This window comes from Jatropha curcas, chromosome 6 (assembly GCF_041381405.1).
Source record: "Jatropha curcas cultivar XTBG-Jc1 chromosome 6, XTBG_Jcur_1.0, whole genome shotgun sequence".
Classification (NCBI taxonomy): Eukaryota; Viridiplantae; Streptophyta; class Magnoliopsida; order Malpighiales; family Euphorbiaceae; genus Jatropha; species Jatropha curcas.
Window position 1 is genome coordinate 23,501,007 of NC_143156.1, and position 71,326 is coordinate 23,572,332.

Sequence of the window (71,326 nt, forward strand, 5' to 3'; positions counted from 1 at the left end):
AACAATTCTTCAATTGCTGAGCCTAACAAGGTATAACGATCATGGATTCGCTGCCGTACGCCGAAGCTGACTTCAGCCTCCGAGCATTAGCAAGGGGAGCTGAGGGATTTGGCCGTTCCGCCATTGGTGGCTTACATGGTCCGATCTATTCTGTCACCACTTTGGCCGGTATTCTTGCTCTCTCTCTCTTTTAAGCTTCATTTTATTCGATCTTTTTTTTTTTTTTTTTTTTTGGCCTTTTGCTTTTTGGTAATTACCTTTTTGTTTTGTTCTCCATTTTATGTACGCTGTTCATATAATGTTTTTTTTCATGTTTATCTGATAATAAAATGGTTTTAATTAGACATTTATATTTAATTATCGTAGTTGTTTTTAGCTTTGTTTGGGATGTAGAATTGGTAAATTCAATGAAAATAGAGCTATTTTTGATTGGTAATGTTCATTGGTATTTGTTAGGGGTTTCTAGTGATGATTGTGGTTTGCTTAGTGGTTTAGAAAATTTTTCTTATTGTTTTTAATCGCTCCTTTACTGGGTTTCTTATTTAGTGCATCAAGTTCTTGTGGTAATTTGAAGTACTTGTGTTTTGGCATTTAGATGATGGTCCTGGATCCCTTCGTGAGGGTTGCAGGAGAAGTGAACCTCAATGGATTGTTTTTGAGGTTTCAGGCACCATAAATCTTTCTTCATACCTAAGTGTGTCGTCTTATAAGACAATAGATGGCCGAGGCCAAAGGGTAAAGCTAACTGGCAAGGGCTTAAGACTGAAAGAATGCGAACATATTATTGTATGTAACCTTGAGTTTGAAGGTGGTAGAGGACATGATGTTGATGGAATTCAAATAAAGCCAAATTCTAGGCATATTTGGATTGATCGATGCAGCCTTCGTGATTACGATGATGGACTTATTGACATCACTAGACAAAGCACTGATATTACTGTTTCTAGGTGGGTTTTCTTTTTTCCCTTGCTTATTAAAAGATTACTATCAATCTTATGTGTAAAATATTTGAGAAATGTGATTTTATTTTGTTTTTGCACCAGATGTTATTTTACACAGCACGACAAGACAATGCTTATTGGAGCAGACCCTTCTCATGTTGGTGATAGATGCATCCGAGTTACCATTCACCATTGTTTCTTTGATGGAACAAGACAGAGACAACCTCGTCTTAGATTTGGGAAAGTGCATATGTATAACAATTACATAAGGAATTGGGGAATATATGCTGTTTGTGCTAGTGTAGAAGCCCAGGTAGCAATTGATGCTTTATTTAATAAATTCGAGCATAGGAGGTGTTCTGCCTCTAGAATATCTGCAGCAAATGTAGCCAATGTCTCAAGCTCATAAATCTGAAATTATTAGTATTTCTAACTATTTTATTTTTCTATTTATTCTATTTATCAGATATATTCGCAATGCAATATATATGAAGCTGGACAGAAGAAAAAGACCTTTGAATATTACACAGAGAAGGTAAATGATGTTCTGATCCTCAATTAATAGAGCTGTAATTGTGAGTTATTTTAACTTTATAATTGTTTTATCACTATTGAAGAGTTTGTAAAATATATTAAAAAAAACTCTATTCTAAGCTAAAAACAAGTAGTGAAACATGAATTGATTTTGTACATCTTGATGAATATTACCTCGGACAGGGCAGAAAGAAGAAGCACTGATTTGGCTAATGTAAACTATTTTAGGAACAGGGCTTAGCTAAGTTGGATATTTTAAGTTGTATATCATATCATTTTTGTAGGCTGCAAAATATGATTTCTAAGGAACCCATTATAGAGTACCAGGCCTCTGTCCTCTGGTTTTGGCTAAACCTCGAATCATATCCAATGTAATGCTACAAAAATGGCTCCAGAAAGTAGTGAAGGAAGCCACTTCTGGACAGCTGTGATTTATTTGGAAAACTACCAATTGTAGGAGATCATACTTGAAACTCTCCTGATACTATTGGTTTTAACTGATTTCTAAATCGGGAAGTTATGTTCATGTAACTGTGCCTTATTTGAAGAGCTAAAACAAAGAAGAAAAAAGAAAAAGGAAAAATGAAAGACAGAGATGTGGTTGTTCTTCATAAAACTGAAATAACAACAATATGCGTAGCTAAGAACTTTTCATCAAAAGGTGTTTGTGTGCGCCTGTTGCATTTTCCTATTTCAAAATATTTCTAATCGATGTGGCTGTTAACATGATTTTTGTGATGGTTTTGTAGGCAGCAGACCAGGAAGAAGCCAGGTCCGGCTTAATAAGATCCCAAGGAGATGTATTCCTAAACGGAGCTCAAGCTTGCTTATTAACTGGGATCGGTGAAGAATATGTGTTCCATCCAAGTGAATGCTATCCAACATGGACACTGGAGGTTCCTTCAGGGTCACTGAAAGAGGTTCTCCAAATATGTGCAGGTTGGCAATCTGCTCCTCGACCAGAAGAGATTACAGCAGTTGCACAGTAACTTGCATGTTTTGAAAAGATCTTTTTTTATTCCGCCTAAAGACTTGTCAGGTGTCTGAAATTTGGCCTTGTTCCAATTCAGCCTAATATGATAATTGAAATTTTTTTGTAGTGATATTATCTGTAGATAGTCAAAACTATGGTAATATTGATGAAATATTAGCTTTGCCATTTAGTTAGTTCAAAGTTAAATTTTGCTGAAATTTTAACCTTTTTCTTCTAATTTTTTGCATTTCAATTTTTTTTTTAGCATTATCAGTTCTTGAACTACAAATAAAAAATACCAATCAAGAATCAAATGTCAGGAGTAGAAGGTCATGATAATTATTTTTCAGCAGCACTGTTTAAATGCCTGTTTCTTGCCTCATGCAACTAACAACATTGGTAGAGAGAACAAGAAGCTTTCAGTATTAGTGTTATTTGAACTTCAATTGCAATATAACACCGTTTATATTGTACTGCATGTATTGTTTAAGCTTTTTCTTTCAGCGCAGAGCAACTAGATGTATTATTAGGGACAAAATTTACCGATTTGAGATAAAACTCAACCTTAAATTATCATGAAAATAAAGAAAATATAAAGACATTGACACGGAAGAATGCCTGGAAAAATCTCACTTGAAACTACTACAGTACTCTTGTTGAACTATCTTTGCTGCCACACACAGGCATTCTTCTTCCTTCTTTCATTAGCACTCTTTGAATAATATCTCAATTAAAATACTGCCTAAATTTGCCAAGTTGTGGTGACCCAGTAGCTCAATAGGTTGCCATTCAACCATAGCTATTTCTGTGCATTGGAAATAAAGCTACCAATGGTTTAGTGGTAGAATTATTACTCCCTTTTCTGTTTGTGTCGTTGTCTCCTGCAGAAAGACCCAACTAAAATGAGCATGGCGAATCCAGGTTAAATGTCTGTAACAGCTATGTGTGCGCGCGCTACTCAATGAGGCCATGAAATATGGAAAATTACATGCACATACAGCTTAATTCAAATATTCAATTCATGCTGGTTTTGAGATGGATCTGAATAACCTCTCTAATTTAATAGGTAATATCCCTGTGTCAATACAGAATATGAATACGAGGACTAAAAAAACTAAATAAATGCATTCAAATAAAGATGCAAATGAGATGATGGAAGATAAGAGAGGGCCTGCAAATGCATCTCTATGAAAGGTTGAGCACATTAAAGTCCTGAGAAAGAAGATGACAACAGGGTAGATCTAGGATGATCTGGAGTGAAATAAAGGATTTAGTAGCAGTAGACTTTTCCCTAGGTGTAACTCTAAACCAAGTGTCATACAAGTAAAGGATTTCTGTAGCCAACCCCAAGTAAACTGCTATTAAGGTTTATTTAGTTCAGTTGAATTGCATCAAGATGAACAACAGAAGTTGAGTCTGTAGTGAGCAATTGAAGGATGTGACAGTAACTATGCATGTCATACTTGCAAACCGAATAAGAGAAATAAGCACTATAAGAAATTGACTCCAGTCTGAATGTTCTCATAGGCAAGTAACAGAATTGAATTGAGTTTGCAGTAACATAACTGTTCTAGCCACAAATACCAAATGAATTTTGATTAGAGTCCTGCAAGGGAAACTGACAATAAGAACAGACAATGGCTTGGATATTCCACATTCAAACAATACACAAATTGACAACTACCATTTTCAGAAAAAGAAAAAAAATTGACAACTACTGTTACAAAAGCAACCTTAATTCAACAAGTGGCATTGAGGCAGTAACCATGCTGCAAATCAGAAGTGTTTAAATAGAAATATTAAAATGTACAAAGGTGTTCAAGTGCAACTCTTTTACCTGAGCTAAGTGCATGGTTGTTAAACTCTCAAGTTAACTCGTAAAAATTTTATGACTCTACATCACTAAAATGTGTTCGATCGCTTCTAAACTCACAAATCGATAATATTAGTACAATAAATCATGTTAAAATTGGTAAACTTGATTAACTCATTAAAAACGCTGGCTAAGTGAGCTAATCTATGAGGGATACTTTGACATGGAAAAGCCAAGAGCACGGACCCCTATCCGGAGTGTCAAGAGTACAGAAGAAGAAATTCAAATAAATGAATTTAAATATTTAGAAAAGTATGTGTATCCTTTCATACTTGTGCATGTAAAAACTATTCTTGAAGGGGCAAAGTAACCAATAGCTACTATAAAAGGGTCAAACCCTATTCAGTATAATCAGGACTTCAACCCTATTCAGTATATGAGGGATACTTTGACATGGAAAAGCCAAGAGCACGGACCCCTATCCGGAGTGTCAAGAGTACAGAAGAAGAAATTCAAATAAATGAATTTAAATATTTAGAAAAGTATGTGTATCCTTTCATACTTGTGCATGTAAAAACTATTCTTGAAGGGGCAAAGTAACCAATAGCTACTATAAAAGGGTCAAACCCTATTCAGTATAATCAGGACTTCAACAAATACTTTCAGGTAAATCAAAATTTATTTGACACTCATACTGAGAAATTGGTTTATTTAAAAAATAAATAGATAATGACAATAAAAACAGGAAAAATTATTGGTCATGCTGCAAGGAACAAGAACCATCGGAACTGCTTCATGCCAATTGATTAGACAAGTACTTCAAAAGATAGAATCAATTTCACTGCAAACTACTCGACCGCCTAGCAAATCCGCACAATAACTAGGAGAGACAACACGAGACACTTTTTTCTTTTGTCACATGGGAAGCCATTCCATCTGGCATTTGAATAACTCAGCTTTTCTGCACTTGAAACCATTATAAAGTGAAGCCCTCTATTTTTCGGTTTTTAAAGTAAAAAGTTCATGGATAAGAACATTACATACAGACAATAAAACATTGTCATCTTGCCTAATAATATCAATTATTCATTGCATATGTGTATTTTAATAGTAGAACTTACCTGCACCAACATTATAGTTTCTTTTCTCAGAGTAGACCATCAAATTAGGATTGGCAGTTGATACAGATCAAATTAGGAGATCCAAATGGACAGAAAGAAATTGGATCAAGAGCCTGTCAATGAAATCAAAAAGAGTTAATAAGAAAATAAAGCAAATCTTACTCTAAATTATGATTCATCAAAACAGACTTTTGATATGCATCACCTCTCAGCATGTTGAATGAACACAAAATCAGATTTGTCTTGTTCTCTGGCTCAATTGATCTTGTGCAGATTAACTTTTACATGGGGGATGTTAGAAATCTTGTGCCAATCTTCTCCTGTCTCCCGTTGACACCTCCGTTCCAGCAGAGGACATAAATAGACAGACAAAGACGAAAGCGATGATGGCAGCTCTTCTGGGATGGACTGAAGCTTAGGACAGTTGCAAATCTCCAATTCCCTTAGAGAGTTGAGATGTTGAAGTCCATTGTAGTCTAGACATTTCAGGTTTTGGAAATCCCAAATTTTAAGAGATGTAAGCGAGGAAGGCAGGAGCATCTTTTCAGGGAAGGATTCCACATTTGAGCAACCCAGCAACAGAAGCCGCACCAAATTTGGGGCAGGTAATCTTCCTTTGAGAAAAGATACTAAATTAGGACATTCCCTTATCTCCAAGGAATTGAGAGATGCAAAATTCTCACGAGTTGCCTCAGTTGTACAAAGGGACTCAAGGAAAGAACATCTTGTGATGCGGAACCTCTTTAACTTTGGGAACAACTCTAGTGGGAAGCACTTGAGTGAATCATGGTTTCTAATATCAATTTCTTCTAGAGTTCTGGAAAAACTGCCCACTAGATCTATTATTGAATCTAGACAGTAGAATCTATCAATTGTAAGACTATGTAGCCCAGAAGGCAATTGCTTTAATAGCACATCACGAGATTCATCCTTCAACTTCATTTTAAGGATTGCTGGAGCTCTTGGAAGAGAAGCTACAAGCTGCAGGCATCCCTCAATCTCAAGTGTTGTTAAAGAAGGAAGGTGAGTAGGCAAGGATGTTGCTAGGTTGGGACATTCTCTAATGTGAAGCTCTTGGAGGAGAGGGAAAGCTCTATATTCATCTTTGTCAACAGAAGAAATCCATTTATGCCATTGTGGCATGCTTTCAAACTTCAAGATTTTGAGGGATCCAAATGGCTTCTTCATGGATGTGCAATTTCCATAGAACTCAGGACCAACATCCACAATTCCATCGAAGTCTGTGATTGAGAGGTCTTTTAGAGATGCTAATTGCCCAAGTGGTGGTAAAGAAAAACAGTATTTGCATCCACTAAGCTTCAGGAATACAATATTTGAGAAAGATGAATCTCCTAACCAATCAGGAAATCCTTCACCCCTATAACCAACTATTGAAAGACATTCAATATTTGCATGGGGTTGTAATTGCTCAAGCACACCTTTCTGATGTACTGAATTATCAGTACCACTGTTCCACATCAATTCCAACTCCTTAAGGTGCCTCTTACCATTCAAATTGGCTGTGCAAGCATCTTCAGCATCCACAATGTTTTCGAGATTCCAAATACAAAGTTTTCCTCGTAGATGCTGAAGCTCACCCAACTCTTTAATGTTAGATCCACCGTGTTTGCTAATAATTAAACATGTTAACAAATGGAGATTTTTTAACTCACCCATTCGCGGTGGCATCTCTTGCAATTTTGTTCCTCCAATATCAAGATGACGCAAGTTGATTAACCTTGCCATTTGGGTTGGCAACTCAATGAGATCTTTGCACTGACACAATATTAATGTTCTCAAATCGCACAAGCCACATATCGATTCAGGTAAACTTATGATCGATGTTCCAGAGAGATCCAAGTGACGCAAATGCTTCAAGTTTCCAATTGAGTCAGGTAAAACAGCAAGATTTGTGCACTCATGCAAGATTAGTGTTTGCAAATTATACAAAATACTCACAATTTCAGGTAAGCTTTTTATTGATGCCGTAGAAAGATTTAGATATCGTAAATGCTTCAAGTAGCCAATTGATTTGGGTAATGCAGCTACACTACGATACTGAGATAGGGATAGTACTCGTAGTTTCCTAAATTTCAGCAATAAATCATTTATTACCTCATTATCAATGCATGACCACTCTACAAGAAGGAAGGTACGCAAAAGCTGCGCTTCATATATGCCCTCAAATTTCTTACTGCTATCATCTTCTGCTCTCACATATGATAAATGGCGAGTCTTTTTAGTAATCTTGCATGAATCTTCACCCTCCAACCTAGAGCAAAATTCTCTAGATACATTTTTGGCCAAGTCATTTATTAGGTCGTGCATAATGAAGCATGAGCGGTAGTCACTTGATCTTTGAAAAAAAGACCTTGATACAAGTTCTTGAAAGTAATCATCGCCCACTTCTTCCATCTCCTTATGTACAAAGGAATGAACCAAGAAACCCTCTGCCATCCATAAAAGGATTAATTCTTCTTTTTCAAATTCATAATCCTTAGGAAATATTGCACAATAAGCAAAACATCGTTTTAGATGCGATGGTAGATAATGATAGCTCAATCTTAAAGCTGGAAGTATGTCATTTGATGTATTCCACAAGCTGCTTTTCAATATCTTCTCCCATTCCTCAACATTTCTGTTGGAGCGTAGAAGACCCCCTAGTATTTTTGCAGCTAATGGTAAGCCTTTGCACTTCTTAACTATTTTTCTACCAATTTCTTCCAAATCCGGGTGTATGCTAGAATTTCTAACATCAAATGCATGTTTAGCAAGTAAGGACCAACAGTCATTATCAGTTAATTCCTTTAGATAATGGGTTGGAACAGTACGCATGGTTGATGCTACATTGGCATCCCGTGTTGTAATAACAATTTTACTTCCTTGTGCCCCAAACTTAAAAGGTATCTGCAAAATTTCCCAATCAGTATACTTACATTTCCAAACATCATCTAAAACAAGCAAAAATCTTTTCCCCATTAATCTTTCCTTCAACTCGAGTTGGAGCTGATTTGGGGTCTGGGTATCACAAGTCAATGAAGTAACCTCCTTAAGGATATCTTTTGTTATCTTAAAAACATCAAATTCTTCTGAAACACAAACCCATACTCTGACTCCAAACCATTCTTGCACTCTGCTGTCATTGTATACAAACTGAGCAAGGGTTGTTTTACCAACCCCTCCCATGCCCACAATGGGTATCACACCAAGGTCATTCCCATTTGCGTCATCACGCAACAACATCTTTATTAGAGCTTCCTTATCATCATCCCTACCATAAACACCAGACTCATCAATTAGAGAAGTAGTAAGTATTCTCTGTAAAAATGGTTTCTCTTCAATACCCTTTCTTAAACCAAGAAACTCCTTTTGCTTCACTAAAATTTCAAGCATTTCAAGAATATCATCTAATTTATCTTTCATCCCCTTTTTAAAAGGATTAACATAAGAGAAAAAGCTCCTCACCTTATCTCCATGAGTTCGATATCCAGCTTCAATCTTTAACCGGAAAGCTTTGTACGAAATCTCATCCAACAAATCATCAGCTTCATAGATAGCATCTTTAAGAGCATCAAGCCACTCTCTTACACCTGGATCAGTAATCTGCTTCTCTTCTGCATCATCCAGCACTCCATTAACAGACAACATTATTGTCTTCAATTTCTTCAAGCGACTCTCACTAATCCTTCTTCCTTTGATGAAATCCACAAACTCCTGAGAAGCAATATTCTTTATCAAGACATCAAGAAAAGCAGAGAGAATTGGTCCTCCCACCACTGCCTCAGCCATGAATTCCTCACCAATGAAGAGCTAAAAAAAAAAACAATCAAACAAGAAATTTTGAGACTAAATCTGATAAACTTAAAAAATTTCTTGTCCTGGGATTCCTATAATTGATTTGACTCGCAAATAAATTTACAAGGCAAGTCAAGTCAATACATTATCCTTCTTCGGTAAAATACGTTGCAATAGACCGGAAACTGACGAAGAAAATTGAGGGGAATAAAATACTTTTAAGGGGTAAGTACTAAATAGCTTGATACTCTTTGTCTTTCTTGAATAATAGTTTACACCCTGTTCGGGAAAGCTTTAGGCTTGTTTGTTTTCCTTAAAAAATATTTCCTAAATAATTTAGTTTTCATTGTTGGTTGAATATTGAAAACTAGTTAAATTTTTTTAACTTATAAAATCATAAAAATATAAATAATAATAGAAATTTTATATTTTGAAAATTTTATTGTTAAATATGAATAAAATAAAAAATTGATAAATTATGAAAATTGTCGGTGATGACCGATAGTGTTGACATGTGATGAATGGTAATTGATAACAGTGACTACTGATAATTAATAAATTAAATAATATGAATTTATAAGTTTATAATAGGTTTATTAATGTTTAGAAAATATTTTCCTCCCTTAAAAAATGGAAAGTCATTTTCTTTAAAAATGACTTTATTTTTCTTTGATCATGAAAATATTTTCTATTGATTTATTTCTCTGCATGCCCAAAATAATATAAATTGTGAAAAATATTTTTCTGCAATTTATTTTATGAGAATAAACGTAAGCTTAGAAGAAAGAAAATGGATGCGAAAAACATAGAAAATGGAAAATAAAATTGAAGGGAAGTTTATTTTCTTTTTTTTTTTTTCAAATAAAACTCATTTTCCTGCTGTATTGCATCATGTACTCGTGATTTATTTATTTTTTTTATTTCTGATCTTTTGTTATTTTTTATTTATATTATGATAATTATAAATCAACTTTAGAGCATGATAAGATACAATGACTCTTTAAAAAAATTTTCATACGTACAATAGATCATTTTGTATCAACGAAACTGAAATAGCATCACTTCTCTCTCTCTCTCTCTCTCTCTCTCTCTCTCTCTTTCTCTCTCTCTCTCTTTTAAGCAAAGCAAAAAGAACATAAAAAGGTAAGAGCATTTGAGGTGATCTATATTAGCTTGTATCGTAATTTATCTAATAGCCACATTTAGGGGGTCTAACATGAATCGGAATATTTCAATATAAATCTAAATTCCAAATCAAATATTAATTTGGAATGAAATTTTAGAATACATAATTTAAAATGGAATGTAATTTTTAAATATATGGAATATGAAATGAAAATTAAAAAGTAAAATTTCATATTCCAATCTATATACCGAATTTTTATTTTATTATTCTTTAGTTTGTAAATATATGTTTTAAAATAAAATATTAGAATAAAATATCTTTAATTTTTTTATCTTTTTTAAGAAAAATTTTATTTAATTCTGAAACCACATAATTTAATAGAAATTTTAACTCTAACCCTAATTATTTATTAATATATACTATGTGCTTGAATACTCATATATATTTTTTTGGGCTGAAAATTATAATTTTAGTTATAATATCTTACCTTTTATTAAATTATATGGTTTGAAATATTTTAGTATGCTTAGACTCATAATATATATTTTTTTATAGATTTAATAGTTTTTAATGGATTTAATGACTACATATATTGATAATATCCTAATATGAATGATATTATCGTTTGCTGATTTTGTAATATTATTATTAATAATTATTAAGCTATTAATTATATGAATTGAATTATTAAATGTTAAGGGTGAAGTGTACCTATTATCTATAAACATGTAAGATTAAATATTATATTTAGTTATATGGGGTATTAATTTATTATTTTTAAAAATATTTTATTGAGTTATATGTGCTATTATTCCTTATTAGATTTAAAATTTTACATTTTAAAAAATGTTATAATATGTTAGATTTGTATTTATGGTTAAGAAATTTAAAACTACTGAATTCCAAACTGAATTTCAATGGAATAGTATGGAATAAAATTTTAATAAAACAATTTGATTTTATTCTTGATTCTCATATTTATAGGAAAGCCAACATATGTTCAAATTGGTTAGTTAGTTTTGCGGTTAATTTTCCATTGACTGTTCATAATCTAGATGGTTGTCCGTTAGATTTTACTGGTTTGAATTTCTCATGATGCTGCAGGACTAGCTTTGTTGCCTTCTATTTCTACAAAAAAAAAAAAAAAAAAAAAAAAAAAAAAAAAAAAAAAAAACTGAAAAATCCAAGTGAGAAGAATTTAAAACATAAAAAATAGTTTGACAATATGCACAAAAGGAAAGCAGTGAAGCCAAATGAGTGAAGTTCTAAGAGCTAACACTTCAATTAGAAGAGGATCTTTTATAGGTTAAAATGAGCTCAAATTATGTCTGAAATGCCTCTAAAACTAAAATGTTCTTACGAAGAAAATGCCTCAAAAACCTAAGATTTTAAAAATTGATAGTTGTTAGTTGATAGCAGATAAATGATGGTTGTTTGGTGAAACTTTAGTAATGAATTTTTTTTTTTTTTTTTTTGAGAAAAATCAAAATAGAAATTTCATTGATTAGAAACTGTATACAGATACGGGATACAGATCAATCTTTTTCTATATTTTTATATAGGAAGTCTAATAATAAACCACTCATATAAAGAATAAAAAAATATAATTTTAATTTGAAGTATATGATTGAGTTGAAGAGTATAATATTTATGCTATAAGTGATCGCTTGCTTCATTTGGTGGTTATTTATGGTCATTGTTGGACTCCATGATCTTTCTACAAGTTTAATATGATTGTCTTCAAATTTCTTCCTTCTATCGGAGATGAGATCTACACTTCTTTTTGCATAACTATCTAAATAATAAAAAACACTGGACAAAATCACTATAATGGTGATAACAACAATTTATAACTAAGTCTGAAAACAAAATTTTAAAATATGGGCAATAATAAATTTCTATATTTGAGCGACAATAACTTAGATACGTAAACAAATTTGAGAATTATTTGTAGAAAAATAAACAAAAAAAGGAAAGAGATGACCACAAATAAGAGCTCACTGGTTGCCGTCCGTAGAAGGAGAAAAGAGAGTTTAGGTTTTAGATTTTGAGAGAAATATAATTTAAATGAGAGCTAGTAATGGTTATTGTTAAAATATAAAAGAATCATTAAAGATATTTTATCTTCGAACATAATATAATTAAAATTTTATTTCTTTTATAAGTAAAATGTTATCTAATTTAAAATATTATAGTTCATGGATCACAGTATGATGAAAGCTTTTCAGTTTTATAATTTAATGCGTCTAATTTCATTTTTTATTGAGATGGGGCAAAATTCTCATTTTTATGTTTAATGGGTATTAAAATTTTATTTCATAAAAAAGTATTAAATATATACGAGCAAAATAAAGAACTCGAAATTGAGATCTCTTATTCAAGAGGTAGAAAGATTAATCAAACTACAAGACTATAATTACTTAACTTTCTTGAAATTCTTAACCAGTTTACCAAAGGCATTGGTTAGAAAAACCAGATATATATAAGAATATGGTGAAGCAGAATGCCCTTAGATAATAGGGAAGCTTTTCTTTCCGTTGCAAGATTTACTGGAAACATTTTCTTGCCTCATTTAGAAGTTGGATTTGTGACATTTACTCTCTTTGTCTTCCTCTTTTTCAACCAAGTCCTGAACTTGTTCCAGAACTTTTACGACATTTTTCATTTCTGGCCTATCCTCTGGTTCCTTTGACACACATTGGGATGCAATTTCAGCAACCTTAAACACACTGCTTGGTACATACTGGATTGAAGGAGCATTATTCACAAATTTGCAAAGTTTAGTAAGCTGATCACTTCCCCACTCAATTTGTTGTCCAAGTAAAGCTTCGTTGCGAAATAAAATTTCAAGTAGAACAATTCCAAAACTGTATATATCACTTTTTGCAGTTGCATGACCTTCATGAGAAGGGAATAAAGTAAGAAAATATCATAGAATCAAGGTTTAGGTTTCAGGAATTATTAATATACACTTTGGTCCATACTTATAGCATTTTTTATTTGAGGACCAAAATGTACATTAGATAAACTTCATGCGCTTTTTTGTAATCAACCCTTTTAGGAATGCTAAATTATATGAACTTTTTAACAAGATAGTGAAGGAAAATACCTGTGCTGATATATTCAGGTGCTACATACCCTGCAGTGCCCAAGAACTTTGCATGGTTTTCACTACCTGGTTTCTCATCCTTATCCAATCCGAAGCCCCAGAGTTTGGCATTACACTTCTGTTATTTTACAATGAAGAAAGAAATCAATGCACGTTTTGGAGAGTTGATTATATTGTTAATAAACTTATCTACAAATCAAGTTCGCGAATGGATTTTATTTTTTTCTTTACATACCGAATCAAGCAAGATGTTAGATGCCTTAAAATCTCGATATATAACATCTGCCTTGTCATGAAGAAATGCTAGACCCTTGGCAGCATCAAGGGCTATTTTCATATAATGACTCCAGGAAAGTTGTTTAAAGCAAGAACCAACTACAACCAGATGATCATGTAATAATATTACAGCTTTAGTTAGAAGCTCAGACCAAGTTTCAATAATCAATGATCTTACATTGAAATAGATGATTCCTCAAGTTGCCATTGGGCAGAAACTCATAAACCAGAAGTCGCTGGTCGTTCTCTGCACAGAAACCTATCAATTTCACAAGATTTGGATGACATTGCTTCCCCACACATTCAATATCTGCCTATTGTATAAGAAGAACTGAAACACATATCAATCTTTTATATATTGTCATCTACCTGAACTAAAATTACTAAAATCAGGGTACCGAAACATGTATTTATATGATAATATCCTGTGCTAAAAGGTAAACATTTGACCAACAGACTAGCTAAATGGTAAATAACAATGTACATTATGTTGCTGCTTGTGCGATTTGATTATACAAGTTCGATGTATGAGAAGCGCACTTGTTGGTAAGGTAAAAAACCTTTATGTTTTACGGCCTAAAGGGGATTAGTACATACTAAAGGTGGAGGTCGTCCTGGTTTGACCAGAAAAAACAAGCAAGTCATTAAGCCAAAGGATAGCAGAAGCAATACTCACCAACCACTCTTGTTGAGTCTTGCAACCCTTTCGATAGAACTTCTTTACCGCGACAACCGTACCTTTCTTATATGTTGCAGCCTTTAATGAATGCTCATTGATCCACCCCTTGAAGACACAGCCAGATTCACCATTACCCAACTTATAATGCAGGCTGAAGTTACTTGTGGCTTTTCTTAGTTCACGAAAGCAAAACATCTTCAAATTAGATGATGGTAGGATATCACTGCTTGTCTCAGCAGTTGAACGCATAATAGCAGATGAGACCTTGCTGCTTGACTTGCTCATAATTCCTACCTCAGCTACATATTTAGGTTCAGTCAGTTCTCTTGTGTATGATACCACCAAATAAAGGGTGCCCAAATATACCTCAACAATACCCTAAACACTATTTATTAGTTGTATATCCTCCTAAGAGTAGTTATTAACCTATATGATTCAATCGTTTGTTTACACTATCTGATGTCTGGAATTGTTACAGGTGTTTAGAAGATTAGAAAACGAGAGAAAACTATGAAAGGGAGAGAGAAAACGAGAGAAAACACATAATAGCAAATGTTTATAAGGGAGAGAGAAATTCTTCCACTAAAGGGAGAATTTCAAGAGTTTATAAGATGTTTCACATATTTTCTGCATCTTATCTCAGCCGCGCTTTTCATACAATTGAGAATCAGGAGGCTTAGCTTAACAGACTCTAATAAATATAACAACCTAGGAGAATCAACTAACTGAAGCTTAACTGACCCTAACTATATTTACTAATTTACCACACAACAAGATGGACATGGGTAAAATTCTTCAATAGTGAAAGGAATATTTTAGCAAAATAAAAATGAATCATGATGGTATAAAACTCTGCAGTAAACGTAAATCCACCATGTAGAGTTCAAAACCATCTTAGGACATTTTTGATTCGCATTCAAATTAGAAATGGAAATAGAAATTGTTTTTCAGATATAAAAACATCATATAAAATTCAAATTCCCAGTCAACCAAAAAGAAAGTTCTCGCTTCCTTTCTTATCCTAACTCTTCTCAGCAACCAAACAGAGAAACTATATTCAATCCCCAGCAAGCAACACAAAAATTACAAAAAAAAAAAAAAAGGCCTACCTATGGAAGTGAAGGCCACTTCAAATTTGATTCTTCCACTAAAGCTTAAATCTTGGCCTTAATACCAAACAAACCCAGCTGCTAAGCATCCCGATAATACCCAGCAGAAGAGAACTTAAAAAGAAACTTAACCCTGTAATGTGAACTTACAGAGAAGTTTGGTTTTAAAAATCAACGTCTTTCCATGACCGACCAATTTTAACTTTTGACAAATCAAACTAAACAAATACAAAGTGAACGCAATAATGATGGGTCCAGTTAACCCAGTTGATTCTCCACAAGAAGAAAGTTTTGGCCTCAGTCTGGCCAAGACTGCTGGACTTAGTCAATATTAAGGACTAAAAAGAAAAATGCCATCAATTCTCTTCCACACTTCAATTTCTCTATTTATTGTTTCTTTTCTTTTATTTATACATCAATATATTTATAAATACTTAATATAATCTCTTGATTTGAGCACTCATTAATTATAACTGGCTTCATAAAAATACATTTTCTTAGTATTCTGTTGATTTGATTCCAATTTAGAACATCGATTCAGAACGGAAGAACTATAACCATAACGATGGGAGAGGGTACAGAAAACTTTTTGTGGGGCTCTCCGTATCTTCCTTGGCAACTAGTTGCACTCTTTCCTATAATCTCTTCGTTCATTCATTTATTATTATTATTATTATTTCTTTGTAGCCAAATTTCCAAGTAGATTTACTTTTTCCTTGTGAGAATTGAGAAATGTTGCATTCATTTCAAAAAAGAAAAAGTAAGAAGAAAAAGACAGCTACTGTGGTAAAAAATGCATGTTAATCTAATAAGGAATTTGATTTATCTATCCTGCAGATAGGGAAAAAACCAATATTATATAACTGTACAATTAACTGATCATTCTTGTATGGAGTGACATTATATTGACTGGCTGCTACTGCTACTGTTAGGCTTGTGTTTATCAAGCAATGAAATATTTATCTTCATGCCTGTATAATGATCAGACAATAGCAATACCTGCTTTTCCTGATATCGTCAATACAACTAACGAAGAATGTCTCAAGAACAGGAGAAGAAGATGGCCTCAAGACAGCAAACAACTTTTCCATTGCAAACTTCATTTGAGTTTTTCCCTGCTATGATCAGAACCATTGCTTGATTTGTAATGCTTAGAGCTTTTGCATACTTTATTCTCATTGCAATCCTGAAGGTTTTCCAAGATAAGGACCACCTCTTTCATGTCTGGGCGAGACTTTAGTGCCTTTGATACACAATCGCATGCAAGTTGAGCTACTTTTAATGCACTCCTTCCTGAATGCTCACCTAAAATGGCAGGGTTCAGAATTCGGGAAATATTGCGGGTGTTGCTAATGCTTCTTGCCCACTCAGCTAAATTTTCTTCTTCACGTGGCTTGTTTCTGTCTATCACTTGCCTTCCAGATAACATTTCAAGGAGAACAACCCCAAAACTGTATACATCGCTTTTCATGTAAGTATGACCTTCATAAGAAGGAAGAAAGTGAGATAAACAAGAGAATGTTCTTTTTTTTGGGGCTACAAGACAATTAAAAATGGCCAAAACGAACTAATGCAAAACAGAAACCAAGTGATACCTGATCTCATGTATTCAGGTGCTGCATACCCTTCGGTACCCAAGAATCTTGTAGAAACATGGCTTTTACAACCTATTGGCCCATCTTTAGCCAATCATAAATCAGATAGTTTGGCATTATAGTTCTGTCATTTTTACAATAAACAAAGAACGTATCAGATAGTTATTAACACTGCAATTCTGCAACTCCCACAGAAACCAAATTCAGAAATAGAGCATTTTTGCATACCAAATCAAGCAAGATTTTAGAAGTTTTAAAATCTCGATATATTATATCTGCCTCATCATGAAGAAATGCTAGACACTTAGCAGCACCAAGTGCGATTTTCATACGGAGATTCCAAGAGAGTGGTTGAAATTGGGAATCCCCTGCTCCCACAGAATCATGAGGCACTGAGAAATCTTGCACTTTCAGTTAGAAGATAGAGCAGCCAATCAATTACTCACCTCCGAATAGTTGATTCTCCAAGCTGCCATTGGGCATAAACTCATAGACCAGAAGCCGGTGGTCACCCTCCAAGCAGTAACCAATCAATTTCACAAGATTTGGATGGTATAGATGTCCCATGTATTTGATTTCTGCCTATTGTCCAAGAAGCATACAAAAATTTACCAATCATACTATTTTCAAATATTGACATCTATGCACTATACAACTGGCAGGACATATAAAGATATGTACCCAAATAAGACAATTTAATAAAGGTTTTGCTATCATTGTAACCTTCAAGGGCAATTTGAAGCAAGAATTACCAAAGCACGATACATTATGGTATGTTTGATTGTATCTTAACTCTCATATGAGGAAGTTTAAGGGTTCTACATAAAATCCACGTAAAAGCAACAGAAATAGGAACACAAACTCAAGGATCGAAAAAAGGATACTCACCAAAAGCTCTTGCCTATCTGGGCAACCCTTTTGATTAAACATCTTTATAGCTACAGCCATGCCAGTGTCAGGCCTTGAAGGCTCTAAGGAACACTCATCAATCCACCCTTTGTAGGCAAGACCAAAACCAGCTTCTTCGAACACAGCATCCGGTCCGAAGTCATTTGTTGCTTCTTCCAGTTCACTGAAGCCAAAGCTCTTCAAATTGGGTGACTGTAGGATCTGACCAAATTTTGGGGTAGTTGAAGGCACTGACAGATGAGACCATTCTACTGACTTTGATAGTAACTTATTTCCATCATTATCTTAATTAAGACAGCACCAGATAACTCATTTCAGTTTTTCTATTTACTTTCTATGTATTTAATCATCCGACATTATTCCTGAAAATTAATTGTATGTATGTGCACCAGAGAGAAAATTTTCCTAAAACATAGCCAAAATTGTCAAATTTGTCTGGTGAAAACTGAGTGGAATTTAGAAAGCTATAACTTATCTTGACAGTTTCGGAAATCAAAGCTCCATTCCAGGTAAAATTAACGATGCCTTAATCACAAACAAAGACTCAAACTAACTGGAACCAGCTCAATTTTCTATGTTGTAAAATATAACTGGGTCCTTAAGTTCCAAATTAAAACTTAAATCTCTCTAAGTTTGAGAAAAAACTATGATGTTTCTAACTTTTGCTTTATTTCATCGGATTCTTCCGTCTAAAATATAAGCTCTTTCCTCCGAAAAGTGAGCATATTCCATCCAAAAAGTGTGTCTAACTAAAGGTAAAAACCTTACCTTTTGGATGGAAGGACATGATAGTTAGATGGAAGTATAAGTTAGGACGTCATAGTTATTTCTTGAACGTAGAGGGACTTAAATGTTAATTGAAACATAATTTAGGGATTCAATTATATTTTACACTTCTATATATCCTCTAATTCAACAAATTCAGGTATTCATTTTCAGAAAGACCTATGGCCACCCAACCATGCGAACCATTGTCAAATTTGAATAGACACTCTTATTACCCCAAAAGAGCACAACTAGATAGCAAAATTCTCAGATGGTGATTAGTGAACCAAATATTTTCCTTTTGGTAAAAAGGTAATCATGAAATGTTATAAATGTTAGCCAATGCTCAATTTAATATCAAAACAAGCTAAATTTCAGGTCCTAAAAATTGAAGAAAGTTCTCGCTTCTGTTTTTCTAACCTAATTTTTTTTCAGCATCCAAATAGAGCATAAACTGTCTAATGATCTAATCCAAAGAAAGAAAGAAAGCACAAGGAGATGATTGTGTTTTTGGCAATCTGAAAAGCAGGAATTTTGACAAGAAATGATTAACGAAAAACATACCATGGTGAGAATCACCCTTTATAGCATTTTCTGCACTAAAACACAACCCCATGAAGATTCAGAACAAAGCTCGAACCTTTACTCTTCTGGATCACAACACTCAGCTACTAAAGGACGAAGCTTTAAACGAAAATGGAAAATTACATCATGTAAAAGAAGAAAAGCTATGAAAATTCCAAATCCCAATTGGACATGATTGTCATTTGCAAGTTTTTGACTAATCAAAGTTAAACAATTCAATGAGAAAGAGGAGAGAGATAGAGAGCAGACTCATGTTTCTTTTTGAATTGTAGGTAATGCATATATAGAAACATTAAAGATTATATTAGTTTTCTAGCGTATGATACACCCACATAAAGGATGCTCACATAATCTTATTATGTCTTATAACCACTAAGAATCATGAAGCTCAGCTGAACAAACCCTCATATATATAAGAACGAGGCAGAATCAACTAATTGAAGCTTAACTATATTTCCTTCCAAAGACTTCTTTTACTCCAATATACTATTAAACTAAAAGAGCATAACAAGATGAAATAGCCCAAAATTCTTCAAAAGTCAGAATAATATTTTAGCAAACAAAAAAGAATCATGATGGTATTAAATTCTGCAGTAAAAGCTAATCCACCAGGAGGTAGAGTTTCAAACCATCATAGGACATGTTTGGTTCGCATCCAAATCAGAATGGAAATGGAAACAGTTTTCCAAATATATAAACATCATATAAAATTTGAATTCCTTGTCAATTAAACAAAAGAATAAAAATGAATTCCTATTTCAAAAATTGCATTCGCTTCATTATTTGCATAACCAAATGAACATGGCCTTAGAATAGACTTAAATCCCTAGTCTTAAGAAAGAAAATTCTGGCTTCCTTTCTTTTCCTGCCTCTTCTAGCAACCAAACAGAGCAACTATGCCGAATCCCACCAAGTAAATACAAACAATTCAAACATAACCATACCAAAAACAAGCCAAAGTAGCCAAAGAAACAAACTGTAAAGCATAAGGAATTTGTAAATTTTGAAACATATATACAATAGTGAATACCACTCTGAGATTTGATCCTTCCACTAAAGCTCAAATCTTGGCCTTCTTACCAAACAAACCCAGCTGCGAAAGCATCCCAAGAGTACTCTGCAGAAGAGAACTTACAAAGAAGCTGACCCTGTAATGTGAACTTACAGAGACGTTTGGTTTTAGAAAATCAAAGTCCTCCTTTATAAACTAATTAGTGGACTAAGGACATAACTGACCAATCTAGTTCTGACATATCAAACAAAACAAATACAAACTGGGTCCACTTAACCCGGTTGGTTCTCTACAAGAAGAAAGTTTTGGCCTCAATCTGGCCAACACTACTAAAATTCAATCAACTTTAAGAACTAAAAAGAAAAATGCCATCTATTCCATTCAGTTCTCTTCCACACTTCAGTTTCTCTATCTATTGCATCTCTTCTTTTATTTATGCATCAAAAATCTATATAATCTCTTGATTTGATTACTCATTAATTATGACTGACTTCATAAAAATTAGTATCGTGTTGATTAGATTTCCAATTTATAACATCAATTCAGAAAGGAAACTATAATCCAAGGGAGAATACTGAAAATTTTTGCCGAAGCTCTTTGTATCTTGGCAAAAAGTTGCATTCCTCGTATTCCTTTTTTTTTTTTTTAGTAGCATGATTTGACATATGATGTTCATTCTTTTTAAATTTATTTTCGAAGGAGATTTTAGTTTCTTCTTATGAAAAATGTGGCATTCATTTCAAAAAAGAAAAGGATAGATGTTGTGGTAAAGATGCATGTTTATATAATCTAACATTGAATTTGATTAATCTATCCAGCAGATAAGAGTAAAAACCAATACAATGTAACTGTACACTAAATTCATCTTTCTTGTATGGAGTGACATTACATTGAATGGCTCTACTGCTACTGCTAGGCTTCTGTTTATCAACCAATGAAATACTTATATTCATGCCTGTATAACGCTCAGCCAATAGCACTACCTGCTTTTCATGATGTCAATACAAATAATGAAGAATGTCTCAAGAACAGGAGAAGAAGATGGCCTCAAGTTCAGCAAACAACTTTTCTGTTGCAAACTTCATTTGAATTTTTTCCTGCTCTGTTTAGAACCATTACTTGATTTGCAATGCATGGACCTTTTGCATACCTCACTGTCATTGCTGTCCTTGAAGGTTTTCCAAAGTTTGGACCACATCTTTCATGTTTGGCCGATACTTTGGCTCCATTGATATACATTTGTATGCGAGTTGTGCTACTTTTAATGCACTGTTTCCCGAATGCTCACCTAAAAAGGCAGGATTCAAAACTTGGGAAGTTCTGCGTATGCTGATAATGCATCTTGCCCACTTAGCCAAATTTTGTTCTTCAGATGGCTTGCTTCTATCCATTGCTCGCCTTCCAGATAACATTTCAAGGAGTACAACCCCGAAACTGTATACATCGTTTTTTGCAGTAAGGTGACCTTCATATGAAGTAACAAAGTGAGAATTTTTTTTTTTTTTTTTTTTTTTTTTTTTTGTATTTTTTTTTTTTTGGGTGGGGTGGGGGGAAGGTGTGGTGGTGTTACAAGACATTGAAAAAATGCCAAACATGAACTAGAGTGAAATAGAAACCAAGTGATACCTGTCCGGATGTATTCAGGTGCTGCATACCCTTCACTCCCCAAGACCCTTGTAGAGATATGGCTCTTACAACCTACTGGCCCATCCTTAGCCAATCCTAAATCATAGAGTTTGGCATTATAGTTCTGTCATTTTTACAATGAAAAAAGAACGTGTCAGATAGTTATTAACATTGCAATTCTACAACTCCCTCAGAAACCAAATTCAGTAATAGAGCATTTTCACATACCAAATCAAGCAGGATATTAGAAGTTTTAAAATCTCGATATATTACATCAGCCTTATGATGAAGAAATGCCAGACACTTGGCAGCATCAAGAGCAACTTTCATACGGAGATTCCAAGAGAGTGGTTGAAAGTGAGAATTTCCTGCTCCCACAAATACATATTTGAGGTCAGGATAAAACTTGCATTTTAAATTGGAAGATTGAACAGCCAATCAATGACTCACTTCCAAATAGATGATTCTCCAAGCTGCCATTGGGCACAAACTCGTAGACCAGAAGCCGTCGGTCATCCTCCAAGCAGTAACCAATCAATTTCACAAGATTCGGATGGCATAGCAACCCCATGTATTTGATTTCTGCCTATCATTCAAGAAACATTACAAAAATTTACTGATCATGCTATTTTCAAATGTTGACGTCTATGCACTAAAAGTAAAACTTCAACCAAAAGGACATATAAAGATATGTAGCCAAATAAGATGATTTAGTAAGCCATTCAAAGGCATTCTGAAGCATTACATATCAAAGCACTGTACATTATGGCATGTGTCTGGTTAATCTTAACTCTCATATGATGAAATTTAAGGCTTCTATAGAAAGTCCAATAAAAGAAACAGAAATGGGCTGATAAGCTCAAGGATAGAGAAACGATACTCACCAACAATTCTTCTCGACCTTGGCAGCCATTTTGGTTAAGCATCTTTACAGAAATAGCCATGCCTGTATCAGGCCTAGAAGGCTTTAATGAATGCTCATCAATCCACCCTTTGAAGACAGAACCAAAATTACCTTCTTCTAACACAGAACCCGGTCTGAAGTTACTTGTTGCTTCTTTTAGTTCACTAAAGCCAAAGCTCTTCAAATTGGGTGACTCTAGGATCTGACCATTTGTTTGCGTAGTTGAAGGCACTGTGTCAGATGAGACCTTGCTGCTTGACTTACTCATATCATTCCCACCTTTGCCAAGACATTTAAGGTTCATCTCAATAGACATTAATGAGTGGTGCACAGACACACACATGCATATATGATTACATGATTGAGGAGTAATAGTTATGATAGGACCAGTATATACTAAATTTATGCTAAGAGATTAAAGCTGGAAAAGATTATTGGTGCTTGATGATATAATTTGAAATGCTGTTAACCATCCGTCATACAGTATATCCAAAAAGAGTACTTATACCCTAATAATATGCTATACATTGTTTGTTCTTAATATTTTTATGAAAATAACTTAGAGATCATTTTAAAAGATATTAACCCATACTTTTGGGGATGATTTATCTGCACTTGGACCGTATTCTGAACAAAGACCTGCACATCTGATAGGTGCATGGGGTTTTGTCCATTTTAATAAAGAGGGAGCTGGATTAGAATTATTTGAATTCATTGAGAAGTGCAGATTGATCCTCAGATGGTATTTGGTAATTAAGAAATCTAGAATTTCTGCTAAACCAGTACTAATGCCATTTTTGAGTGGATATTATCATGAGAATGAGTGAAATTTCAGTCTTCACATGCCCCTGAACTAGAGTTTAATATCAGCTTTAATGGTCTGAGGTCAATGGTAACTTATGTCCATCATTCTCTTAATTAAGACAACATCAGCTAACTTTTATTCCAGTTTTTCTATTTACTTTCTATGTATTTACTCATCTGACAATATTCCTGAAAAATTAATTATGTTTGTGTCAGAGAGAGAATTTTCCTAAAGCATTGCCAAATTTGTCAACTTATTTGGTGAAAGCCAAGTAGAATTTAGAATGGCTATAAGTTATCTTGATAGCTTCTTAAATCAAAAGCCACATGCCAACTCAAATCAACAATGTCTTAATGACAAAGACTCAAACTAACTGGAACCAACATTATTTCTATATTTCATCTCATCCACCAATTTCAGGTATTCACGTTGCCAAATTTGATTAGACACTGATATTAACCCAAAAGGGCACAAGTAGACAGCAAAATTCTCTGATGGTGAATAGTGAACCAAAGTTTTTCATTTTTAGCAAGAAAGTAATCAACCAATCGCATAACTATCAGCCAGAGCATAATTTGATATCAAAACAACCTAAATTTCAGGTCCTAAAAATTGAAAAAGAAAATCACTTATGTTTTTATACCCTAGCTTTTCTCAGCAACCAAACAGAGCATTAGTTGTCTAATACCAAGAAAGAAATAAATCACAAAGAATTGATTGTGTCTGGCAGTCTAAAAGGCAGGAAGTTTGATAAGAAAAGAGCAATTGAAAACTTACCATGGTGAGAATCACCCTCTGCAGTGTTTGCTGCACTAAAACACAACCCCATGAAGATTGAGGACAAAGATCGAATCTTTACTCTTCTGGAGCACAAGGCTCAGCAACTAAAGGATGGCCCTTTAGACAAAAAGTGCCAATCACTTCATGTTGTAAGAGAAGAAAAGCTAATTTCGTGAATCCCAATCGGCAATAATCGTCGATTGCATTTGCAAAGTTTTGACTCAGAAAAGTCAAGCAAGTCAACCACCAGAGGAGGAGGAGGCGAGGAGCGAAGTAGAATTCTGAATTGAATTTTTCAAAAGTTTAAATGATCTAAGTTTTTTTAAAGGACAAATACCCCTATTTATTTTTTTCTCCATTTTTCTTTTATAAACACGTTGACTTTTTATTAGGCTTTAATAAATTATTTAGATCATGTTGGTCAATAATTTTTTAAAATAGCTTTTTAGAATGTTAAAAAAAAATTTTTTTATTGTTCGGTATTATATTATTTAGGCTAACTTAGATATTAAAGTAATATTTTATAAAAGATTAACGTCTATAATATTTAACTTTTAGCGTCTTATAAAAAAATTGAATTACTAAAATGGCTAATACCATTGGATAGACCTTTAATCATTCGGTTTAAAAATATCATTTTTGCCATTAAATACTACTAAATTAGTAAATGTAAGAAATGAAAAATCAAAACTACGATAAGGTGAATAACAAAATAATTAAATATTATGAAACACCCTTAAATGACACATTTTAAACACAATAATTAAATAATTTAATTGTAGATTAAAAAGTAGGGATGAAATAATAATTTTGGTCAAATCTTAAGTGATTTTGTAGTATTTATCTTTTGTATTAACTATGACTTCAAATTGAATAATGCTGAATTGCCTCCCTCGAAGACAATATATAACTAGTCAAGTATGTAGGCGATGCGGACTATATAATTTATGTTTTTTTAAATTAAATTGAGTATAATTTTTAAGAAAATTATTGTTATTTATAATTATATTGCTTTAATTTAAATAATTTACTTAGTTATTTTTAATTAAAAAAAATAAAGGAAACTTATAAGCTTTTATATAAAATTCTCAAGTAATAGACTGAAATATTAATTAGCACAATTAATTATTATAAGTAAATTATTGTAATTCAAGTGATATAGTTAATTAATTATTTTTTTCACTTTAAAATTCTCATATATTCAAATAAACTAGATGAGGTATAAGAATATTTAATTTTAATGAAATAAAATTTTAGCAAATTGAAATTAATTTTAATTCTATTTGTCAATGTAACTTTATTATTTAATTCATTTTTAGTAATTATGACTCTATTATAACTCCATTATGTTTTTTTTATAGATAAAAACTATTTAATAAAAAAACTCAATATTTATTAGTATTTATTATTAGTTTGTAACTCCATTATTTTATTAAATACAAAAAATATTAGTTATAATGAAAAAATAAAATGTCACGTCATCAGTTTCATATTTTAATATGTTGCCATAAAAATATATAAGCCTTAGAACTTATATATATATATATATATATTATCAAAGAAGTTTATCTTAATGATAGCCAAGCCTCAGTCTCTTAAATTGACAAATGTAAAGAGAGTAGTTATTTAGCTCATGTTTTATATTTTCAATAACGTATTTATTAAGATAATATCTATTATTTACATTTCGATCAAGATAATGTCATTAAATTAATTTAAAAATATATTAAAATACTGTTGGTTCATTTTTTGAGAAAAGAGCAACGAATCCGTTGGTTGACAGCTTGGGTTGGAGAATTGCGGGCGTGTCAAGTGTGTGAAGTATATCAACTGAGAAATTAATATCACGCTTGATCTGACTTCTAGGTTGTTGGTTTGGATCCACGGCAAACACTTCACTGGTTGTGCAATTTAAAATAAATTTGACTAGAGGAAATTGTAAAGAGAGTTTGATTGCTTGAAAAGTAAATTTTGATTGCTTGTATTGAAATGAAAGTTGTAATTACAGGAAATGTAATTAAACTATGCTTAGGAAAAATAAAGACAATGTTTTGAACATTAAATTGCTTGACTCATTGGAGAATTTGATTTAATTTGTTGAATTCGTTGGAAAATTTGGTTAAGCTTCTCTTGCTGGTTTTATAGGTTCCACAGACAGTTATCAAAAGGAGCCACTGACACACATTCTCATTAGTTACTTTGATCTCCCACCTTCCTGTAGAGCAATTGCTAGAGGAGTGCTTTTTTTGTTCAACTGTAGCCCACGTTTCTATTGTCTCTTTCTTTTAATTAATTAATTAATAAAAATTAATTACCCAAAATAATATTAATTGAGCCCTAATTAAATAAAATTCAATCCCAATCCAAAATACTAAGCCTAATTCTAAAAAAATCACAAAATAGATTCAACAATTGCCTCCATATTAAGTTGGCTTGATAAATCATGCTTAATATGCTAATCCATTTTGAAAATCCAAACTCATTTATGATTTAAAATTTTCAAAATTAAAATAAAATCTCACAATCACACTCTCTTTGCAGACTCCCAAAATTTAACACTACCCAACAAACAAACAAAAAACCTAACACTTCATTCTCCTTCTCTTTCATATCTTTAGGTGCCGCTGTTCACCAAGGTAAGTGCTTCATAGACAAATCATAATCCACCATTATCAAGCACAAAAAAAAAAAAAAAAAATATCACTGTTAGCTTCGTTTGATCCCCAAAGAAATTCACAGATGGCCAATTGCGTTATTTTTTAAAATTCTTTTCTCTTCTTTCTTTTCTTGGCTCTGCTTTAGCCTAGCAATCATTCATTTTTTTCAAAATTTTGGCTTTTGGCTTCATTTTTAAACCCTTTTTTTTTCTTTTTTTAATAATATATTTATATAATAGTTAATATATATATATATTTAATAGATGGATAATTGTATCTTGTCTTAGGTGAATTTTTTAAAAATCATAGCTATGGAACAAATAAAAAACTATTCCAGAGGCACCAAATTTTTTATACCAATTTCACTGGCAACCATTTTTCCAGGTTATGGCACCAATGAAAATATATTTATACTCTAACCAAGGGAAAAACTAGTTCCTCTAATATGAATATAAATTGTGTTGTGAATTATGTACCTTTAATTTTCTGCTAATAGGTTCCACTTCATTTGCTAACTCCTTGGGCGGTGCCCTTACTAATGCACCAGCTCCTCAAGTAAGTTCCTCTACTAAACTTTGTATCATTTCTTTCTATCAGTTTCTCTCCATGGACATTTGCGACTGGTTCATCATCCTCTCTATTAGTTGTTTCTAGATATATTTTCCGAATTGAGACGACTCCCCTAGCTCATATGTCTTCTGCTCGACAGTCTCCTCTTCTCACTGTTTAAGATTCAGATGTTCCAGTTATCTCTTCTCCACAGGTATGCTCTCTATCGCACTGTCCTGTGTCGCACCTGCAGATGGCTCCTCTTCTAATTTTATTTGTTTTTTATTACTACAATTGAGGATCCATTACTTGAGATTTACTCCCCTTTTTTTTGAGTGATTTACTCCACAGGTATGCTCTCTAGCACTAGTTTCAAGATATGAACCTCGACTGACCCCTTTACACGTTTATGAAAGAAATGGCCAGTAGGCCCTTACTTTATTCGTCATTGTCGTTGGATAAGCTATGTCACCTGCCTATACTCGTTGCATTGCTTGCTATAGTTGACCTTTCTTAATGGGGTCGTGGGATCAACCCCACTGTCATCGCTGATGATCCTTTATTTTCCACCCGGTGGGATAGTACTCCTTAAGGTAACGGCTTCTGGCATTTGTCTCGTGAGGCTCTCCTGTACTATTTGATAACCAATAAGTGTTTCTTCTAAGCCCTTATGACCATAAAAATGTATGATCTTCTGTTTCAGCTCAGGTTTCAACAGGTTGCTAATATATGATATTTTTGAATTCCCAGGGGGTACTGAGGTTGACTTCCTCCAAAAGATCTTGGACTTCAATAAAATCATTGTCCAACTTAAGAAATGTTAATTCTTCTCCGAAAATCACTTTAGCGCCATCAACCTCTAGGTACTGCTTTGTAGCTAACCTATCAAATAGTTATTGTAAATAAATTAAGTAGTTGTAGCTGCTGCTATTTCCTTATTAGTTAGTATATGACTTAATAGTCATGGAGCTCTGAGATATTAGTCTCCCGCTTTCAGCCTTTTATAAAGCACGATGGCTAATGATGGCTTTGAACCAATTCTAAATTACAGCTGATGAGCTATCATAAGATATGCTAGGATCCTCTGAGTCTTCACTAATTACACACCTTAGTTGTTTTATGGGCTCAGCTCCCTCTGAAAATTTTTGCTACCATTACTGTTGTGACTCTTTAAGTGTCTTCAAGGACTTTGAATGAACTGCGGCTTCTTCAATTGATCAATGATACTCCTTAGATCTACTTCAACAGCATTGATAGATGCTGGGAAAGGATCCTCATTAATTAACATCTTTTCTTTGTCAGGGAACCTCAATACTCCTCTGTTAATACGATCCGATAGAGCATTCTTGAAACTCAAACAATTATTAGTATTATAGTTCCAAAAATCATGGTACATACAGTATTGCTTGCCCTTCATCTCTTCTTTTGTTGATAGCTTATGACCAGATGGAAGAGATATAAACTTTTCTTTCATTAAGAAATCAAATATCTCCTCTATCTTAGAAACATCAAATGTGAATTGAGTCTCTAAACTGAATTTCTTCTTTTGAGGACCTGTCTTTATTGGAGCTCCAAGGTTTGGATACATAAAGGAACATGAATTCACCAAGTCAGCCACAATTATTTCCTAATGAAGCTCATGATAGTAAGTTCCTGGTGACCTTCTTTTCGTCTGTGATTCTTTTTTCAGGAGCTCTTCATATTCTCTTACCTTAGCTACCAACTTATAGAAATCTCTAAACTCCATCCCTTAGAATTTCTTTCTCAGCTTGAAGTCCAAGCCTCTCTGAGCCATCTTGACAAACTTGTGTTCAGGTAAGAACGCCTTACACATGTCCCTCAGCTTCTTAAACCTTACAATAAATAAGTCAGCTGTATCTCCACTTCTCTGTGTCAGCTTTGATAACTCAACCACACAAACCTCTAGCTTAGCCCTAAAGAACTGGGAATGGAAGAGGTGCTTCATCTCATACCATGAATTGACTGAGTTCCTCGGAAGTGTCGAATACAGGTGAAAGTTGTACCTGTCAAAGATTTAGGAAACAATCACAACTTATATTTAGCAAAATTCTCCAAATTGGCGAGTTCACCACATTGGGTTGTGAAAACTAGCTATATGATCCACGGCTAATTGTCCATCTTCTCAAGAGAATAATATGAAGTCTGGAATTCTGTACGCCCTGGGGCAAGGGTCCTCTCTGTCGATTATTTTTGAATAAGGCTTCATAAACTCTTAGTGGCCAACCTGCCTAAGGCCAAGCCCATACAGCTCTTGCACAGCATCCCTCAGAACATCCATGGTGACTTGGGGAATTTGAGGAATAGGATTAGTTGTCGCTTGAGGAACCATAGTGATACTAGTGTATGTATTATGGGGAGCTACATTAAAGGCAAACCTTCTAGTTCCTTGGATTCCTTCCATGCCTGTCAACGACTGAGGAGTATGAGAAGCCTCAGCCTCATAGACAATTGGGTTAGTCATAGTACTAGTGGTCCCAAAAATAATGATAGGAGTCAATGTAGGCCTGTTAGTGGGGCAACCTGTCTGGAGTGGTGCCTTTGATGGATGGTGCACTAGCTCCTCTCTCCGATGTGGTGGTTGATACCTCTCTTCAGTAAGAGCACGACCACTGTCAGTGCCCCTTAAGGGACTTTGAGGTAGTTACCCCCCCAGTTTTTTGGCACACTTGAATGAAGATTCATTCTCCTCCTTAGCAAAAGACTTGCTAGTAGGAGATCGATTGACAAGTGAGTCCACAACATCAATCTTCCTTCCAGTGACCTTCTCCATGAAGATATTCATGGTTTGCAACAATTTAGCTATCATCTGACTATTATTCCTTTGTGCTTCCAGCATCGCATTCACATTAGAAGAACTAAAGTTAATGACAACATCATTAGAAGCAGAAGGTATTTTACCTTAGCGTTTATTGAGATCATTAGAGGTAAGTGCAACTTCTGGGGGATTTTGAGTAGGAGAGTTGATTTCTCCTTCCTCATGAGGAGATGCTCCTCTTTCAGGGCTTCCTAGGCCTACTCTCGTAGGTCCTCCATCGAATCCAGAGAGCTAGTAGCAATTTCTTTTTCAACAACAGAACAAGTTTTTCGAGTCATGATGTTCTCTCAAAACTCAGGTGAAAGATAGAATGTACAAAAGTGGTCCCAGCAAGCGTGCCACTAAAGATTGTTGGTTCTTTTTTGAGAAAAGAGCAACGAATCCACTGGCTGACGGCTTGAGTTGGAGAATTGCGAGTGTGCTAGTGTGTGAAGCACACCAACTGAAGAATTAATATCGTGCTTGATCTAAATTCTAGGCTGTGGGTTTGGATCCACAGTAAATGCTTCACCGGTTGTGCAGTTTAAAATAAATTTGAACAAAGAAAATTGTAAAGAGAGTTTGATTGCTTGAAAAGTAAATTTTGATTGCTTGTATTGAAATGAAAGCTTGTAATTATAGGACTCATAAATAAAGTGTGCTTAGAAAAAATAAAAGACAATACTTTGAAAATTAAATTGCTTGACTCATTGGAGAGTTTGATTTGGTTTGTTGAATTTGTTGGAGAATTTGGTTGGGCTTCTCTTGGTGCTTTTATAGTTTCCACAAACAGTTATCAAAAGGAGCCACTGACACACATTCCCATTAACTCCTTTGATCTCTCACCTTCTTGGATGTGGGCAACTGCTTGAGGAGTGTGCTTGACGAGTGCTCTTTTTGTTCAACTACAACCCACTTTTCTATTCTCTCTTTCTTTATTTAATTAATTAACTAATTATTAAAAACTAATCGCCCAAAACAATATTAATTGGATCCTAATTAAATAAAATCCAAGCCCAATCCAAAATATTAAGCCCAATTCTAAAAAATCACAAAATGGATTCAACAAATACATATAACCCAAGTCGTACAAATTGAATAAATAGTAATTCAAACTTTGGTCAACTTGACTTGAATCCATTATATGTCTTCCATTATGTATTTAATCTTAACGCAATTATTTAAACATCAAGATAATGTCATTAACTTAAATCAAAATCCATGTAATATATAAAAGGAGAGTGAGATATATATTAATTATATAGCAATGCATCCTTTCATTCCTTAACATGATATTAAAAAATACATATTAAAAATAAAAAATACACACACATATATGTATAATTAAAAATAAAACTTTTCTTTTTATACAAGTATAATCTCAATTTTTTACGAAAATTTATCTATTAAGATGAGATAAAAATGAGAATGAGAAATGACACCGTTATAAATCTTATTATCATTTTTAGGAATAGTGTGTGTATTTTTTTGATACAAGTCATACCATGCATGATTTTTGTTATACCTTGGTGAAACACTTTTGCAAATTACTTAAAAAGACACATTTTAATATTACAACTTTTTTATCATATCTTAATGAGATATAATTTTCTTATTTTTTGAATGCTGTAATAAAAGATATTTTCATTTAGGGATAGAAGTGAGACGAGTATTTTCGAGTATGCACCCGCTTCAATCTATTTAATGAAGGTATAGATAGTTATAAATGTGTTTTAGGTAGATATGAGTGGTGGAATTACTAACCATAATAGATACGGTAGCGTACGAATATTAGATTCTGTGTGTCTGCTATGCATTATCTGCTATAATAAATAGTTTTGGCTGTGGGTACCCGTGGGCACTCTACCCATTTATTAGTGAAAAATGCATTTTAAATAAATTCATGTTTGGATAGTTTAAAATGTGCGGATACCCTATCCATTTAAGGGGTACTTTAAACGGGTTTGTGATGAATTTGAGTAGTAAAATTTTAAATGGGTTTAGATATGGATAATTAAATGGATATTTAAATGTTGAGATGGATACAATAGTAAAATTTTAAACGAATATGGACAGTTCAAAATTCATTAATATATGCCCAGCTTCCCTCCCTAATTTCATTTTGTTCCAACACTAATTTGTTTAAAAATCAAATTTTTATACAAGTACCATCCTAAATTTACACCAAATAATTAAAAAGCCCTGATTAATGAAATAATATAATATTTTTAATTAACAAAAATTATTTAATTTAAAAACAAAACATCTAAAGAAAACCTGAAAAATATTTGGTACTTTTAACTAATACAATGTATTAGTTAAAATATTAAAAATTATTGTTTTAATTTTATTTTTAGTAAAAATTTTGTATTTTCGATCATTGACCGCAAAGGTGAGAGGTAGTTATACAAAAAAAATTGATTTTTGTAAAAATTGTATATTACCCTAAGTTCAGAGGGTAATTTAAGCGTTATTTTAATTCAAAACAATAATAAACAATTATTTAATTAATACTTTTATATACAACAGTTGAATTATTTTATAATACAATGATTCAGAAAATAAATGTATAAGTTCTTAACAATTCAAGATTATAAATTTTTTTATGAAGAATTAGGTTCTTTAATAAAAAAAGATTTAAAATGTATAATCTTAGGATATAAATTATAGTAAATTTCAAAACATTTTGACACGAAAATTTATTGAAAAATTTTATAACTTAAACTGTTGGGTCATTAATAAATCAGAGACTATAGAAATACTTAAGAATTATCCCAAAAAAAAGCGTCAAAACCCAAATATATTTAAAGGTATGAATTTCAATAATTTTTTTTTTAAGAACGAAAGTTAACAATAAAAGTTTTCCAGACATCATTACTACGTATCACATACATATACACACGTGCACACAGAACAGGAGAAAAAGTTGGTCTTAAGACAGAAAACAACGTTTTCATTGTTTAGAACCGTTGCTTGATTTGCATACCGTATTGTCCTGAAGGTTTTCCAGAATTTTAACCACATCTTTTATGTCTGGCCGAAATTTTGGCTCCCCTGATACGCATTCGTATGCAAGTTGAGCTACTTTTAATGCACTGCTTCCCGAATGCTCACCTAAAATGGCAGGATTCAAAATTTGGGAAATTTTGCGTCTGTCAGTAATGCTTCTTGCCCACGTACCTAGATGTCTTTGTCCAGATTGCCTGTTCCATTCTATTGCTCGTCTTCCAGATAACATTTCAAGAAGAACAACCCCGAAACTGTATATATCACTTTTTTTGCTAATATGACCTTCATAAGAAACAACAAAGTGACAAAAAAACAAGATAAGAGTTCCATTTTTTTTTCTTATATAGTACTAGAGTGAAATAGAAACCAAATGATACCTGCCCGGATGTATTCAGGTGCTGCATACCCTTGGCCATAACCCCCCATGACCCGTGTAGTGACATGGCTTTTACCTATTGGCCCATCCTTAGCCAATCCTAAATCACATAGTTTGGCATTATAGTCCTGTCATTTTTACAATATGAGTAAAGAAAATGTGTTAGTTATAATATTTCAATTCCATAACTCCCTCATAAACCAAATTCAGTAATAGAGCATTTTCACATACTGAATCAAGCAGGATATTCGAAGATCTAAAATCTCGATGTATTACATCTGCCTTATCATGAAGAAATGCCAGACACTTGGCAGCACCAAGGGCGATTTTCATACGGAGATTCCAAGAGAGTGGTTGAATGTGAGAATCCCCTGCTCCCACAAAACATATTTGAGGTCGGGAGAAAACTTGCATGTTCAGTTAGAAGATTGAACAACCAATCAGTTACTCACTTCCTAATAGACGATTCTCCAAGCTGCCATTGGGCACAAACTCATAGACCAGAAGTCGATGGTCATCCTCCAAGCAGTAACCAATCAGTTTCACTAGATTCGGATGCAATAGCTGCCCCATGTATATGATTTCTGACTATTGTTCATGAACCGTAACAAAAGTCAACAGAAATAGGCAGATAAGCTCAAATGATGGAGAAAGAATACTTACCAACCATTCTTGTTGACCTCGGTTGTCACGTAGCCTCTTTACAGCAACAGGCATTCCAGTGTCAGGCCCTGGTGGCTTTACAGAAATAGCCATGCCTGTATCAGGCCTAGAAGGCTTTAATGAATGCTCATCAATCCACCCTTTGAAGACAGAACCAAAATTACCTAACATAGAACCCGGTCTGAAGTTACTTGTTGCTTCTTTTAGTTCACTAAAGCCAAAGCTCTTCCAATTGGGTGACTCTAGGATCTGACCATTTGTTTGCGTAGTTGAAGGCACTGTGTCAGAAGAGACCTTGCTGCTTGACTTACTCATATCATTCCCACCTTTGCAAAGACATTTAAGGTTCATGTCAATAGACATTAACGAGTGGTGCACAAACACACACATGCTTATATGATTACATGATTGAGGAGTAATAGTTATGATAGGACCAGTATATACTAAATTTATGCTAAGAGATTAAAGCTGGAAAAGATTAGTGGTGCTTGATGATCTAATTTGAAATGCTGTTAACCATCCGTCATACTTTATATCCAAAAAGAATACTTATACCCTAATAATATGCTATACATTGTTTGTTCTTAATATTTTTATGAAAATAACTTAGGGATCATTTTGAAAGATATTAACCCATACTTTTGGGGATGATTTATCTGCACTTGGACCGTATTCTTAACAAAGACCTGCAAATCTGATAGGTGCATGGGGTTTTGTCCATTTTACTAAAGAGGGAGCTGGATTAGAATTATTTGAATTCATTGAGAAGTGCAGATTGATCCTCAGATGGTATTTGGTAATTAAGAAATCTAGAATTTCTGCTAAACCAGTACTAATGCCATTTTTGAGTGGATATTATCGTGAGAACAAGTGAAATTTCAGTCTTCACATGCCCCTGAACTAGAGTTTAATATCGGCTTTAACGGTCTGAGGTCAATGGTAACTTATGTCCATCATTCTCTTAACTAAGACAACATCAGCTAACTTTTATTCCAGTTTTTCTATTTACTTTCTATGTATTTACTCATCTGACAATATTCCTGAAAAATTAATTATGTTTGTGTCAGAGAGAGAATTTTCCTAAAGCATAGCCAAATTTGTCAACTTATTTGGTGAAAGCCAAGTAGAATTTAGAATGGCTATAAGTTATCTTGAAAACTTCTTAAATCAAAAGCCACATGCCAACTCAAATCTATTGGAGATAAGAGTTAACAGATATTGATAAAGTTTGTTTAGGTTGTTATGGATAGATAATTTCTGTTGTAATTTATTTTGTAACCATATACTATTCAGTATAGGACTCTTCTTGTATTTAAACAGCATACTAATGACAATACGATTATCTCTTCTTTTCTATAGCCTTATGTATATGGTATCAGAGCACAAAGCTTAAAAGGCTTTTTCCGATCCAATCTCTGATTTTCTTTCAATCTCTTTCCTCTTTACTTTGATATGGCTTCAGGTAGCGGCACTGTTTTTCATTCTTCTGGGCGTTCTCTTGTAACAATTAATGGTGCACAGCTGCCTCTAAAACTCACTGCTACGAATTATCCAACTTGGAGGGCTCAAATTGTACCACTGTTGAAAGGACATAGCTTGATGAAATATGTCCTAGGTACGGTACCTGTACCTTCTGCTACTATTGCTGATAAGGGAGGTCTACAGATTTCAAATCCAGATTATGAATTTTGGGAGTGTCAAGATCAATTGATTCTTGCTACTATTCGAGCCTCCCTTTCTTTTTCGATCATGAATGATATTGCAGATGCTGATACGTCCGCGGATGCATGGAGAAAGCTACAAATGTCCTATGCCAATAAGTCTGCCACCAGAGTTTTATCTCTGCGAGAGAAACTTGCTAGAACGAAGAGAGAATCTCGTTCTATTTCTGAATATTTAACAACGATTAAGAGTATTGCAGAAGAGCTGTCGTTGTGCGGGAGTCCAATGAATGATGTAGATCTTGTTGTTCAGGTTCTTGGTGGTGTCGGATCTGAATTCGGTGCAATCGCAGCGGCAATCCATGCCAGAGAGACAATCGTTAGTTTTGAAGAACTACAAGATAAGTTATTAGCTTATGAGATGTATTTGAAGCAGGTTAATTCAAATTATGATGTTCTTCCTGTTACTGCTAATAATATTCGCAAGACTGCTGCTGGAAGGGGATCTAATTCACAGGGCAATTTTTATCGTCAGTCTGGTGGAAATTCCTCTGGTGAACGTGTTTTAGATGTTAAGACGCAGTCTCAGTTCTCTGGATCCCGTTCTACTGTTCAATGTCAGTTTTGCGATTGGTTTGGGCATATTGTTAAAGACTGTTTTAAAGCCAAACGATACTTTGCAAATATTGCTAGAAAAGCTCAAGCTAATGCTACAAGTGTGCAGTCCCAGAATTCCCAGCCATGGTTGCTTGATTCTGCAGCATCGCATCATGTCACTAATGACTTGAATAACTTATCTCTTCATTCGGCATATGATGGACCAGATGAACTACAGTTAACTGATGGGTCAAGTTTGTCCATTACTCGAACTGGTTCTGGTATTGTGTCCTTACCATCGAAAAAGTGTCTTCTTCAAAATGTCTTATATGTGCCTAAAGCAAAATCTAATCTTATTTCTGTTCCTCAGTTCTATGAATCTAACCAAGTTTCCATTGAATTTTTCTCTCATTTTTATTTTATTAAGGATCAGTTCACGGGGGAGATTCTGTACAAAGGCAAACTTGATCAGTCTTTTTATAAGCTTCGTAGTATGGGCTCTTTTGAAAGTCATCATGTTCGGTTATCTTCTGTGTCATGGCATCAACGGCTTGGACATCCAAGTTCGAAAATTCTTCATTCTGTTTTGTCTAAACTTAATATTCCTGTGACTATTATTAAGGATAGTGTCTGTGATCCTTGTCGTTGTAATAAAAGTCATAGGTTACCTTTTGGAGTATCTTCTTTGGTTAGTAGCAAACCATTAGAACTTGTTTATACTGATTTATGGGGACCTGCACCAGAAATTTCTTTGGATGAATTTCGATATTATATTATTTTTGTTGATCACTTCACAAAATATATCTGGCTGTATCCATTAAAAATAAAATCTCAGGTTATCGAAATTTTTCCAATCTTTCAAAAGCTTGTAGAAAACACCTTTAACTCCAAAATTCAAACTATATATTCTGATGGTGGGGGAGAGTATGTTGCTCTTAAAAAATATTTTCAACAACAGGGAATCAATCACTTGCAATCTCCTCCTCACACACCTCAACATAATGGTGCGGCTGAACGTCGTCATCGCCATTTAGTTGAAACAGGGCTTACTTTGTTACAAACAGCCTCTTTACCCATGAGTTTTTGGAGTTTTGCTTTTCGTACTGCAGCTTACTTAATAAATCGGTTACCTACATATCTTCTTAAACTAGTCTCTCCCTATGAAAAATTGGTTGGTCAAAATCCTAATTATACCTCTTTACGAGTATTTGAATGTCTTTGTTATCCATGTCTTAGACCATACATGAAAAATAAGTTTGATAATCGATCACTTCCTTGTGTATTTTTAGGATATTCACCAAACAAAAGTGCTTATCTTTGTTATCATATTGAATCTGGGAAAATTTTTGAGTCTCACCATGTTGAGTTTGTTGAAAATAAGTTTCCCTTTTCTGACAAAAATTCGGCTACAGATTTGTCTGAGACTAGTTGGTATGATTTTGCTACTGAACCAGTTACTTCTATTGTTCCTTTTCTTTCGTCGAATATGTCTGTGGATGAGTCTATTTCAAGTTCTACTGCTCCTGTGTCTTTAAGTCCCACACCGATTGAGTCTATGCCTCCTAGTGTCGACATACAGTCATTTCCAACACCTGTTAATCTTCATCGTATGGTCACACGTTCCAAAAATAATATTTTCAAGCCGAAAGTTTAAAATTCAGTTACCAAGCATCCTTTACCTTCATTACCAAAACCTAGTTCAGTTAAACAAGCCTTGGCTATTCCTGATTGGCGACAGGCAATGACATCAGAGTTTAATGCATTACTTGATAATAATACTTGGGTGCTTGTTCCATATGATTCTGCTTATAATCTGGTCAGTTGTAAATGGATTTTTAGGGTGAAGAAAAATGCCGATGGATCTTTGCAGAGATACAAAGCAAGACTAGTTGCTCGGGGTTATAGTCAGGGACCTGGTGTTGATTACAGTGATACATTTAGTCCAGTTGTCAAACCAATGACAATTCGGTTGGTGGTTACTCTAGCAATTACTAAAGCTTGGCCAATTGTTCAACTGGACGTGAATAATGCATTTTTACATGGTCCTTTGACAGAAGATGTTTATATGCAGCAGCCACCAGGTTTTAAAGATCCAACAAAACCCACACATGTTTGTAAGTTGATTAAAGCACTTTATGGGTTAAAGCAAGCACCACGTGCTTAGTATCAAGCTTTAAGAGCTTTTACTGTTGCCTATGGTTTTCGGTTATCGGCATGTGATCATTCCCTCTTTTATTATATTAAAGATGGTGTATATTGTTATTTTCTTATCTATGTAGATGACATAGTAATTACTGGAAATAACAATGGGTTTGTTCAGAGTTTTGTGCAAGCACTTGGGAAGCGTTTTTCTCTGAAAGATCCGCAACCACTGTCATTATTTCTTGGTATGGATGTGCGACAAATAAATGGAGGGATTTTCTCAACTCAACATCACTATATTCAGAAATTGCTTGAGCACGCAAAGATGGATGGCGCGAAGGAGATTTCTACTCCAATGGCTTCGGATATACAGCTCCAAAAATAAAAAAATGAGACTTTACCTGTTGATGCTACTGCCTATCGAAAATTAATTGGAGGATTGCAATATTTAAATCTCACTCGGCCGGACATCGCTTTCACTGTGAACAAATTATCACAGTATATGCAACATCCGAATGCCGACCATTGGCTGGCGTTAAAGAGACTACTACGGTATCTGAAATCCACAATTTATTATGGAATTTCAATCATAAAGCAAGCTGATTTTGGGTTTCATGCATACTCGGATGCTGATTGGGCAAGCGATCCTTCGGATCGAACATCAACAACCGGATTTATCTTATATCTTGGTAAGGTTCCAATTAGTTGGAGCTCTAAAAAGCAAAGGACAGTTGCTCGGTCCAGCACAGAAGCTGAATATCGCGCTGTTGCAAGTACAGCATCTGAGGTAAAATGGGTTACATCCTTGCTAAGAGAACTCGGACAAGAAGTAGACACCCCTGTTATTTACTGTGATAATATCTCTACTATGTATACATGTCAGAATCTAGTGTTTCATACCAGAATGAAACATTTGGAGATTGATATTCATTTTGTCCGAGAAATGGTCCAAAGAGGTGAGATTAGGGTCACGCACATTTCTTCCAAAGATCAGTTGGCTGATATAACTAAATCTCTGTCTAAGGTAAAGTTTCAACAAAATCGGGCCAAGATAGGAATCCACAATGGATTCTTTATCTTGCGGGGAGTATTGGAGATAAGAGTTAATATTGATAAAGTTTGTTTAGGTTGTTATGGATAGATAATTTCTGTTGTAATTTATTTTGTAACCATATACTATTCAGTATAGGACTCTTCTTGTATTTAAACAGCATACTAATGACAATACGATTATCTCTTCTTTTCTATAGCCTTCTGTATAAAATCAACAATGTCTTAATGACAAAGACTCAAACTAACTGGAACCAACATTATTTCTATATTTCATCTCATCCACCAATTTCAGGTATTCACGTTGCCAAATTTGATTAGACACTCATATTAACCCAAAAGAGCACAAGTAAACAGCAAAATTCTCTGATGGTGAATAGTGAACCAAAGTTTTTCATTTTTAGCAAGAAAGTAATCAACCAATGGCATAACTATCAGCCAGTGCATAATTTGATATCAAAACAACCATTCAGGTCCTAAAAATTGAAAAAGAAAATCACTTATGTTTTTATACCCTAGCTTTTCTCAGCAACCAAACAGAGCATTAGTTGTCTAATACCAAGAAAGAAATAAATCACAGAGAATTGATTGTGTCTGGCAGTCTAAAAGGCAGGAAGTTTGATAAGAAAAGTGCAATTGAAAACTTACCATGGTGAGAATCACCCTCTGCAGTGTTTGCTGCACTAAAACACAACCCCATGAAGATTGAGGACAAAGATCGAATCTTTACTCTTCTGGATCACAAGGCTCAGCAACTAAAGGATGGCCCTTTAGACAAAAAGTGCCAATCACTTCATGTTGTAAGAGAAGAAAAGCTAATTTCGTGAATCCCAATCGGCAATAATCGTCGATTGCATTTGCAAAGTTTTGACTCAGAAAAGTCAAGCAAGTCAACCACCAGAGGAGGAGGAGGCGAGGAGCGAAGTAGAATTCTGAATTGAATTTTTCAAAAGTTCAAATGATCTAAGTTTTTTTAGAGGACAAATACCCCTATTTATTTTTTTTCTCCTTTTTTCTTTTATAAACACTTTGACTTTTTATCAGGCTTTAATAAATTATTTAGATCATGTTGGTCAATAATTTTTTAAAATAGCTTTGTACAATGTTAAAAAAAAAACTTTTTTAGTGTTCGGTATTATATTATTTAGGCTAACTTAGATGTTAAAGTAACGTTTTATAAAAAGTTATAGTCTATAATATTTAACTTTTAGGGTTTTATAAAAAAAATTATTCAAATAACTATTAGCTATTAAAATGGCTAATACTATTGAACAGACTTAAAAATATCATTTTTGCCAATAAATGCTACTAAATTAGTAAATATAAGAAATGAAAAATCAAAACTACAATAACGTGAATAACAAAATAATTAAATATTATGAAACACCCCTAAAATGACACATTTTAAAAACAATAATTAAATAATTTAATTGTAGATTAAAAAGTGGAGATGAAATAATAATTTTGGTCAAATCTTAAGAGATTTTGTAGTATTTATCTTTTGTATTAACTATGACTTCAAATTGAATAACACTGAATTGCCTCCCTTGAAGACAATATATAACTAGTCATGTATGCGAGCGATGCGCGGACTATATAATTTATATTTTTAAATTAAATTGAATGTAATTTTCAAGAAAATTATTGTGATTTATAATTATATTGCTTTAATTTAAATAATTTACTTAGTTATTTTTAATTAAAAAATATAAAGTAAACTTATAAGCTTTTATATAAAATTCTCAAGTAATAGACTGAAATATTAATTAGCACAATTAATTATTGTAAGTAAATTATTGTAATTCAAGTGATATAGTTAATTAATTATTTTTTCACTTTAAAATTCTCATATATTCAAATAAATTAGATGAGGTATAAGAATATTTAATTTTAATGAAATAAAATTTTAGCAAATTGAAATTAATTTTAATTCTATTTGTCAATGTAACTTTATTATTTAATTCATTTTTAGTAATTATGACTCTATTATAACTCCATTATGATTTTTTTATAGATAAAAACTATTTAATAAAAATCTCAATATTTATTAGTATTTATTATTAGTTTGTAACTCCATTATTTTATTAAATATAAAAAATATTAATTAGAATGAAAAAATAAAATGTCACGTCATCAGTTTCATATTTTAATATGTTGCCATAAAAACATATAAGCCTTAAAACTTATATATATATAATCAAAGAAGTTTATCGTAATGATAGTTAAGCCTCGATCTCTCAAATTGACAAATGTAAAGAGAGTAGTTATTTAGCTCATGTTTTATATTTTCAAGTAATGTATTTATTAAGATAATATCTATTAGTTACATTTCCATCAAAATAATGCCATTAAATTAATTTAAAAATATTAAAATACTGTTGGTTCATTTTTTAAGAAAAGAGCAACAAATCCGCTGGTTGACAGCTTCGGTTGTAGAATTGCAGGCGTGTTAGGTGTGTGAATTACACCAATTGAAAAATTAATATCACGCTTAATCTGACTTCTAGGCTGTTGGTTTGAATCTACGGTAAACACTTCATTGGTTGTGCAATTTAAAATAAATTTGAGTAAAGGAAATTGTAAAGAGAGTTTGATTGCTTGAAAAGTAAATTTTGATTGCTTGTATTGAAATGAAAGTTGTAATTACAGGAAATGTAATTAAACTATACTTAGGAAAAATAAAGACAGTGCTTTGAAAATTAAATTGCTTGACTCATTGGAAAATTTGATTTGATTTGTTGAATTCGTCGGAAAATTTGGTTAAGCTTCTCTTGCTGATTTTATAGGTTCCACAGACAGTTATCAAAAGGAACCACTGACACACGTTCCCATTAGTTACTTTGATCTCCCACCTTCCTGTAGAGCAATTGCTAGAGGAGTGCGTTTGAGGAGTGCTTTTTTTTTTTTATTCAACTATAGCCCACGTTTCTATTATCTCTTTCTTTTAATTAATTAATTAATAAAAATTAATTACCCAAAACAATATTAATTGGGCCCTAATTAAATAAAATTCAATCCTAATCCAAAATACTAAGCCTAATTCTAAAAGAATCACAAAATAAATTCAACAATTGCCCCCATATTAAGTTGGCCTGATAAATCATGTTTAATATGTTAATCCATTTTGAAAATCCAAACTCATTTATGATTTAAAATTTTCAAAATTAAAATACAATCACACTCTCTTTGCAGACTCCCAAAATTTAATACTACCCAACAAACAAACAAAAAACCTAACATTTCATTCACCTTCTCTTTCATATCTTTAGGTGCCGCTGTTCACCAAGGTAAGTGCTTCATAGACAAATCATAATCCACCATTGTCAAGCGCACAAAAAAAAAAAAAAAAAAAAAAAAAAAAAAAAAAAAAAAAAAAAAAAAAAAAAAAAAAAAAAACGCACTGTTAGCTTCGTTTGATCCCCAAAGAAATTCACAGATGGCCAATTGCGTTATTTTTTTAAATTCTTTTCTCTTCTTTCTTTTTCTTGGCTCTGCTTTAGCCTAGCAATCATTCACTTTTTTCAAAATTTTGGCTTTTGGCTTCATTTTTAAACCCTTTTTTTCTTTTTTTTTAATAATATATTTATATAATAGTTAACATATATATATATATATATATATATATATATATATATATATATATATATATATATATATTAAATAGATGGATAATTTTATCTTGTCTTTGGTGAATTTTTTAAAAATCATAGCTGTGGAACCAATAAAAACTATTCCAGAGGCACCAAATTTTTTACACCAATTCCGTTGGCAACCATTTTTCCAAATTATGGCACCAATGAAAATATATTTCTATCCTAACCAAGGGAAAAACTAGTTCCTCCAATATGAATATAAATTGTGTTGTGAATTATGTACCTTTAATTTTCTGCTAATAGGTTCCACTTCATTTGCTAACTCCTTGGGCGGTGCCCTTGTTAATGCACCAGCTCCTCAAGTAAGTTCCTCTACTAAACTTTGTATCATTTCTTTCTATCAATTTCTCTCCATGGACATTTGCAACCGGTTCATCATCCTCTCTATCAGTTGTTTCTAGATATATTTTTCGAATTGAGACGACTCCCCTAGCTCATATGTCTTCTGATCGACAGTCTCCTTTTCTCGCTGTTTAAGATTCAGATGTTCCAGTTATCTCTTCTCCACAGGTATGCTCTCTATCGCACTGTCCTGTGTGGCACCTGCAGATGGCTCCTCTTCTAATTTTATTTGTTTTTTATTACTACAATTGAGGATCCATTACTTGAGATTAACTCCCCCTTTTTTTTTGAGTGATTTACCGTCTTCTTTTCAAATGCAGGCTTGGATAGAAAGCCATGAGACACCTCCTCTGCTATTTCATAGCACCAGTGGACCTAGCACCAATTTCAAGATATGAACCTCGACTGAACCCTTTACACGTTTATGAAAGAAACGGCCAGTAGGCCCGTTTACTTTGTTCATGATTGTCGTCGGATCAGCTATATCACCTGCCTATACTCGTTGCATTGCTTGCTACAGGTGGCCTTTCTTAATGGGGTCGTGGGATCAGCCCCACTGTCATCGCTGATGATCTTTCATTTTCCACCTGGTGGGATAGTACTCCTTGAGGTGACGGGTTCTGGCATTTGTCTCGTGAGGCTCTCCTATACTATTGGATAGCCAATAAGTGTTTCCTCTAAGCCCTTATGACCATAAAAATGTATGATCTTCTGTTTCAGCTTAGGTTTCAACAAGTTGCTAATATATGATATTCTTGAATTCCCAGGGGGTACTGAGGTTGACTTCCTCCAAAAGATCTTGGACTTTAATAAAACCATTGTCCAACTTACGAAATGTTAATTCTTCCCCAAAGATCACTTTAGCACCATCAACCTCCAGGTACTCCTTTGTAGCTAACCTATTAAATAGTTGCTGTAAATAAATTAAGTAGTTGCAGCTGCTGCCATCTCCTTATTAGTATATGACTTAATAGTCATGGAGCTTTGAGATATTAGTCTACCGCTTCAACCTTTTATAAGGCACGATGGCTAATGATGGCGTTGAACCAATTCTAAAGGTCATTACAATTGATGAGATATCATAAGATATGCTAGGATCCTCTGAATCTTCACTAATTACACACCTTAGTTATTTTGTGGGCCCAGCTCCCTCTGAAAATTTTTGCTACCATTATTGTTGTGACTCTTTAGGTGTCTTCAAGGACTTCGAATGAACCTTCGGCTTCTTCAATCGATCAATGATACTCCTCAGATCTACTTCAACAGCGTTGATAGATGCTGGGAAAGGATCCTCATTAATTAACATATGCTCTTTGTCAGGGAACCTCAATACTCCTCTATTAATACGATCCGATAGAGCATTCTTGAAACTCCAACAATTATTAGTATTATAGTTCTAGAAATCATGGTACATATAGTGTTGCTTGCCCTTCATCTCTTCTTTTGTCGGTAGCTTATGACCAGATGGAAGAGATATAAACTTTTCTTTCATTAAGAAATCAAATATCTCCTCTATCTTAGAAACATCAAATGTGAATTGAGTATTTAAACTGAATTTCTTCTTCTGAGGAGCTGTCTTTATTGAAGCTCCAAGGTTTGGACTCATAAAGGAACATGAATTCTCTAAGTCAGCCACAATTATTTCCTAATGAAGCTCACTGGTGAGCTTCTTTTCGTCTGTGATTCTTCTTTCAGGAGCTCTTCATATTCTGCTACCTTAGCTACCAGCTTATAGAAATCTCTAAACTCCATCCCTTAGAATTTCTTCCTCAGCTTGAAGTCCAAGCCTCTCTGAGCCATCTTGACAAACTTGTGTTCAAGTAAGAACGCCTTACACATGTCCCTCAGCTCTTAAACCTTACAATAAATAAGTCAGCTGTATCTCCACTTCTATGTATCAGCTTTGATAACTCTGCCACACAAACCTCTAGCTTAGCCCTAAAGAACTGGGAATGGAAGAGATGCTCCATCTCATACCATGAATTGACTGAGTTCCTCAGAAGTGTCGAATACAGGTGAAAGTTGCACCTGTCAAAGATTTTGGAAACAATCACAACTTATATTTAGCAAAATTCTACAGATTGGCGAGTTCACCTCATTGGATTGTGAATCTAGCTAGATGCTCCACGGTTAATTGTCCATCTTCTTAAGAGAATAATATGAAGTCTGGAATTCTGTTACGCCTGGGGTAAGGGTTCTCTCTGTCGATTGTTTTTGAATAAGGCTTCACTAACTCTAGGTGGCCAACCTGCCTAAGGCCAAGCCCATACAGCTCCTGTATAGCATCCCTCAGAACATCCATGGTGACTTAGGGAATCTGAGGAATAGGATTAGTTATCGCTTGAGGAACCATAGTGATACCAGTGTATGTATTCCGGGGAGCTATGTTAAAGGCAACCCTTCTAGTTCCTTGGCTTTCTCCCGTGTCTATCAACGACCGAGGAGTATGAGAAGCCTCAGCCTCATAGACAATTGGGTTAGTCATAGTACTAGTGGTCCCGAAAATAATGACGCTGGTTCCAACACTAATTTGTTTAAAAATCAAATTTTTATACAAGTAACATCCTAAATTTACACCAAATAATTAAAAAGCCCGATTAATGAAATAATATAATATTTTTTAATATTTTTAATTAACAAAGATTATTTAATTTAAAAACAAAACATTTAAAGAAAACCTAATACTTTTAAATAATACGATGTATTAGTTAAAATATTAAAAATTATTGTTTTTATTTTATTTTTAGTAAAAATTTTGTATTTTCGATCATTGACCGCAAAGGTGAGTGGTAGTTATACAAATTAAAAAATTGATTTTTGTAAAAATTGTATATTACCCTAAGTTCAGAGGGTAATTTAAGCATTATTTTAATTCAAAACAATAATAAACAATTATTTAATTAATACTTTTATATACAACAGTTGAATTATTTTATAATACAATGATTCAGAAAATAAAAGTAAAAATTCTTAACAATTAAAGATTATAAATCTTTTTATGAATAATTAGGGTCTTTAATAAAAAAAGATTTAAAATGTATAATCTTAGGAAATAAATTATAGTAAATTTCAAAACATTTTGACACGAAAATTTATTGAAAAATTTTATAACTTAAACTGTTGGGTGATTAATAAATCAGAGACTATAGAAATACTTATGAATTATCCCAAGAAAAAGCGTCAAAACCCAAATATATTTAAAGGTATGAATTTCAATAATTTTTTTTTTTAAGAACGAAAGTTAACAATAAAAGTTTTCCAGACATCATTACTATGTATCAGATACATATACACACGTGCACACAGAACAGGAGAAAAAGTTGGTCTTAAGACAGAAAACAACGTTTCCATTGTTTAGAACCGCTGCTTGATTTGCATACCACATTGTCCTGAAGGTTTTCCAGAATTTTAACCACATCTTTTATGTCTGGCCGAAATTTTGGCTCCCCTGATACGCATTCGTATGCAAGTTGAGCTACTTTTAATGCACTGCTTCCCGAATGCTCACCTAAAATGGCAGGATTCAAAATTTGGGAAATTTTGCGTCTGTCAGTAATGCTTCTTGCCCACATACCTAGATGTATTGGTTCAGATTGCCTGTCCAATTCTATTGCTCGTCTTCCAGATAACATTTCAAGGAGAACAATCCCGAAACTGTATTTATCACTTTTTTTGCTAACATGACCTTCATAAGAAACAACAAAGTGACAAAAAACAAGATAAGAGTTCCATTTTTTTTTCTTATATAATACTCTAGTGAAATAGAAACCAAATGATACCTGACTGGGCGTATTCAGGTGCTGCATACCCTAGGCCATAACCCCCCAAGACCCTTGTAGTGACATGGCTTTTACCTATTGGCCCATCCTTAGCCAATCCTAAATCACATAGTTTGGCATTATAGTCCTGTCATTTTTACAATATGAGTAAAGAAAATGAGTTAGTTATAATATTGCAATTCTATAACTCCCTCATAAACCAAATTCAGTAATAGAGCATTTTCACATACTGAATCAAGCAGGATATTCGAAGTTCTAAAATCTCGATGTATTACATCTGCCTTATCAGGAAGAAATGCCAGACACCTAGCAGCACCAAGGGCGACTTTCATACGGAGATTCCAAGAGAGTGGTTGAATGTTAGAATCCCCTGCTCCCACAAAAACATATTTGAGGTCGGGAGAAAACTTGCATGTTCAGTTAGAAGATTGAACAACCAATCAATTACTCACTTCCAAATAGACGATTCTCCAAGCTGCCATTGGGCACAAACTCATAGACCAGAAGTCGATGGCCATCCTCCAAGCAGTAACCAATCAGTTTCACTAGATTCGGATGCAATAGCTGCCCCATGTATCTGATTTCTGACTATTGTTCACGAACCATAACAAAAGTCAACAGAAATAGGCAGATAAGCTCAAATGATGGAGAAAGAATACTTACCAACCATTCTTGTTGACCTCGGTTGTCACGTAGCCTCTTTACAGCAACAGGCATTCCAGTGTCAGGCCCTGGTGGCTTTACAGAAATAGCCATGCCTGTATCAGGCCTAGAAGGCTTTAATGAATGCTCATCAATCCACCCTTTGAAGACAGAACCAAAATTACCTTCTCCTTGATGGGAGCGGGTATAAAGCGGAAACAACCCTTAACGAAACCATATGAGGCAAACTAAAAATATTATCGAACAAATCAATAAACTGACCTCTTGAAGCGCAGAATCGCTCACCGGTCTTCTTTCCAGAGATCTTGGAGTCACCCACGATCTTCTGCACTAATCCCTAATTATCTCTCTTTTGGAACTCTCTGAGTGGCAGAGAATAGAATAACGTCCGTCTCTTTATTCTTAGGGTTTTCCAATCTTATATAAAAAAAAACTCTCTTCGATAGGAAGATATTTTTTAATATAAAATAAATTAAATAAAAAATTATTTAATTAAAATAATATCAATTATTTTAAAACTAACTAATTTATCTATTATTTAATACACCCTTAACTTTCCAAATAATTAGGGTACTATAGGGACCGCAGGAATAAAATAAATCAGGCTACTAATTATAATAAGAACCTATGTAGACCAACATATTCTTATTATAATTAATCATGAATTATTCCACTAAAAACTCATGACTGAACTCCTTATTTATTTTACAATTCCACGACATAATAAAATAATGTTCCCCACGTTAAGATTACAGATGCTGTCATTTAAATAACTTACTGACAATTTATTTAAATCACAATATAACTTTAAGATTGTCGCTCAACTTATTTCATGTGTCGGATTCAATATCTACCTGCAGGGTTTACACTATGAAACCTTATAAGCTTACTTAAAGTGCATCATCAATCTCTAAACCGAGACATGGATTCTATCATTAATTAATATTTCACAAACACAAAATATCTTTGCCCAATTCACCGAGAATATTATTCCAATAATGAAACTCACCCTTTAATGAATCAAAGCACAAGACAATCAATGTTTGCTCATATTAAAATAAATCAAGATTAAGAACAATAATCATTATTTCTAATGTCCTAGAGAATATGTTTAACAGTCAGTACTAAACATCCATTCTCTACTTGGTCCAATTAAATACATACAAAATGTGTTAATCACAATTATTGTTCATATGCTAATAACATTTATTTAATGCAAATTTCCAATTAAATACAAAGAAATAATTGTCAATAGAAAATCATTCATAGCTATACTATTACATATGCATGGTTAATAGTATATCTCTATCAATCTCCCACTTAGACTTATAACCATGCATCTATAATTTTAACTCCCATTCCTTCTACATGACTGTCAAAAGTCTTTGCTAGTAAGCTTTTTGTAAAAGGATCTGCCAGGTTGTTTTATGATGCAATCTTTGTCACTACCACATCTTCCCTTTGAACTATGTCTCGTATCAAATGATACTTCCTCTCAATGTGTTTTGCCCTTTTATGGCTCCGTGGCTCCTTCGAGTTTGCAACTGCCCCACTATTATCACAATAAAGTGTAATAGGCAATTGCACTGAAGAAACTACGCCTAGATCCATAAGGAAGTTCCTAAGCCATACAGCTTCCTTTGCAGCTTCAGAAGCTGCCACATATTCAGCTTCCATGGTGGAGTCAGCAACACAAGTTTGCTTAATACTCCTCCAACTTATGGCTCCACCTCCCAAGACAAAAACATTACCAGAGGTTGACTTCCGAGAGTCCTTATCAGTCTGAAAATCCGAATCTGTATACCCAATGGGTACAAGATCGTCAGATTGATAAACTAACATATAATCCCTAGTCCTTTTCAAGTACTTGATTATATGCTTGACTGCAGTCCAGTGTTCTCGCCCAGGATTAGATTGAAATCTGCTAACCATGCCAACAGCAAAACAGATATCAGGTCTGGTACACAACATTGCATACATAAGGCTTCCAACTGTAGAAGCATATGGAACTGCCTTCATGTTCTCTATCTCCTCAGGTGTCTTAGGACATTGGTCCTTAGATAGAGTGATTCCATGTCTGAAGGGAAGAAAACCCTTCTTGGAATCCTGCATGCTGAAACGAGCAAGAATGGTATCAATATAAAGTGCTTGAGATAAGCCAATCATCCTTTTCTTGCGATCTCGCATAAGCTTAATCCCAAGAATATGAGCAGCCTCTCCCAAATCCTTCATATCAAAACGTTGGGATAGCCAATCTTTGACAGAATTCAACATACCTACACAATTCCCTATAAGCAGAATATCATCCACATATAGTACCAGAAAGACAACCTTACTACCATTCCATTTCTTATACACACAAGACTCATCATGACACTGATCAAAGCCAAAACTTTTAATCGCCTGGTCAAAACAAGTATTCCATGACCTAGATGCTTGTTTAAGCCCATAAATGGACCTATTCAATTTGCAAAGCAAATTTTCTTGTCCATTGTTTATGAAACCTTCTAGTTGCTTCATATAGATGCATTCATCAAGACTTCCATTTAGGAAAGCTGTCTTGACATCCATTTGCCAAATCTCATAATCATAATGAGCTGCAATGGATAGAAGAGTTCTAATAGACTTTAGCATGGCTACCGGCGAAAAAGTTTCCTCATAATCGATGCCTTCTTTCTGAGTAAACCCTTTCGCAACAAGCCTTGCCTTATAAGTTTGCACTTTACCCTCTATACCCCTCTTTTTCTTATAGATCCACTTGCATCCGATGGGTTTAACCCCTTCAGGTGGTTCTACAAGTTCCCAGACTTGATTAGAGTACATGGACTCCATCTCAGATTTCATAGCTACAAGCCACTTATCAGCATCTTTATCTTGTAGTGCTTCATCGTAACAGACAGGTTCAATATTCACTTCTTCAGGGATTCTATCAAAAGCTTCTCCCAAAAGTGTATATCGAACCGGTGGTCGTCTAATTCTCCCACTACGACGAAGTACTACAGGTTCTGCAATCACACCTTCATCTTGCTGTGGCTGTAAAGCCGGCAAGTCCATGACTGGTGGGACTACATCTTGATCATGTTCTGGAACTTCAACATGTCTGTCATCACCAGTAGGCAATGAAATGTTAGAAGCCCCAACATTGTGCTCCTGTATATTTGGATCAACAGCTGCCACTTCAGTTTCTACATAACTCCCACTACTTTCAGGTGGTAGTGAAATGTTAGGTACTGAATATTCAGGCTGATGTTGATTTACTGGTCGACTAACATTTCTTCCACTACGACTAGGCAATGGAATGTCAGCTCCAACCATTGATGGTTGAGGTTGTTGTTCTAATGGAAAGGTTCTAGTTGGTATATTTTCTCCTCTCAATTCATACAAGGCTAATCGACTTTTGGGAATATGGTTTTTAATATAGTCTTCCTCAAGATAATGTGCATTAGTGCTAACAATGACCGTTTTATCTTGAGAACTATAAAATAAACCACCTTTCGTTCCTCTAGGATATCCAATAAAGAAGCATAAGTCTGTTTTTGATTCCAATTTATCTGCTTTCTCCGTTTCTGTCTTGAACTCTTTGAATTTCACAAAGCATTCAGACTTACGGTGCAACAGGTAAATGTATCCATATCTTGAGTAATCATCTGTGAAAGTCACAAAATACTCAAAACCACCCCTAGCTTGGACACTCATTGGACCACACAAATCAGAATGAATTAATTCAAGTACATCATTAGTTCTATTACCCTTTATAGGAAAAGGCCTCTTAGTCATTTTACCTTCTAAACAAGATTCACAGGTTGGTAGGGCCTCCACTTTCAATGAACTCAATGGTCCATCCTTGACCAACCTAGAAATCCTATCTAAATTAATATGACCAAGCCTTAAATGCCACAAATAGGTATGACTAAATTCAATAGGACGTTTTCTTTTCAATGGAACAATGACATCAAAGTTATTAACTTCAGAATTAGGAATTTGCAGTTCAGGTGAAACTTTGAGAATAAAAAGATCATCAATTATTGAGCCAGAACATATCATTTGTTTTCTAAATTTAATAACGACAGAATCATCATAAAATTCATTAAAACAAACCAAATATCCATTCTTGCTCAAACTAGAAACTGAAATTAAATTCCTTCTAATTGAAGGTACATATAAAACATCCTTCAAAAACAATGTTCTATGTTGGACATTGTGACTTCCAGTGCCCAGGTTGCTTGCAGTGAAAACACTTACCCTTAGGCTTTTTCACAGCAACACTTGCACTAGTAGATGCAGCACTTGTTTTAGGCTTAGCCTTGTGAGCATTTTTCTTCTTCTTACCCTTGTTCTGGGCAGAAGAAGAACCTCGCTCAACATTAAGCACAACAGGTGCAGCTCCTTGCTTAATGATAGTCTCAGCAGCCACCAGCTCATTCAGCAACTTAGACAGAGTGAAATCCATCTTATTCATGTTATAGTTCAAACGAAACTGCTGAAAACTGGCTGACAAAGTGTTCAAGATCATTTCTATCTGTGTAGCATTGTCAACCTCAGCACCAAGAACCTCCATGTCATTCAGAAGACTCATCATCTTCAAGACATGAGTTCTAACTGGAGTTCCCTCCTCCATTTTGGAAGTAAGAATCTCCCTTAGTGCATTTTGCCTTGCTGCACTAGTTTGATCTCCAAACATCTCCTTGAGATTTTCGAGCATGTCAAAAGCTGTGTCCATCTTCTGATGCTGATGTTGCAAAACATTTGACACAGAAGCCAAAATGTAACATCGCGCCATCTCATCAGCTTTAACCCATTTCTGGTAAGCTCTGGTTACCTCCTCAGAGGCACCCTCACCGGGTTTTTCAGGACAAACTTCAGTGAGCACAAACTTATACTCCTCAGCAGTAAGCAAAATGTCCAAATTCCTCTTCCAGTCAACATAGTTTGGACCCTCAAGTTTGTTTTGGGTTAAGATGTTTGCAAGGGGACTGAATGATGCCATTTCTATATCATGCATTAAACAAAAATAGCATATCAATAATAAACATTGAATAAATCAAAATTGCAAATATACAACATTGATATCACAATTCAAAAAAAAAATACACATTCACAACATTCATGAATAGCAACCTCGATGGGAGAATTCAACCAATCACATGTTTTGCATATTATAATTAGATAAGACCGGCACATACTACTCGATGGGAGAAAATATTACATCTGATTCATGTCACTAATTAATTTACTCAGATGGAGAGTTAAATCAATACAGACAAATTAGACTAGTTCAGTAATTATATTAAAACATGACATCTTCCGATGGGGAAGAAATGCAAATAATTACAACTAGAAAGTAATAAAAAACCACTCACAAATTAATTCATATAATTAAAATAAATTAATTATAATCAAAATTGCAAAATAATATATTTTAAAGACAATTTTGCAAATAAAATTAACATTTTTGGTTGAAATGTTAAAAATTTAGTGTTCTGGTCTATTTATGCAAAAAAATTAAAATATTCTGGGTTTATCTTGCAAAAACAGAAAAATTCTGGGCCATTTCGCAAGTTTCAGAACTTGTTTGGACTATTTTGCATAAAACAGAAACTATTGGGCCAAAATTGCAAAAACCGAAAATAGTCTAGGCAATTTTAATAAAATCAGAAACAATCAGGGCCACTTTATAATTTAAATAACTTCAGGGGGCCAAAACGGAATAACTGATACTTTCTGGGTCAAAATATAAAACATTAAAGTTCAGGGGTTAAAATATAATAAACAGAAGATCCGGGGTCAAAAAAATAAAAACTTAAAGATTAGGGGTCAAAATATAAAATTTAAAAAATGGAGGGACCAGACGGGAATTTTGGCAAGCAGCAGCTTCTTCTTCACGAAAAAGCCCTAGCCGCCGCCCCTTTTCCCTTCAACCTCCATTAACGCCGCTGGCCCTTTTTTTTTTTTTTTTTTCTTTGCCCCTCTACTGATCTTCAAAACAAAAACCAAAATTTGTCTTTTCTTGCCCCTCTCCTGTTCATCGAAACAAAACCCAATATATATATATATATATATATATATATATATATATTTTATATTAATGCCCATTAAAAACCACAGTTTCAAAAAAAAGAAAAAAATTGTATCAGTTACTGCACTTTTGTGCTACTGTCCTTCAAAAAAACTCTTGAAGCTCTCTTAACCATGTACCAATCAAACAATCAAAACAGATTATAGATACACGATTGAAACATGACAAAATAGCCACCATCATACAGTTTCGTATGGCTCTGATACCAATTGATGGGAGCGGGTATAAAGCGGAAACAACCCTTAACGAAACCATATGAAGCAAACTAAAAATATTATCGAACAAATCAATAAACTGACCTCTTGAAGCGCAGAATCGCTCACCGGTCTTCTTTCCAGAGATCTTGGAGTCACCCACGATCTTCTGCAGTAATCCCTAATTATCTCTCTTTTGGAACTCTCTGAGTGGCAGAAAATAGAATAACGTCCGTCTCTTTATTCTTAGGGTTTTCCAATCTTATATAAAAAAAACTCTCTTCGATAGGAAGATATTTTTTAATATAAAATAAATTAAATAAAAAATTATTTAATTAAAATAATATCAATTATTTTAAAACTAAATAATTTATCTATTATTTAATACACCCTTAACTTTCCAAATAATTAGGGCACTACAGGGACCGCAGGAATAAAATAAATCAGGCTACTAATTATAATAAGAACCTATGTAGACCAACATATTCTTATTATAATTAATCATGAATTATTCCACTAAAAACTCATGACTGAACTCCTTATTTATTTTACAATTCCACAACATAATAAAATAATGTTCCCCACGTTAAGATTACAGATGCTGTCATTTAAATAACTTACTGACAATTTATTTAAATCACAATATAACTTTAAGATTGTCGCTCAACTTATTTCATGTGTCGGATTCAATATCCACCTGCAGGGTTTACACTATAAAACCTTATAAGCTTACTTAAAGTGCATCATCAATCTCTAAACCGAGACATGGATTCTATCATTAATTAATATTTCACAAACACAAAATATCTTTGCCCAATTCACCGAGAATATTATTCCAATAATGAAACTCACCCTTTAATGAATCAAAGCACAAGACAATCAATGTTTGCTCATATTAAAATAAATCAAGATTAAGAACAATAATCATTATTTCTAATGTCCTAGAGAATATGTTTAACAGTCAGTACTAAACATCCATTCTCTACTTTGTCCAATTAAATACATATAAAATGTATTAATCACAATTATTGTTCATATGCTAATAACATTTATTTAATGCAAATTTCTAATTAAATACAAAGAAATAATTGTCAATAGAAAATCATTCATAGCTATACTATTACATATGCATGGTTAATAGTATATCTCTATCACTCCTAACACAGAACCCGGTCTGAAGTTACTTGTTGCTTCTTTTAGTTCACGAAAGCCAAAGCTCTTCAAATTGGGTGACTCTAGGATCTGACCATTTGTTTGCGTAGTTGAAGGCACTGTGTCAGATGAGACCTTGCTGCTTGACTTACTCATATCATTCCCACCTTTGCAAAGACATTTAAGGTTCATGTCAATAGACATTAACGAGTGGTGCACAAACACACACATGCTTATATGATTACATGATTGAGGAGTAATAGTTATGATAGGACCAGTATATACTAAATTTATGCTAAGAGATTAAAGCTGGAAAAGATTAGTGGTGCTTGATGATCTAATTTGAAATGCTGTTAACCATCCGTCATACTTTATATCCAAAAAGAATACTTATACCCTAATAATATGCTATACATTGTTTGTTCTTAATATTTTTATGAAAATAACTTAGAGATCATTTTGAAAGATATTAACCCATACTTTTGGGGATGATTTATCTGCACTTGGACCGTATTCTGAACAAAGACATGCAAATCTGATAGGTGCATGGGGTTTTGTCCATTTTACTAAAAAGGGAGCTGGATTAGAATTATTAACCCAAAAGAGCACAAGTAGACAGCAAAATTCTCTGATGGTGAATAGTGAACCAAAGTTTTTCATTTTTAGCAAGAAAGTAATCAACCAATGGCATAACTATCAGCCAGTGCATAATTTGATATCAAAACAACCATTCAGGTCCTAAAAATTGAAAAAGAAAATCACTTATGTTTTTATACCCCAGCTTTTCTCAGCAACCAAACAGAGCATTAGTTGTCTAATACCAAGAAAGAAATAAATCACAGAGAATTGATTGTGTCTGGCAGTCTAAAAGGCAGGAAGTTTGATAAGAAAAGTGCAATTGAAAACTTACCATGGTGAGAATCACCCTCTGCAGTGTTTGCTGCACTAAAACACAACCCCATGAAGATTGAGGACAAAGATCGAATCTTTACTCTTCTGGAGCACAAGGCTCAGCAACTAAAGGATGGCCCTTTAGACAAAAAGTGCCAATCACTTCATGTTGTAAGAGAAGAAAAGCTAATTTCGTGAATCCCAATCGGCAATAATCGTCGATTGCATTTGCAAAGTTTTGACTCAGAAAAGTCAAGCAAGTCAACCACCAGAGGAGGAGGAGGCGAGGAGCGAAGTAGAATTCTGAATTGAATTTTTCAAAAGTTTAAATGATCTAAGTTTTTTTAAAGGACAAATACCCCTATTTATTTTTTTTCTCCTTTTTTCTTTTATAAACACTTTGACTTTTTATCAGGCTTTAATAAATTATTTAGATCATGTTGGTCAATAATTTTTTAAAATAGCTTTGTACAATGTTAAAAAAAATTTTTTTTTAGTGTTCGGTATTATATTATTTAGACTAACTTAGATGTTAAATTAACGTTTTATAATAACGTCTATAATATTTAACTTTTAGCGTCTTATAAAAAAAAAATTATTCAAATAACTATTAGCTATTAAAATGGCTAATATTATTGAACAGACTTAAAAATATCATTTTTGCCATTAAATGCTACTAAATTAGTAAATATAAGAAATGAAAAATCAAAACTACGATAACGTGAATAACAAAATAATTAAATATTATGAAACATCCCTAGAATGACACATTTTAAACACAATAATTAAATAATTTAATTGTAGATTAAAAAGTAGAGATGAAATAATAATTTTGGTCAAATCTTAAGTGATTTTGTAGTATTTATCTTTTGTATTAACTATGACTTCAAATTGAATAACACTGAATTGCCTCCCTAGAAGACAATATATAACTAGTCATGTATGCCAGCGATGCGCGGACTATATAATTTATGTTTTTTAAATTAAATTGAATGTAATTTTTAAGAAAATTATTGTGATTTATAATTATATTCCTTTAATTTAAATAATTTACTTAGTTATTTTTAATTAAAAAATTTAAAGTAAACTTATAAGCTTTTATATAAAATTCTCAAGTAATAGACTGAAATATTAATTAGCACAATTAATTATTGTAAGTAAATTATTGTAATTCAAGTGATATAGTTAATTAATTATTTTTTCACTTTAAAATTCTCATATATTCAAATAAATTAGATGAGGTATAAGAATATTTAATTTTAATGAAATAAAATTTTAGCAAATTGAAATTAATTTTAATTCTATTTGTCAATGTAACTTTATTATTTAATTCATTTTTAGTAATTATGACTCTATTATAACTCCATTATGTTTTTTTTATACGCTTTTAGTAATTCATTTTTAGTATTTATTATTAGTTTGTAACTCCATTATTTTATTAAATACAATCAATATTAGTTATAATGAAAAAATAAAATATCACGTCATCAATTTCATATTTTAATAAGCCTTAGAACTTATATATATATATAATCAAAGAAGTTTATCTTAATGATAGCCAAGCCTCAGTCTCTCAAATTGACAAATGTAAAGAGAACAGTTATTTAGCTTATGTTTTATATTTTCAAATAATGTGTTTATTAAAATAATATCTGTTAGGTACATTTCTATCAAGATAATGCTATTAAATTAATTTAAAAATATATTAAAATATTGTTGGTTAATTTTTTGAGAAAAGAGCAACGAATCTGCTGGTTGACAACTTGGGTTGGAGAATTGCGGGCGTGTTAGGTGTGTGAAGTACACCAACTGAGAAATTAATATCACGCTTGATCTGACTTCTAGGCTGTTGGTTTGGATCCACGGTAAACACTTCACTGGTTGTGCAATTTAAAATAAATTTGAGTAGAGGAAATTGTAAAGAGAGTTTGATTGCTTGAAAAGTAAATTTTGATTGCTTGCATTGAAATGAAAGTTGTAATTACAGGAAATGTAATTAAACTGTGCTTAGAAAAATAAAGACAATGTTTTGAGAATTAAATTGCTTGACTCTTTGGAGAATTTGATTTGATTTGTTGAATTCGTCGGAAAATTTGGTTAAGCTTCTCTTGCTGGTTTTATAGGGTCCACAGACAGTTATCAAAAAGAGCCATTGACACACGTTCCCACTAGTTACTTTGATCTCCCACCTTCCTGTAGAGCAACTGCTAGAGGAGTGCGTTTAAGGAGTGCTTTTTTTTTTTTTTTTGTTCAACTATAGCCCACGTTTCTATTGTCTTTTTCTTTTAATTAATTAATTAATAAAAATTAATTACCCGAAACAATATTAATTGGACCCTAATTAAATAAAATTCAATCCCAATCAAAATACTAAGCCTAATTCTAAAAAAATCACAAAATAGATTCAACAATTGTCCCATATTAAATTGGCCTAATAAATCATGCTTAATATGTTAATCCATTTTGAAAATCCAAACTCATTTGTGATTTAAAATTTTCAAAATTAAAATACAATCTCACAATCACACTCTCTTTGCAGACTCCCAACAAACAAACAAAAAATCTAACACTTCATTCACCTTCTCTTTCATATCTTTAGATGCCGCTGTTCACCAAGGTAAGCGCTTCATAGACAAATCATAATGCACCATTATCAAGCATAAAAAAAAAAAAATCACTGTTAGCGTCGTTTGATCCCCAAAGAAATTCACAGATGGCCAATTGCGTTATTTTTTTTAATTCTTTTCTCTTCTTTCTTTTCTTGGCTCTGCTTTAGCCTAGCAATCATTATTTTCTTCAAAATTTTGGCTTTTGGCTTCATTTTTAAACCCTTTTTTTTCCTTTTTTAATAATATATTTATATAATAGTTAATATATATATATATATATATATTAAATAGATGGATAATTGTATCTTGTCTTTGGTGAATTTTTGAAAAATCATAGCTATGGAACCAATAAAAAACTATTCCAGAGGCTCAAATTTTTTATACCAGTTCCATTGGCAACCATTTTTCCAGGTTATGGCACCAATGAAAATATATTTCTACTCCAACCAAGGGAAAAACTAGTTCCTCTAATATGAATATAAATTGTGTTGTGAATTATGTACCTTTAATTTTCTGCTAATAGATTCCACTTCATTTGCTAACTCCTTGGGCGGTGCCCTTGCTAATGCACCAGCTCCTCAAGTAAGTTCCTCTACTAAACTTTGTATCAATTCTTTCTGCCAGTTTCTCTCCATGGACATTTGTGATTGGTTCATCATCCTCTCTATCAGTTGTTTCTAGATATATTTTCCGAATTGAGATGACTCCCCTGGCTCATATGTCTTCTGCTCGACAGTTTCCTCTTCTCACTGTTTAAGATTCAGATGTTCTAGTTATCTCTTCTCCACAGGTATGCTCTCTATCGCACTGTCCTGTGTCGCACTTGCAGATGGCTCCTCTTCGAATTTTATTTGTTTTTTATTACTACAATTGAGGATCCATTACTTGAGATTTACTCCCCTTTTTTTTTTTTGAGTGATTTACCTTCTTCTCCTCAAATGCAGGCTTGGATAGAAAGCCATGAGACACCTCTTGTGCTATTTCATAGCACCAGTAGACCTAGCACCAGTTTCAAAGATATGAACCTCGACTGACCCCTTTACACGTTTATGAAAGAAACGGCCAGTAGGCCTGTTTACTTTATTCATGATTGTCGTCAGATCAGTTATGTCACCTGCCTATACTCGTTGCATTGCTTGCTACAAGTGACCTTTCTTAATGGGGTCGTGGGATCAGCCCCACTGTCATCGCTGATGATCCTTCATTTTCCACCTAGTGGGATAGTACTCCTTGAGGTAACGACTTCTGGCATTTGTCTCGTGAGGCTCTCCTTTACTATTTGATAGCCAATAAGTGTTTCCTCTAAGCCCTTATGACCATAAAAATGTATGATCTTCTGTTTCAGCTTAGGTTTCAAAAGTTGCTAATATATGATTTCTTGAATTCCCAGGGGTACTGCGGTTAACTTCCTCCAAAAGATCTTGGACTTCAATAAAAACATTGTCCAACTTAAGAAATGTTAATTCTTCCCTGAAGATCACTTTAGCACCATCAACCTCCAGGTACTCCTTTGTAGCTAACCTGTCAAACAGTTGTTGTAAATAAATTAAGTAGTTGCAGCTGCTGCCATCTCCTTATTAGTATATGACTTAATAGTTATGGAGCTCTGAGATATTAGTCTCCCGCTTCAGCCTTTTATAAGGCACGATGGCTAATGATGGCGTTGAACCAATTCTAGAGGTCATTACAGTTGATGCGCTATCATAAGAGATGCTAGGATCCTCTGAATCATCATAATTACACACCTTAATTATTTAGTGGGCCTAGCTCCCACTGAGAATTTTTGCTACCATTATTGTTGTGACTCTTTAGGTGTCTACTAGGACTTCGAATGAACTTGCGGCTTCTTCAATTGATCAATGATACTCCTCAGATCTACTTCAACAGCGTTGATAGATGCTGGGAAAGGATCCTCATTAATTAATTAAGATCTGCTCTTTGTCAGGGAACCTCAATACTCCTCTATTAATACGATCCGATAGAGCATTCTTTGCAACTCCAACAATTATTAGTATTATAATTCCAGAAATTATGGTACTTACAGTATTGCTTGCCGTTCATCTCTTCTTTTGTCGGTAGCTTATGACCAGATGGAAGAGATATAAACTTTTCTTTCATTAAGAAATCAAATATCTCTTCTATCTTAGAAACATCAAATGTGAATTGAGTCTCTAAACTAAATTTCTTCTTCTGAGGAGCTGTCTTTATTGGAGCTCCAAGGTTTGGACACATAAAGGAACATGAATTCACCAAGTCAGCCACAATTATTTCCTAATGAAGCTCATGATAGTAAGTTCCTGGTGAGCTTCTTTTCATCTGTGATTCTTCTTTCAGGAGCTCTTCATATTCTACTACCTTAGCTACCAGCTCATAGAAATCTCTAAAATCCATCCCTTAGAATTTCTTCCTCAGCTTGAAGTCCAAGCCTCTCTGAGCCATCTTGACAAACTTGTGTTCAGGTAAGAACTCCTTACACATGTCCCTCAGCTTCTTAAACCTTACAATAAATAAGTCAGCTGTATCTCCACTTCTCTGTGTCAGCTTTGATAACTCTGCCACACAAACCTCTGGCTTAGCCCTAAAGAACTGGGAATGAAAGAGATGCTCCATCTCATACCATGAATTGACTGAGTTCCTCGGAAGTGTCGAATACAGGTGAAAGTTGTACCTGTCAAAGATTTAGGAAACAATCACAACTTATATTTAGCAAAATTCTCCGAGTTGGCGAGTTCACCATATTGGATGGTGAATCTAGCTATATGCTCCACGGTTAATTGTCCATCTTCTCAAGAGAATAATATGAAGTCTGGAATTCTGTACCCCTTGGGGTAAGGGTTCTCTTTGTCGATTGTTTTTGAATAAGGCTTCACAAACTCTCGGTGGCCAACTTGCCTAAGGCCAAGCCCATACAGCTCCTGCATAGCATCCCTCAGAACATCCATGGTGACTTGGTGAATCTGAGGAATAGGATTAGTTGTCGCTTGAGGAACCAAAGCGATACCAGTGTATATATTCCAGGGAGCTATGTTAAAGGCAACCCTTCTAGTTCCTTGGCGTCCTCCTGTGTCTGTCAACGACTGAGGAGTATGAGAAGCCTCAGCCTCATAGACAATTGGGTTAGTCATATTACTAGTGGTCTCGAAAACAATGATAGGAGTCAATGTAGGCATGTTAGTGGGGTAACCTGTCTAGAGTGGTGCCTTTGATGGATGGTGCACTAGCTCCTCTCTCTAATGTGGCGGTTGATACCTCTCTTCAGTAAGAGCACGACCACTGTCAGTGCCCCTTAAGGGACTTCGAGGTAGTTGCCCCCCAAGTTCTTTGGCACACTTGAATGAAGATTTATTCTCCTCCTTAGCAAAAGACTTGCTAGTAGGAGATCGATTGACAGGTGAGTCCACAACATCAATATTCCCTCCAGTGACCTTCTCCATGAAGATATTCATGGTTTGCAATAATTTAGCTATCATTTGACTATTATTCCTTTGTGCTTCGAGCATCGCATTCACATCAGAAGAACTAAAGTTAATGACAACATCATCATAAGCAGAAGGTGTTTTACCTAAGCGTTTATTAAGATCATTAGAGGTAAGTGCAACTTCTGGGGGATTTTGAGTAGGAGAGTTGATTTCTCCTTCCTTATGAGGAGATGCTCCTCTTTCAGGGCTTCCAAGGCCTACTCTTGTAGGTCCTCCATCCGAGTCTAGAGAGCTAGTAGCAATTTCTTTTTCAACAACAGAACAAGTTTTTCAAGTAATGATGTTCTCTCAAAACTCAGGTGAAAGATAGAATGTACAAAAGTGGTCCCAGCAAGCGTGCCACTAAAGATTGTTGGTTCTTTTTTGAGAAAAGAGCAATGAATTCGCTGGCTGACGGCTTGAGTTGGAGAATTGCGAGCGTCCTAGTGTGTGAAGCACACTAGCTAAAGAATTAATATCGTGCTTGATCTAACTTCTAGGCTGTGGATTTGGATCCACGGTAAATGCTTCACCAGTTGTGCAGTTTAAAATAAATTTGAGCAAAGAAAATTGTAAAGAGAGTTTGATTGCTTGAAAAGTAAATTTTGATTGCTTGTATTGAAAAGAAAGCTTGTAATTACAGGACTCTTAAATTAACTGTGCTTAGGAAAAATAAAAGACAATACTTTGAAAATTAAATTGCTTGACTCATTGGAGAGTTTGATTTGGTTTGTTGAATTCGTCGGAGAATTTGGTTGGGCTTCTCTTGCTGCTTTTATAGGTTCCACAAACAGTTATCAAAAGGAGCCACTGGCACATATTCCCATTAGCTCCTTTGATCTCTCACCTTCTTGAACGTGGGCAACTGCTTGTGGAGTGCGCTTGAGGAGTGCTCTTTTTGTTCAACTACAACCCACTTTTCTATTCTCTCTTTCTTTAATTAATTAATTAACTAATAAATAAAAATTAATTAATCAATTAATTACCCAAAAAAATATTAATTGGGCCCTAATTAAATAAAATCCAAGCCCAATCCAAAATACTAAGTCCAATTCTAAAAAAATCACAAAATGCAAATACATATAACCCAAGTCGTACAAATTGAATAAATTGTTATTCAAACTTTGGTCAACTTGACTTGAATCCATTACATGTCTTCCATTATGTATTTAATCTTAACACAATTAATTAAACATCTAGATAATATCATTAACTTAAATCAAAATCCATATAATATATAAAAGGAGAGTGAGATATATGTTAATTATAAAGCAATGCATCCTTTCATTCCTTAACATGATATTAAAAAATACATATTAAAAATAAAAAATACACACACAGACACACAACACATATATATACAATTAAAAATAAAACTTTTCTTTTTATACAAGTATAATCCCAATTTTTTATGAAAATTTATCTATTAAGATGAGATGAAAATGAGAATGAGAAATGACACCGTTATAAATCTTATTATCATTTTTAGGAATAGTGTGTGTATTTTTTTTTATGCAAGTCATACCATGCATGCTTTTTGTTATACCTTGGTGAAACACTTTGGCAAGTTACTTAAAAAGACACATTTTAATATTACAACTTTTTTAGCATATCTCAAAAGATATAATTTTGTAATGCATTTCACGATTATTTTATTATATGATTTTGTTATTTTTTGAATGTTGTAATAAAAGATAATTTCATCTAGGGATGGAAGTGAGACGGGTGTTTTCGGGTATTCACCTAGTCCAATCTATTTAATGAAGGTACAGATAGTTATAAATGTGTTTTAGATAGATACGGGTGGTAAAATTACTAACCGTAATAGATACGGTAGCGTACGAATATTAGATTCTGGGTATCCGCTACCCATTATCCGCTATAATAAATAGTTTTGGCCGTGGGTACCCTTGGGTACTCTACCCATTTATTAGTGAAAAATGCATTTTAAATAAATTCAGGTTTGGATAGTTTAAAATGTGCGGATATCCTATCCATTTAAGGGGTACTTTAAACGAGTTTGGGATGAATTCGAGTAGTAAAATTTTAAATGGGTTTAGATATGGATAATTAAATAGATATTTAAATGTTGAGATGGATATGATAGTAAAATTTTAAACAGATACGGTTACGGACAGTTCAAAATTCATTGATATATGTCCTACTTCCATCCCTAATTTCATTTTTAATATTGCTTTTCGCATGGCGCTGGTTCCAACACTAATTTGTTTAAAAATCAAATTTTTATACAAGTACCATCCTAAATTTACACCAAATAATTAAAAAGCCCGATTAATGAAATAATATAATATTTTTTAATATTTTTAATTAACAAAAATTATTTAATTTAAAAACAAAACATTTAAAGAAAACCTAAAAAATATTTGGTACTTTTAACTAATACAATGTATTAGTTAAAATATTAAAAATTATTGTTTTTATTTTATTTTTAGTAAAAATTTTGTATTTTCGATCATTGACCGCAAAGGAGAGTGGTAGTTACGTTTAATTGATTTTTGTAAAAATTGTATATTACCCTAAGTTCAGAGGGTAATTTAAGCATTATTTTAATTCAAAACAATAATAAACGATTATTTAATTAATACTTTTATATACAACAGTTGAATTATTTTATAATACAATGATTCAGAAAATAAATGTAAAAATTCTTAACAATTAAAGATTATAAATTTTTTTATGAATAATTAGGGTCTTTAATAAAAAAAGATTTAAAATGTATAATCTCAGGAAATAAATTATAGTAAATTTCAAAACATTTTGACACGAAAATTTATTGAAAAATTTTATAACTTAAACTGTTGGGTCATTAATAAATCAGAGACTATAGAAATACTTAAGATTTATCCCAAGAAAAAGCGTCAAAACCCAAATATATTTGAAGGTATGAATTTCAATAATTTTTATTTTTTAAGAACGAAAGCCAACAATAAAAGTTTTCCAGACAACATTACTATGTATCACATATATATACACAACATTACTATGTATCACATATATATACACACGCGCTCACAGAACAGGAGAAAAAGTTGGTCTTAAGACAGAAAACAACGTTTCCATTATTTAGAACCATTGCTTGATTTGCATACCACATTGTCCTGAAGGTTTTCCAGAATTTTAACCACATCTTTTATGTCTGGCCGAAATTTTGGCTCCCCTGATACGCATTCGTATGCAAGTTGAGCTACTTTTAATGCACTGCTTCCCGAATGCTCACCTAAAATGGCAGGATTCAAAATTTGGGAAAGTTTGCGTCTGTCAGTAATGCATATTGCCCACATACCTAGATGTATTGGTCCAGATTGCCTGTTCCATTCTATTGCTCGTCTTCCAGATAACATTTCAAGGAGAACAACCCCGAAACTGTATATATCACTTTTTTTGCTAATATGACCTTCATAAGAGACAACAAAGTGACAAAAAACAAGATAAGAGTTCCATTTTTTTTTTTCTTATATAATACCAGAGTGAAATAGAAACCAAATGATACCTGACTGGGCGTATTCAGGTGCTGCATACCCTAGGCCATAACCCCCCAAGACCCTTGTAGTGACATGGCTTTTATCTATTGGCCCATCCTTAGCGAAACCTAAATCACATAGTTTCGCATTATAGTTCTGTCATTTTTACAATATGAGTAAAGAAAATGTGTTAGTTATAATATTGCAATTCTATAACTCCCTCATAAACCAAATTCAGTAATAGAGCATTTTCACATACTGAATCAAGCAGGATATTCGAAGTTCTAAAATCTCCATGTATGACATCTGCCTTATCATGAAGAAATGCCAGACACTTAGCAGCACCAAGGGCAACTTTCATACGGAGATTCCAAGAGAGTGGTCGAATGTGAGAATCCCCTGCTCCCACAAATACATATTTGAGGTCGGGAGAAAACTTGCATGTTCAGTTAGAAGATTGAACAACCAATCAATTACTCACTTCCAAATAGACGATTCTCCAAGCTGCCATTGGGCACAAACTCATAGACCAGAAGTCGATGGTCATCCTCCAAGCAGTAACCAATCAGTTTCACTAGATTCGGATGCAATAGCTGCCCCATGTATCTGATTTCTGACTATTGTTCACGAACCATAACAAAAGTCAACAGAAATAGGCAGATAAGCTCAAATGATGGAGAAAGAATACTTACCTACCATTCTTGTTGACCTCGGTTGCCAAGTAGCCTCTTTACAGCAACAGGCATTCCAGTGTCAGGCCCTGATGGCTTTAATGATAAGCAATCAATCCAACCTTCGAAGACAGTACAAGTTGCACCACTTGCTAAAACAGTATCCTGTCCGAAGTCCCTTGTTGCTGCTTTCAGTTCACTAAAGTTAAACCTCTTCAAATTGGGTGAGTTTAAGATATGACCTTTTGTTTGGGCTGTTGAAGGCACTGTGACAGATGAAACTTTGCTGCTTGACTTACTCATATCATTTTGCCAACACATTTAAGTTTCATCTCTATCTACAAGAATGAGTATGACACTAATACACATGCATGCGGTTTTGTCAATTTTATGGAAGAGTGGAGTTAGATCATAAATTTTTGTATTCATTGGATAATGCAGAGTTGCTAAAAGATGGACTTTTTCAATTGAAAAGTTCTAATGCCATCAGAGTGAAGATATTATCACAAGAGAACAAGTGAATTTTCAGTCTTCATGATTTATCTGAAGTAGACTTAACGTCAGCTTTAATGGTCAGAGATTAACGGTAACTAATTTCCATCATTCTCTTAATTAAGATAACATGAGATAACTTATTCCAGTTTCTATTTACTTTCCACATATTTACTCATCTGACATTATTACTTAAAACTACTTATGTCCAAGAGAAGGAGAGTTTTCGTAAAACAAAGCCAAATTTATCAATTTATTTGGTGAAAAACTAAGTAGAACTTAGAATTTTTGCTATAATTTATATTGATAGTTTCCGAAATCAAAAGCCCATGCCAACTCAAATCTAACTGGAACCTAATGACAAAGACTCAATCTACCTGGAACCAACATTATGACTATATTTCCTCTATCCACCAATTTCAGGTATTCACATTGCCAGATTTGATTAGACACTCATATTAACCCAAAAGAGCACAACTACATGCAAAATTCTCTGATGGTGAATAGCGGACCAAAGTTTTTCCTTTTTAGCAACTAAGTAATCATCTAATGGTGTGACTATCAGCCAATGCATAATTTGATATTAGAACAACCTAAATTTTCAGGTCCTAAAAATTGAAAAAAAAAAAAAAAAATTTATCGCTTCTATTTTTCTACCCTGGCTTTTCTCAGCAACCAAACAGAGCATTAATTGCTAATCCCAGTAAAGAATAAATCACAAAGAACTGATTGTGTTTGGCAGTTTATAAGGCAGGAATATTGATTAGAAATGAATAATTGGAAACTTACCTGATAAGAATCACCCTCTGTAGTGTTTCCTGCACTAAAACACGACCCCATGAAGATCGAGGACAAAGATCGAATCTTTACTCTTCTGGATCACAAAGCTCAGCGACTAAAGGATGACCCTTTAGGCAAACAGGGCAAATCACATCATGTAAGAGAAGAAAAATTAATTTCCTAAATCCCAATCAGGAATGATCGTCAATTGCATTTGCAAAGTTTTGACTCAGAACTCGAGCAAGTCAGCCAGAGGAGGAGCGAAGTATAACTTTATTGAATTTTTTAAAAGTTAATGATATAAATTTTATTAATGGAAAAATACTATTTAGTCCCTAAGTTTTTGACCCCTAATTATTTTTTCCTTCTTTTTTCTATAAATACATTGATTTTTATCCTTGAGATGTAGCTTTTTTAAACAATTTAACCATTCCTTTCAAAACTAACATTTTTGCAGTTAAATATCACTCTATATGTATACTATATATAAAAGTGGAAATGAGGAGAGAATAATGTGATTACCAATAATAATTTTAGTGAAATTTTAAAAATTCTAAAATATCCTTTTGAATAATTGATAATAATTTGAGCTTATTAAATAATATGAGTTTTTAATAATTGATAAATTATGATATTAAATTATTAATCAATTGAATTTTTTAATAATTTTTTATTAATTGATTTAAAAAGTCTACATTTGATTAAGTCTCAGTTACATTCGATCATTTCTTAAATTCATAATGAATTAATTACTAAATCAATCAACAATCATATTTGTCTTCAATAGTATCAGAAGTAATTGTTTAAACTTTAATTTCTATAATATATGTAGTTATTTATTTAATTGCAATTTTGGAGTATGTCCTTAACTTTTTCCTTTAACATTTGTGTAAATTAAATTATTATATAAAAATATAAATATTTCAAATATATAAGGAAAATCCATGAAAACATAATTTAAGAAATTTTAATATCAAAATAAATTTATTTTCTCAAAGATGTAATGTAGTTGTATATTTAATATAACACATGATATTTTTTTTAAAAGAAAAGCAATATAAACATATTATTTTTTTAATAAATATATATGATAATAAGACGTTTGAAAATTTTTATATTTTATTTTATAAATTTTTTTAAATATTTGATTCTATTATTACTATAATTTAAAATATTTTATTTTAAAAAAAGAAATTTTATATAACACATTTTCAAATAGAATATACATAATTAATTCTATCAAAATTTTTAAGTTTTTACTTTTAAAATTTATTTTAAAATAAAATTAACATTTGTGTGTACGATGACAAACAGTTAAAAATTTTAAATTTAAAAAAATATATGTAATATTTTATTCTTATACCTATATATCTACATATATTGAACATATTTATTAGGTGATATTTAATTATAATGAATTTTAGATAACTAACGATATAAATTAAGCTAAAATATGTGTGTATATACTGTTGCTTCTCTTTTGAGTTCCCGCAAGTATACGAATTGCAACGTAGTAATAAAAAGATCGATCCCACAAGGAACGAGTTAAGTCCACTTTACGGGTTAAGTCCACTTTACTACTTTATTCTTAATTTTATATTTACAGAAATTAGAATGTGAAATGATTTAACTATATTTCTAGTTATGTTAAACCTAATTATTATTTAATTCTATAGATAAGTGTGTCGTAGGATACTTAGAAAAATTGATCATGCACAGGATTTTCTTCTTCTATATCAAAGCATGTAACATACAATAAATAATTCTTTAATCACATATGATAAGATATAATTCAACCTTTCGGTATAGAATTATTCTATCTATTATATGTATTTCTACTTCTAATAAATAACTTATCTTGTTAAATATTAAACCTAGTACTTATTCTTTGATTATTTCAATAAGACAGATTTAACTTTGACAAAAACAAGTGAAACATGCATATATAAATTAAACTGAGTGAACTAAATCTCTTTGATCTTTACTAAACTATTTCTTTATGAGAATATAATTTAGTAAACTTGATTAAATAAAAGATCAAAAGATAACTTAAAGAACTTTTATTGAATGAAACCAATTAAAATTGTTGCGTTGTATAGAAGAGTTATGAAGAACAACATACAATAAGTCTATAAAAACAAGAGAAAGAAGTAATCAAACTCAAGCCTCCGGAGGGCGTCACACCTCGAGGAACTTCTTGATGTTCTTAGCACAAACAATAATAAGTGACTCTCGTCAACTTACTTCTAAGTACTACTATCACACTTCTCTATTTTTACACTTAATATCTGAAATACAATCTAATTCTGAATATCTTTCTGAATCTGAATCTGGATTTGGATGATTTCTTCCTTCACTTGGATTGCTATTTATAGAAGAGGAGAATGATGTTGGATATGATGGTGATTGGTTGGCCAAAAGGTGCTTTAGGTGACTTCTCTTAGGAAGAGTCCCGACCCATGCATGGGAAGACATGTTTTTCTGATGAAAGGATAGCAATTACGTCTCCTGGAAACAAGACTCGCGCTTGCGAGGTTCAAGGTCGCGCTCGCGACTTATGCTTTAAAAGTCTCTGCCTCTCTGGAGTGCTTCTTGCGCTCGCGCTCGCGCAGATGAATGTCACACTCACGATCTTTGTTTGTAAACTCTCTGACTTGCTGGAGTGCTTCTCGCGCTCGCGCAGATGAATGTCGCGCTCGCGACTTGCGTTTTGGTGCCTGCTGAGTCTTCTGGTATGTAGGTTGCGTGCGTGACTTCAGGTAGTGCTCGCGACTGTATCCTTTCTTCTTTCCAACGTGACTGCATTCGCGTCGTGAGGTTTGCTAGGCCGACTCTTCCATACTTAATCAACTTTTTGGTCCTCTTTTTCTATAAAAGCAAGCCTTTTCATCCCTTTGCTCAAATTGTATTCCTACAATCACTTTAAAACAAAAACAACAAGGGAAAACGTAAAATGTATAAAAACAACATGCAATCATGCAATTTATATGAAAATAACATAACAAAATTTGCCCGCTTTGCGAGGCTATCAATTCCCCCACACTTAGCTCTTTGCTTGTCCCCAAGCAAAACATTCATCTTTCTTTTGAACTCATGTTGATCATGTTC

The 71,326-nt window shown here is 33.4% G+C and overlaps 8 protein-coding genes and 1 long non-coding RNA gene across 16 annotated transcripts in view; 1 reads left to right on the plus strand and 8 right to left on the minus strand.

The window, feature by feature from the left end:
- Positions 1-2,672, plus strand: part of LOC105634869 (putative pectate lyase 4) — a 2,820-nt gene extending 148 nt beyond the window's left edge. The window contains exons 1-5 of the mRNA XM_012217815.4: positions 1-168; positions 596-947; positions 1,044-1,254; positions 1,408-1,476; positions 2,225-2,672. The exon at positions 1-168 is cut by the window's left edge and continues 148 nt beyond it. Coding sequence (XP_012073205.1) covers positions 42-168; positions 596-947; positions 1,044-1,254; positions 1,408-1,476; positions 2,225-2,464 — 999 coding nt within the window. The 5' untranslated portion in view covers positions 1-41 and the 3' untranslated portion in view covers positions 2,465-2,672. The remainder of the gene's footprint in view (positions 169-595; positions 948-1,043; positions 1,255-1,407; positions 1,477-2,224) is intronic.
- Positions 2,673-2,848: 176 nt separating this feature from the next.
- Positions 2,849-9,433, minus strand: LOC105634885 (putative disease resistance RPP13-like protein 1). Of its 4 annotated transcripts, none has more exons than XM_020679695.3 (4): positions 5,588-9,433; positions 5,383-5,495; positions 4,015-4,054; positions 2,849-3,329 (listed from the first exon to the last, which is right to left on the minus strand). In XM_020679695.3, exon 1 carries the CDS (start codon positions 9,169-9,171, stop codon positions 5,638-5,640), a length of 3,534 nt encoding a protein of 1,177 aa, XP_020535354.1. In that variant the 5' UTR covers positions 9,172-9,433; the 3' UTR covers positions 2,849-3,329; positions 4,015-4,054; positions 5,383-5,495; positions 5,588-5,637. The 4 variants fall into 4 exon arrangements, with proteins under 4 accessions (XP_020535354.1, XP_037494520.1, XP_020535356.1 ...); XM_037638592.2 differs by lacking the exon at positions 4,015-4,054 and having other exon boundaries at positions 5,588-9,192; positions 9,322-9,370; XM_020679697.2 differs by lacking the exon at positions 4,015-4,054 and having other exon boundaries at positions 5,588-8,653; positions 8,848-8,990.
- Positions 9,434-12,652: 3,219 nt separating this feature from the next.
- Positions 12,653-15,736, minus strand: LOC105634912 (putative serine/threonine-protein kinase PBL10). 2 transcript variants are annotated; one of them, XM_012217877.4, is made up of 6 exons: positions 15,477-15,734; positions 14,365-14,666; positions 13,867-14,002; positions 13,648-13,787; positions 13,413-13,530; positions 12,653-13,201 (listed from the first exon to the last, which is right to left on the minus strand). In XM_012217877.4, exons 2-6 carry the CDS (start codon positions 14,650-14,652, stop codon positions 12,876-12,878), a joined length of 1,008 nt encoding a protein of 335 aa, XP_012073267.1. In that variant the 5' UTR covers positions 14,653-14,666; positions 15,477-15,734; the 3' UTR covers positions 12,653-12,875. The 2 variants fall into 2 exon arrangements, with proteins under 2 accessions (XP_012073267.1, XP_012073259.1); XM_012217869.4 differs by having other exon boundaries at positions 14,365-15,736.
- A 540-nt stretch (positions 15,737-16,276) lies between these two features.
- LOC105634927 (receptor-like cytoplasmic kinase 176) lies at positions 16,277-19,406 on the minus strand. The gene is given in 6 exon segments (XM_020679652.3): positions 16,277-16,958; positions 17,072-17,195; positions 17,300-17,439; positions 17,518-17,653; positions 17,960-18,264; positions 19,310-19,406. Coding segments are annotated over 6 exon segments (1,140 nt in total). The 5' UTR covers positions 19,362-19,406; the 3' UTR covers positions 16,277-16,575.
- Positions 19,407-21,103: 1,697 nt separating this feature from the next.
- On the minus strand, positions 21,104-24,739 carry LOC105634959 (receptor-like cytoplasmic kinase 176). Its single transcript, XM_020679644.3, is given in 7 exon segments — positions 21,104-21,510; positions 21,512-21,807; positions 21,969-22,092; positions 22,197-22,336; positions 22,419-22,554; positions 22,853-23,151; positions 24,455-24,739. Coding segments are annotated over 7 exon segments (1,134 nt in total). The 5' UTR covers positions 24,507-24,739; the 3' UTR covers positions 21,104-21,423.
- Positions 24,740-33,279: 8,540 nt separating this feature from the next.
- On the minus strand, positions 33,280-40,950 carry LOC105634938 (receptor-like cytoplasmic kinase 176). 4 transcript variants are annotated; one of them, XM_089723456.1, is made up of 7 exons: positions 40,625-40,950; positions 34,691-34,852; positions 34,527-34,621; positions 34,316-34,427; positions 34,095-34,234; positions 33,865-33,991; positions 33,280-33,769 (listed from the first exon to the last, which is right to left on the minus strand). In XM_089723456.1, exons 1-7 carry the CDS (start codon positions 40,674-40,676, stop codon positions 33,432-33,434), a joined length of 1,026 nt encoding a protein of 341 aa, XP_089579582.1. In that variant the 5' UTR covers positions 40,677-40,950; the 3' UTR covers positions 33,280-33,431. The 4 variants fall into 4 exon arrangements, with proteins under 4 accessions (XP_089579582.1, XP_089579581.1, XP_037494555.2 ...); XM_089723455.1 differs by having other exon boundaries at positions 34,316-34,451; positions 40,625-40,949; XM_037638627.2 differs by having other exon boundaries at positions 34,527-34,852.
- Positions 40,951-47,170: 6,220 nt separating this feature from the next.
- LOC149495750 (receptor-like cytoplasmic kinase 176) lies at positions 47,171-48,088 on the minus strand. The gene is made up of 3 exons (XM_089722782.1): positions 47,981-48,088; positions 47,751-47,877; positions 47,171-47,656 (listed from the first exon to the last, which is right to left on the minus strand). Exons 1-3 carry the CDS (start codon positions 48,080-48,082, stop codon positions 47,298-47,300), a joined length of 588 nt encoding a protein of 195 aa, XP_089578908.1. The 5' UTR covers positions 48,083-48,088; the 3' UTR covers positions 47,171-47,297.
- A 7,548-nt stretch (positions 48,089-55,636) lies between these two features.
- LOC149495751 (uncharacterized) lies at positions 55,637-57,056 on the minus strand. Its single transcript, XR_016321294.1, has 2 exons — positions 56,746-57,056; positions 55,637-56,002 (listed from the first exon to the last, which is right to left on the minus strand). It is a non-coding gene; the product is annotated as an uncharacterized LOC149495751 (long non-coding RNA).
- Positions 57,057-65,653: 8,597 nt separating this feature from the next.
- On the minus strand, positions 65,654-68,220 carry LOC105635572 (receptor-like cytoplasmic kinase 176). Its single transcript, XM_089722377.1, is given in 6 exon segments — positions 65,654-66,031; positions 66,098-66,208; positions 66,305-66,431; positions 66,535-66,674; positions 66,757-66,892; positions 66,968-68,220. Coding segments are annotated over 6 exon segments (972 nt in total). The 5' UTR covers positions 67,268-68,220; the 3' UTR covers positions 65,654-65,873.
- Positions 68,221-71,326: the final 3,106 nt, after the last annotated feature.

Excerpts from the sequence above, each read along its gene's own strand:
- LOC105634938 (XM_089723454.1), bottom strand. The coding sequence starts at position 40,676 with ATGGGGTTGTGTTTTAGTGCAGCAAACACTGCAGAGGGTGATTCTCAC. Across the intron at positions 34,853-40,624 it reads AGAGGGTGATTCTCACCATG|GTGGGAATGATATGAGTAAG; the intron begins GTAAGTTTTCAA and ends GTCTTTGCAAAG. Across the intron at positions 33,992-34,094 it reads CGAATATCCTGCTTGATTCA|GACTATAATGCCAAACTATG; the intron begins GTATGTGAAAAT and ends TAAAAATGACAG.
- LOC105634912 (XM_012217869.4), bottom strand. The coding sequence starts at position 14,652 with ATGAGCAAGTCAAGCAGCAAGGTCTCATCTGCTATTATGCGTTCAACT. Across the intron at positions 14,003-14,364 it reads AGACTCAACAAGAGTGGTTG|GCAGATATTGAATGTGTGGG; the intron begins GTGAGTATTGCT and ends CTTATACAATAG. Across the intron at positions 13,788-13,866 it reads GAGGAATCATCTATTTCAAT|TTGGTTCTTGCTTTAAACAA; the intron begins GTAAGATCATTG and ends ATCTGGTTGTAG.
- LOC149495750 (XM_089722782.1), bottom strand. The coding sequence starts at position 48,082 with ATGAAAGTCGCCCTTGGTGCTGCTAGGTGTCTGGCATTTCTTCCTGAT. Across the intron at positions 47,878-47,980 it reads CGAATATCCTGCTTGATTCA|GACTATAATGCCAAACTATG; the intron begins GTATGTGAAAAT and ends TAAAAATGACAG. Across the intron at positions 47,657-47,750 it reads ACCTGAATACGCCCAGTCAG|GTCATGTTAGCAAAAAAAGT; the intron begins GTATCATTTGGT and ends TTTCTTATGAAG.
- LOC105634885 (XM_020679695.3), bottom strand. The coding sequence starts at position 9,171 with ATGGCTGAGGCAGTGGTGGGAGGACCAATTCTCTCTGCTTTTCTTGAT.